The sequence below is a fragment of the Gobio gobio genome (assembly GCF_949357685.1).
Source record: "Gobio gobio genome assembly, chromosome: 17".
Lineage (NCBI taxonomy): Eukaryota > Metazoa > Chordata > Actinopteri > Cypriniformes > Gobionidae > Gobio > Gobio gobio.
In genome coordinates, this window is record NC_137110.1 from 15,691,348 (window position 1) to 15,752,295 (window position 60,948).

The window sequence follows — 60,948 nt, forward strand, 5'->3', positions numbered from 1 at the left end:
ACAGCAGGCCTCAGCTACAACTACAGTGTTTGAGGGCGGGTCAAAGGCTGGTATTATGCAAATTTGTTACAAACCGGTTCATGCAGGTAGTGGGATTACTCTTTTCATGTCGTTTAGAAACAGTTCTTCCTTTTGGGAGACCATAAATAGTTCTGGCAGGTCACGTTCGCATCAGCTGACTCTCAGCTGATTCACTCCTACCTATAGGAATACAACACCTATCACAGCATATCTATATATATAGGGTCCATTTAGTATTATCATCAGCTTCATCGCGTTGCTCAGGAGCTAATTACCCTGCTCCATCCCCAGCTCCTCCTGTCGTCCAATCAGGATTTGGCCTTCTTATATTCCTCTTCAAATCAGACTCATTTCTTGAATTATGTTGTTACATTAAATGATTGTCATTAAGAACATTAATGATATACTTTATATTGGTTCTGTTCTGTTTAAAGGGGGTTATCGCTGCTCTCCCTGCTCTTATCCATGCTAGACTGCATGGATTTTCAGAAAGTTCTTGCCCAGAACAGAATCATACCGCGAATCCAAACTATATGCTATTTTGTCAATCATCCTTGACGATAGTGGTCTTGGAGAACTCAATTTACTGTGTACTTTGATCTTTAAAACTTTGCAGACCTTCTATATTCACAAATAAAGAATTTCTTATTGACATTATGTCCACTCATCGTTTGTTTTGTTATAATGAAAGGATTTGCGAGTGTGTAGAACTCAGTCAGTAAACGTGTGCTAAACCAAACTCGTAAACACTTCTGATTGGTCATTGCTTTCAACAGACATGCCAGTCATGTGTTACAATACTCAATGGACGGCAATACTGCAAAAACACGTTGTGAAAAAAAAAACATTTACACACAGGACCTTTTGAAATCATAGCCTTTCAGCATTGGACTAATAAAAATAAAAAAAAACTCCCATACACAAACCACACAACCTTGGATTCAAAACCCTGAATTTGGTTGAAAGGTGAAGAGTATAGGCCTATATTCCTTTGAGAAAATATTCCTATATTCCTTTGTGTCTTATTCCGTTTCAAAACAAGATTATATAAAGAATTGCTGTTAGTTAATCTGTCTCTGAATTAAAGTTTAGATTGAAATATAATGAAAACTAGCAAGTTTGTGATCAAATTTTGTTTTGTAGCTAATTATTAACATATTTGTAAGGGTAGCAGCACCTTTATTTTACAATCCTGTTCCACATTGTACTACTTATTATAGTAATTACAATAACTATGTAATAATAACTCTGAACCTATTTTACTGAAAGTATACTGTTACTTACACTGTAAAATAAAGTACAACAAACTTTATAAGAATTTACTATAACTGAATACTAATTAAAAAGATAAAATTACATTGTAGTATGATCTAATTGTTACAATCAAGAGGTGTATATCAGCTTTATAGTCATGTTTAAATTAAACATTTTATAAAGAGGGGTAACATGAATTGGCTCCAATAAAAATAAAAAATCTAGATGTAGGATATTGCCTTAAAGGTTTGGAGATTTCTTCCATGTCTTTTTATTATTTTGCAGAGCATCCTGTAGATGGCAGTGATGTTATTTTTGTACATCGGTTTCTTCTTCTGAATGAATCTAATTTTTACATATAAATAATAAATACTTGTAAGATTACACCCAACAAAGTGAGTTTTGAAAGTCCAGACTTGAGAGCAAACTTAAATTATATAATCAAAGGTATAAAATGGTACTTCCCTGCAGAGAACATGAATGTGTTTGGAAGATATTTTTCATCACTAACAATGGATCCAAGGTTGTTGTTTTTTTTTTTCCACAGCTATGGCTAATATCTACTATGTGTAATTATGCAAAATGATAAACAGCTCTAAATTGGAGCAACCTCAATGCTTTGCATCTCTATAGGAAAGAACAGGCGTCATATTATGTGTGAGACATTAAAATGCAGAGACATTGGAAACATTTGGCTGCTGTGTGTGTAGTGTAGCCTTGAAGGCAGAATCCACTGAGAACAAGTGGTGTAGAAAATGAGTGTGTGTGTGTGTGTGTGTGTGTGTGTGTGTGTGTGTGTGTGGTACAACAGGCTGGTGTGTGCAGTTCTGAAGTGGGCAATAGGGTGCAGCGTTCAATGGTTTTGTGTGGCTGCCATGGCAACTTAACAATTGAAAAGGCCAGCTACATTTCTGCATGTTTGTTTGTTTTTTCTTTTTAATACTAACCTATTGAGTAATAAAATAAAAATAAAATTTTCTAATGACATAATGATAGTAATAAAAATTTCCTCATAAATACTTAATTTGAATACGTTAGAAAGAATTATTACCGAACCATTCATGGGGGGTGCAAATCAGGCCCAAAATCTGGCTTACGATGTGTGTAGCCAGCCGAGCATAAAAGAAAATGTTTTTTCTTAGAACGAAAAACATTTTAAAAATCTAAAGGACATTTGGTAACACTTTAGTTTACCAAAAAAAGTGTAACCGGACATGTTCATACTACAAAGAACATTTTGTGCAATGGAAAGATTCCATGGAACCATAGATGCCAATAAAGAACCTTTATGGCAACAGGATTGTAAAGGGATAGTTCACCCAAAAATCATGTCATTAATTACTCACCCTCATGTCATTCCAAACATGTAAGACGTTCGTTCATCCTCGGCACACAAATTAAGATATTTTTGATGAAATTCGAGAGCTCTAAGACCCCTCCATAGACAGCTATTTAATTAAACACTTTCAAGGTCCAGAAAGATATGAAAAACATTGTTAAAATAGTCCATGTGACTCCAGTGGTTCGACCTTACTTTTATGAAGCGATGAGAATACTTTTTGTGGGCAAAAACACAAAAATAATCACTTTATTCAACAATTTCGTTCTGGACTGTGCCAGTCACCTACGCTATTTACTTTGTAGTGCAGCTCTCGCGCATGCGTCGTGGTGCTCACGTGAACAGCATTGGCTGCCGTAGATATTGGAGACTGGCACAGGCTAGAACAAAATAGTTGAATAAAGTCATTCTTTTTCTTTGTTTTTGCACACAGAAACTATTCTCGTCGCTTCATAAAATTAAGGTCTAACCACTGGAGTCACATGGACTATTTTTAATACCGTTCTGGACCTTGAAAGTGTTAATTAAATTGCTGTCTATGGGTCTATGGAGGGGTCAGAGAACTCTCGAATTTCATCGAAATTATTTTAATTTGTGTTCCGAAGACGAATGAAGGTCTTACAGGTTTGGATTGACATGAGGGTGAGTAATTAATGACAGAATTTTCATTTTTGGGTAAACTATCCATTTCAGATCAACAAGCTTGTGGTGAAGATCAAAGATTTGAAGATTTACTCACTTGATATTAAACTGTTAACAACACACTGAACTGTCAGTCAGGAAAAGGCAAATTATTTCTTATAAATAAAGGTTATTATTGTTCAGATTGCTGTAATAATGGAAAGATGTGAATGCCGTGCGGATGTTAAGAGTTCTGACATTGCTCTTGCCGTCTCGGTCCACCACTTCAATTTGAGAGACTGTTCAAAAACCCAATCACTGTAGGAGTAATCAGGACACAAGAAGAAGAGAAAGGCTTGATGCTGATGGCTAGGATTAGGCTTACGCACGCACACACACACACACACACACACACACACACACACCCCACTTCACTGCAATTACTCTCCCCTTGAATTTGAAATGCAGAGTGATTGGCATGATTACATTAATCTCGTCATTGTTTTTACTTATATCATTACAAGAGGGGGTCGGTTGGCCTTAAAAAGAGTCAAAAAACACTTTGCAACATGATTCATACAGACATCTTTATAGGTCATTTTTGACTCCTTTGGCATCTGAAGATACAGTTATTATATTGTGTATACATGAATGTGAATATATACGTAATACAATATTTCAATGCTATATTTATTAGACAAGCACACACAGTATGAGATTTGTTTCTTTTTAGAAGTTACAACCCATTCATGCGAAGGTCTAGCCTGACGTCGTCATACTCAATTCTAGTCAGAATATGAGTCTGAGACCGCTCCGGTTGGGCTGTGATTATGGGGCGTGTTTCAACCGAACCAGGAAAGACCTCAATTGGATAGACCTACAACCAATCAGAGCAACGGAGCGACGCATAACGTTAGTTGTCAAATGTCAACAGAACTCAACTGCACTGTGTTGCCATGTCCGCGGGTTGAAGCGACCCCAATTATGTGATATACAAACCCAGGAATGCGATTTTTAGCTGCCAGCCCTGCCAAAATAACACATATTTTACCCCCCAAATGCCTTTTTTCCCCCCGGAGAAACTCCCATAGAAAGCTATTGGGCTTGTTTTTGGCTAGTTTTGAGGAACGTTAGCAATTGGGCGGGTTTTGTTGTAAAAACTTGGCAACCCTGTCTGCACGCACGCAGTAGCCTAACGTTAGAAGAACAAGATTAGTGTAAACGATCTTTGCCGGTGTTGTAAAAAAATAATTTAAGGATACACAGAGTACTTACCAACACGATCATCATTTCTGAGAGAAATAGTAAAGGTGAATGCATACGAACAAGTTCTCCGTTTAGGATTAGAACAAACTCAACCCAAGCGCCTTTGATGACGTGGATGATTACGTTACTGTTGATCATCTGTCCATCATCGTCTAAAGCCCGCCCTGACAATTTCATTGGTCCGAACAGTTTCTGTTCGGGCATAATTACTTCTCTACCGATCAATTCCAGACCGAACTGCCAGAGTAAAAATGTTGTGGGCGGGGCTAAGTTCGGCTGGCATCCAGGCTAGCGAAGGTCTTCTATAATCTAATTTTAATTGAAATATTGTGTTGTGAAATCCAATATATTTCAAAGCCTTAACTGCAGCCGTCTAATCAGCTCGCTGAAATGAATTCCTGTGATGGGTTCATGTTTGCTACTGTGGGAAGGTTGAGGCAGGTGAGTGTACAAGCATTATGGTTGCCATAGCAACCTCTCATCACCTTAAGAACACTGCTGTCATAATCAGCAGAAGAGGAAAATCTGTCACATGGTGTGAGGTTTACATGGAAACACCGAAACACACAGGTGTTCAATTCAAAGAAAGATTCAGAGTTTTAAGGTTACTGAGATGAATAACCATATATAATTAATTACTAATTAATGGAAACTGTGAGCAACTCCATCATTTCCACCCACAAACATAAGACAAAAAACATGAATTTGCTGAATAACATGTACAGTCATGTGAAAAAGAAAGGACACCCTATTGAATTCCATGCTTTTCCGTATCAGGACTTGGCAGGTCTTACAATTTGGAAAATAAACCTCAGATGACCCACAAGACATGACACATCACACTGTGTCATTATTTATTTAACAACAACAAAACTAGGCCAAAATGGAAACGCCATGGGTGACAAACTAAGGACACCCTTATTGTTAACATAGGAATTAAGAGGGTAAGTAACGGTAAGTCACTGCTAATCATATTCCTTTGATTAATTGATCATCAGCAAGTGTGATCACCTCTATAAAAGCAGACGTTTTTGCAGTTTGCTGGTCTGGAGTCTTCTGTTGTGTGTTAACACAATGTCAAGTAGGAAAGACATCAGCAATGTTCTTAGAGAAGCAATTGTTCCCATCAAACTGGGAAAGGTAATATGGCCATTTCCAAACAATTTGAAGTCCATCATTCTACAGTAAGGAAGATAATTCACAAGTGAAAGACATTCAAAACAGACACCAATCTGTGGACATCCCAGCAAATTCACCCCAAGATCAGATCATGCAATGATCAGAGAAATCCCAAAACACCCAAGAGCTACACCTCACACTCTACAGCCCTCAGTTAACATGTTAAATGTTAAAGTTCATGACCAGACAAGTATGGCATGTTTGTAAGGGTTGCCAGGAGAAAGCTTCTTCTCTCTAAAAAGACCAAAGTCTAGTCTAGAGATGTTTGGCCATAATTCACAGAGCCAAGTTTGGTGAAAACCAAAAGAGCATACATCAGCACAAACACCTCATACCAAAAGTCAAGCATGCTGGCAGAGGGTTGATTATTTTGGGCTTGTTTTGTAGCCATAGGACCTGGGCACCTCACAGTCATTGTGTTGACCATGAACTCCTCTGTAAACCAAAATATAGAGTTAAATATGATGCCATCCATCCGACAGCTAAAGCTTGGCCAAAACTGGGTTATGCAACAGGACAATGATCCCAAGAACACCAGCAAATCTACAACAGAACAGCTGAAAAGAAAAGAATCAAGGTGTTACAATATCCCAGTTGAAGTCCAGACCTCATCCTGACTGAAATGCTGTGGCAAGAGCTGTGCATAAACAAATACCCATAAACCTCAATAAACTGGAGCGACACTGTAAAGAAGAGTGGGTCAAAATTCCTCCAGAACGATGGGAGAGACTAATAAAGTCATACAGAAAATTATTACTTCAGGTTATTGCTGCTAAAAGTGGATCTACAAGCAATTTAATCATAGGGTGTCCTTTGTCTTTTCCATTTTGAATTTATTTTTGCTAAATAAATAATGACATGGTGTGATATGTCATGTGCTGTTGGTTTGTGAGGTTTTATTCCAATATTTAAGACCTGCCAAGTACCTGATGATTTTTTATTATGTCCTAATACAGAAAACCATGGAATTCAAATGGGTCTATACACCCATTCCTAATATTGTGTTGGTCTCACTTTTGCTGCCAAAACAGCCCTGACCCATAGAGGCATGGACTCCACTAGACCCCTGAAGGTGTGCTGTGGTATCTGGCACCAAGATGTTATCAGTAGATCCTTTAAGTCCTGTGAGGCCTTCATGGATTGGACTTGTTTGTTCAGCACATCCCACAGATGCTCGATTGGATTGAGATCTGGGGAATTTGGAGGCCAAGTCAACACCTCAAACTTGTTGTTGTGCTCCTTTTTTGCTTTGTGGCAGGGCGCATTATCCTGCTGAAAGAGGCCACAGCCACCAGGGAATACCGTTTCCATTAAATTGTGTACATGGCCCAGCAGAACATTGCCCAAAGCACCACACTGCCTCCGCCGGCTTGCCTTCTTCCCATAGTGCACCCTGGTGCCATGTGTTCCCCAGGTAAGCGACGCACACGCATGTTGTCCACGTGAAATTTACTCCGTGGTCTGCTGCAATGCAGCCCCATACACAACAAACTGCGATGCACTGGGTATTCTGACACCTTTCTATCAGAACCAGCATTGCCAGTAACTTCTTGAGCAATTTGAGCTACAGTAGTTTGTCTGTTTGATTGGACTACATGGTCCTTCGCTCCCCACGTGCATCAATACGCCTTGGCCCGCCCATGACCCTGTCGCCGGTTCACCACAGTTCCTTCCTTGGACCCTTTTGATACTGACCACTGCAGACCGGGAACACCACATAAGAGCTGCAGTTTTGGAGATGCTCTGACCCAGTCGTCTAGCCATCACAATTTGGCCCTTGTCAAACTCGCTCAAACTTACGCTTGCCCATCTTTCCTGCTTCTAACACCTTTTTTAAGGACAAAATGTTCACTTGCTGCCTAGTATACACTCACTAACAGGTGCCAAAATAATCAGTGTTATTCACTTCACCTGTCACCTGTCAGTAGTCATAATGTTATGCCTGATTGGTGTATATAATATTCTAATCTTTTTGGGAATAAAGGTTTCAGTAGAATATATATGTTAATTGGAAAATGATGTGCATGTCCAAATATAGAGAGCTGTGTTCTTAGCAACTGGAGGATCATTTAACAGGTTGATGATCTGTTTCTGTAGGAGATGTAGAGCAGAACGGGATAACAGCGTTTAATGCTCCAGGTCAAAGCTCCTTTCTTCAAAGGAACAGCAACACTGGTTCATTAACAGAGACAATCAGAGCAGGTTCTCACTTCTGAATGTCATTTGCTCATTGTCATTAGAAACTCAAGCCTAGTATTGCCTCATAGTTGTTTCCCTGAAATATCCCACTGGAAATCATGGGCATTATCACAGTTTCCACAAAAGCATTATCAAACTTTCTACACAGGTTCAGTTCACATGAGGTTTTATATATGTTGATTGCGCCAGGTATGTGGGTGTATTGGAGTCATTTGTAATGATTTTGGTTACTCAACACAGTCTGATTCTGCTTTCTGATGTATTCATGGAGCACCCTGGCAAAAAAGTTACAGTTTAGGGTGAATGCAGTTTTGAAACTGTTATGGAGTGAATGGATGAGCGAGTAAACGAGAGAGAGAGAGAGAGAGAGCGAGAGAGAGAGAGAGAGAGACAAAGATGGAGGGAGCTGTGTTTAGAGATAGTGATTACCTTTACCTTCTGGCTGCTTGAGCTAAGAGGCTTTTAATTGATCTGAATGTTTCTGTACATGATTCCAAACAAACACTTTGAGATTCTGTGGTAGTTTATCATAACTGAATACTCAATTATTACTTTCATTTTCATTCAGTAAGTACACCCTAAAAAATGCTGGGTTAAAAACCACCCAAGTTGGGTTGAAAATGGACAAACCCAGCGATTGGGTTGTTTTTGCCCAGCGGTTGTTTAATGTTAGTTGCAGTTTTATTTAACCCAACTATTGTTTAAAAATTACTATATGGCTGGCTTAAAATGAACCCAAAATAGGTTGTAAATTAAAAAGCAGACACATAATTTCAAGAGGCAATAATAATCATCAATAAGGTGAACATTTATTAATAAGCAATTTAATAAACGTTCATTGCTAATTATTATTCATTAAACTTATTAATAATGTTAATTTATAAGGGCCTCCTGAAGAGAAGTGATGTGTTTTATTAGAACTTAGAACTTAGTGCTTAAAGGGATAGTTCACCCAAAAACTAAATTTGTATCTTTATCTACTTACCTCCATGGCATCCAAGATACACATTAATTAACACAAATGAAGATTTTTAACTCCAACCGTTGCAGTGTGAAAGTCGGATAATGCATGTCAATGGGGATATTTTAGAGTATGAGAGCAATGAGAGTAAAAACACATAGAGATACGAATCCATATTAAACCATGCGGCTCGTGGCGACACATTGATGTCTTAAGAAAGGAAACGATCGGTTTCTGCGAGAAACCGAACAGTATTTATATTATTTTTTTACCTCTTATCAGACAAATGTCATCTAGTATTCCCAGCGCCATAACTTCCGGCGAATAAGGTCAAATTACTAGCGCGATCAAAGATATTTATACGTAGATGCCTCTTTTGATCGATCCGCGCAGGCACTAATGAGGAATCTATGTATATATCTATGATCGTGCCAGTATTTTGCATGTATTTTGACCTTATTCGCCGGAAGTGATGACACAGGGACGGCTGATGCAGAGCCATAGAAAAAAATGAAATACATTTTTAAATATGGATATTTTTCTTACACAAACGCATCGATTCGCTTCAGAAGGCCTTTATTAACACCCCGGAGCCGCGTGGAGCATGTTATTTGACAGACAGATGCATTTTTTTATGGACTTCAAAAACAGAGCAACTATTACTGCTATTATAATGCTTGGATTAGCCAGAACATTTTTAATATAACTCAAGATTTTATTCGTCTGAAAGAAGAATGTCATATACACCTCGGATGACTTGAGGGTGAGTAAATCATGGGCTAATTTTCATTTTTGGGTGAACTATCACTTTTAACAGTAAAATATCTAGCTTCCGCCAGACTGCCTTCCGTATTCAATTTACGAAGAAAGTTTAACGCCTCTTGCAGTTCAAAACACTTATGCTACGTCCGACGTCATACGTCGTGCAAGTTACGCTTTTTTTGTTAATTGAATACGGAAGGCTGTCTATAGTGGAAGCTAGATATTTTACTTTATAAAGTTTTAAATATGGATATTGTTATTACACAAACCCATTGATTCGCTTTAGAAGGCCTTTATTAACCCTCCAGAGCTGTGTGGATTACTTTTATAATGGATGGATACACTTTTTTGGGCTTCAAATTTTGGGCTGCCATTTACTGCCATTATAAAGCTTGGAGGAGCAGTGGTATATATTTTTTTTAGATAACTCAAATTGTGTTCGAATGAAAGAAGAGTGTCATATACACCTAGGGTGGCTTGATGGTGAGTAAATCATGGGGTATTTTTCCTTTTTGGGTGAACTGTACCTTTGATGACCTTAAGTTTCTGTTTATTCAGTCCACAGTATAATCAATCGCCATAAGGTGTATTTTAGATCAGTTACACACTGCTAACTACGGGCATCCAAGTGTTAATCAGTATGTCCCAACACTGGTTATAGGTGCCTTTATCTGAGTGAAAATAGAGGACGCGGTAGCATAACACTTTTGCTTGTCAACAAGTTTGCTTGTCAGATGTGGCTGCATTAAGCATGACCAGAAATGACTCCATTAGGGTCTATTTAGAGACATTATGCAAACCTAGACAATTAGCCAACTAATTATGGAACCTGTGCGAAAAGCAAACCTAGATTAGCCCATACTCTGCAACAACATCATCAGTCCACTATAGTCAATATAGAGAGATTTTAATAATAAAATATTTAATTACGGTGTACTACAACATGGCTTTCCCTATAAAGGCTGCAGCAGTGACACGCTGCCTCTGTCGCTCAGTCATCATGGCATGAAAAGCTTGGCAGCAGCTGAGCTGAAGACACTTGGCTTTCTTTGAAATGAGAGAGGATTATAAGGGCAGCACTGCAGTAAATCAGATTGGTGGAATGAGAGAGAAACAATTGATTTGTTTCTGATCAAAGTCTGTGCATATTATTCATATCTATATGGCTTCCCCTTGACGGAAATGTGAAAAATAAAGTGTAGCACTGTTTACTTCACTGGGAAAATGACTCTGTGGGGTTGTAATTGTAACAAAAATAAATTCTATATTTTCAACAAATCTATGTTTGGTACTTTACTTAATATTTTGAGTAACTTATTTAATATAATGTTGTTGTAAACACGTTTTTTACAATTAAATGGTGCGTGTATTATCTTGAGTAATGTTTACTAGGCTTTTTAGATGTGTGCCTTTTTGAGATACTTTTTAAGTAAAATTTATTTAAAAGTCTAAACAAGTGGATTTGGCTGTTGCAAAAACAAATGTTCATGACAGACGCCATTTTGATGGGTGAAAGGACTGAATTTGCACTGCTGACAACCCAACAACACTAAAAAAGGTAAGAATGACATTAAATATGAACTGTTCAATGGTTTGATTAAATATAGCAAGGATAAAGCTAAATGTTTGTATTGATAAATACTTAAATTTGGCTTGAATTACACGGCTTGGCTAACGCTAACAGGCTAAAGCTAAATTGCGGAATAAAGTCGTTATTTTTGTTTGTTTTTGCGCACAAAAAGTATTCTCGTGGCTTTATAACATTAAGTTTGAAGCACTGGAGTCACATGGACTAATTTAATTATCTTTCCTATACTTTAGGGCCTTGAAAGTGTTCATCACATTGTTGTCTATGGAGGGATCAAAGAGCTCTGGGATTTCATCAAAAATAACTTAATTTGTGTCTGAAGATGAACGAAGGTTTGGAACGAGACGAGGGTGAATAATTAATGACAGAATTTACATTTTGGGGTGAACTAACCCTTTAAATTGGTGTTCACTTTTCTCAGTGATTATTTTTTTATCAGCTGATGTAATAATTATGATGTATTTGAATTTTATGTTTTTAACATTGTTCGAAACATTTTAATTAGATGACTGAATTACTGTTCTCAGTGGGTTAAACAGACCAATGGTCATTGAAAAAACTGTTATACGCTGTACATAACGTTTTTTTACTTGAAGTCAGCTTTATGTAAAGGTGAAAAAATAAGCTACTGTGTTTTGCACTGTTGCATTTTTAAGTGATAAATGTTTTGTATTGAGATGCTGGTTTACTGTTTCATGGTAATTTAAACAAATTTAGAAAATAATTAAATGTATATAAAAAAAAGTAGCTTGGAAAAAAGTAACTTAATGTGTGGCATACAAGGAGACATTTTTAAATATTACTTAAAAGATTATATTGGATATACTTAAAACTATAATTTTCTAAATTGATAAAATTGAGTTGCTATTACTTAAGAGTCCAAGTTAATAAATAAACACAAATAAAATGAGTTTAAAAAACTCAAAAAGCTGATGCAAATAAAACGGGCACAGTATTTTTTACAGTGTTGTTTGAACGTTTCATGGTCCGCATTAAAAATATACATGAATGAATGAATGAATGAATAAATAAATAAATTAATAAATAAAAGGGGAAAATAAGAACACAATCCCTCAGTATTACATTCCACGCCTGTCCAGGACTCCATTTCCCAGATCCTCTCTGCCTCACACCTGAACACTACCTCATCATCTCTCCCGCTCTCCCCGGATTCCCTGCACCTGGTCTTCGTCGTTTGCACTCCCTTCCTATTGGACTCACTTTCCTTCACTCCTTGTCGGTTGTTAATGTTGCCATGTGTAATCCTGCTGTTTGGTTTCTTATGTGTAATAAACCCGTCTTTAATTGAAGTCCGATTCTGCCTTATCCCTGCAGCAACCCACAACTAACACTCAGAGCTCAAAATCAGGAACTAAGATTGATATCCATCACTAGTATTTATGCTGTATAATTCAAGGCTCTATAGTGCTGCTTCTGATATACCAAAATATATGAATTCCTAATAAATCTTTAGTGTCGTTTTTAATCAAGCTTGTACGAATAAGGCAAAGCAAACTTGTAAACATGTGAGGCTCACAATCACATGTATCTTAGCCATCAAGAAACTAATTACAATAGGGTTTTTTTTTTTTGTGTGTAAAAAAAAAAGGTAACCTTTAGCTGGAATTCAGATTGTGTTCCCCTAAGAACAGATCTTATGGCGATCTGTGACAGATGGCATGTTAAAGGGCGGCTTAGTCCTTATTAGGGGAACTTAATAATATTCTATTGGCAGGTGACATGGTATTAAAAGTTATGTCTTTGTAAATGTTTCAATATATTATATATTAAATTCACTCACTCACTCACTCACTCGCTCGCATGTGCTATGAGAGGTCAGCCCAGTTTAACTGATGCACACATAGTATTTCAAGGGCTGAGGCCAAGAGAGAGTATTAGGTGGCTCAGATAGGCGCTCAGGCTTAATCTGGGATTAACAATGCAGCTCCGCAGATTGCCTTGAGGATTTCTCAGGTCTCATTAGCATGGCTGGGATGACCATGTTGATACCAGAGCTGGTGATATCGGTGTGCCACAAATGCCTGCCACTTTTTTCAGTCGATCACTAATCTCTCAAAGTGCTGGTTCATCAGGAGAGAAATACTGCCTGGCAGCATAGAACAGCGGTTCGGACAATGCAATTATACAAACATAAATAAATTAAGATAAAATACATTTTAATATTATTTCCTGGGGGGAAAAAAGGTCAAAGGATACAAATGTGAGAGTAAATGTCAATTAACATGTGCCTAAATCATTAAAAAAGAAGAAGAAGAAAAAAAAAAAGTCAAGCGTATTGCTTTATAAACAATAATCCGTCCTAAAGAGAAAACCGAACAAAACAAAACAGAGGAATTACAAACATTAACGTTACGTTGTTAAAAAAAGGCAGAACCATTAGCCATTCATCATTGCTCATGAATATTAATTAGAAGACGAGCACTAGTCTCCGCCCACGTTCACGTCGAACGTTCGGAGCTGTCAGTCATCCGAGGAGCTGAAGACTCCTGAACGCATCCTTTAGCAGTCTAATACATTCTATTAAAATGTGGATATTTAGGAGACACACATAAGAAAAAGTGGGTTAAAACTGGTGGCCAAAAATGCAAACTCGAATTAGTTCTTTAAAGATGGGATTTTACATAACATTAAGCAGGATCACCAACTGCTTCAACCAAAGAGCAACTTGAACAGGATTTCTGGCTGAATCTGGTGCCATAAATCTGTTGGACTACTAAATATTGTTGCTACACAGGTAAGGTTAATCGATTATATGTTTACTAGATTGCTTGGTGTAAATGTTAAAAATTGGCATTAATAGTGTTATAAATGTCCCATACTAATACTTTGTTCTTCGTTTGTGTTTCCGACAGCATTTGTTGATGAGACGATAAATAACTCGACAAGTAACTAAAATATTGCATAATGCATTAATAAGGGTAGCAACAAATGTAAATGAGTTAACAGGATTCCCTTTCTAGTCGGGGCGTTTTGGCACACGTGTGACAGTGCTCAGCTTTCCAACTAAACCGTTTAGTGACAATAAACCAGTCCAGATTTTCACTTGTCTCTTGGGGAAATAACTTGTCATAGGCATATTTTACATTACAATTTCGCTGTTACCTGTAACAAACAGACACCTTTACCATAAGGTAAAATTATATCTTAAATATATAATTCTACTGTGAAACCGGCTATTAACACGTTTTTGTAGAAGAAAAAGGATAAAATGCATTATTACTTTATGTAAAATACATACAATTTTAACATTATATAGCTCATTTTCTAACATACGTACAAAGTTTGGAACTGTAAATATACAGTCAAATGCCATCGCTAATGCTTATCACTGTAATTTATTATAACTAGCAACATACATTTTTGGTACTATTAATTTAACAAATACATTAATAATAATGTATTTACTCTTTATAATTTACTATATGTAAATTATTTAACATAACCACTCACTGAGTAACACTCACTTAAAACAAAAGGATCAACAGAGCTAGTTTTTCCCTTTTAAATGTATGATTTATGAGACAGTACAAAGAATGGAAAAAAAGACCACCCTGGGCTTGTCCAAGTATTATTGTATTGTTTAGGGTGGGCAATGGGGACTTCAGATGCTCCGATGACAAGAACCCTGGTCGATGGAAATCAGGACTGCTGACAAGAAGTTGCTGCGTGTCCTCAGCATTAGCATCATTCTGGATTTGGAATAGATTACACGAATAGCGTTGGTGGTGTTAGTCTAATTAGACTAATCGCCCCACAACGATACAAAAACTAAACATCATTAGATGGAGAAAGCCCAGCATTGCCCTTTTGGTCAAAGACCCTGAAACCACAAAGCAATATTTTGGTGTACATCCGGTTTAGGAAATTTACTGTCAATTTTTGTTGCATTTGGAAAACATGCCGTTTTTAATAAATGTATCACTCAGTTTAACCAAAAATCCATTTTCAACCAATTTCTGCTATATGCAGTCACACTTTCTAAGACATCTATATACATGGTGGCTTAATATCAAGTGGCTTTAAAGTACATCTGGGTCATGATCTACCAGAGAGATAGGGCGCTGATCTTGTTTAGTGTTTAAGCAGCAAGTATTTTTAGGTGACGTGTTCAGATGGCATTGCTGTCAGTGTAAAAATGGGTTTGCAGAGATCAAGTCAATAACAGGTTCTTGTAATCTCTTCAGATTTTAATTGCACTGAACGTTGGGTTGATCCGAGACAACGTTACTATCTGCACTGATTTTATTAATGACAGCCCATTGAAAGCCTTATTGCATTATGCTTTTGAACATAATTTATTTTCTAAGATCAAAAACATGCTTTAAATGTTTAATAATTCATGCTTTTTTTTTGTTATGGTGTTGTCCTTTGTTTGTCCTTCTTATCAAGCACTGGATGCCTAGAATAGGCAAAGAAAAGAACGAGAATGGCGAAGATTTGTACAGAGCAATCCTACCCATCCCGACACAGGCTCTCGGCCCGAGCCTCTGAAGATGAACTGGATCCGGCTGAAAATGGTGCAAGCAGGTTAGAATAACAAGACATGACCTTCAACGGGTCATATAGTCAATTTCTTACTATGCATCACTTACAATGTTGTTTTTGCGCCAAAAAGAGTTTTAAAAGTGCAGTGTGCGTAGCTTCTCTATGTGCTTTAAAAGGGAGGGGTGAGCGGTTGCAATTCACAACTTCACCACTAGATAAAATTAAAATTGACCGCTAAAATAGACACAGTGCACCTTTAAATGGACAGAGTGAATTTTCCGACTTTAATTTCCAAACCGTCATATTCCTGTAGCAATGACCTCTTCGCATATGAAACGGGAAGCTCTCAAGCACAGGATGCAGGCTTGTCGTCAGGTCAAATATAGTACTTTAAAGGGATAGTTCACCCAAAAATGAAAATTAGCCCATGATTTACTCACCCTCAAGTCATCCTAGGTGTATATGACATTCTTCTTTCAGACGAATATAATCTGAGTTATATTACAAAAGTCCTGGCTAATCCAATCTTTATAATAGCAGTAATAGTTGCTCTGTTTTTGAAGTCCATAAAAAATGCACCTGTCCATCGAATAACGTGCTCCACGCGGCTCCGGGGTGTTAATAAAGGCCTTCTGAAGCGAATCGACGCGTTTGTGTAAGAAAAATATCCATATTTAAAACTTTATCAAGTAAAGTTCCAGCCGATCGCCTTCCGTGGAAAGTTGAAAGTGAAACTCAAGATGCATTCGTGACGTCATGACGAGTGGACCTGGTCGCGTTAGTCTTTCGATCGGCAGAGGCACTTTCAACACTTTTTCCATAAATTGAATACGGAAGGCGGTCGGCCTAAACTTTACTTTATGAAGTTTTAAATATGCTTATTTTTCTTACACAAACGCATCGATTCGTTTCAGAAGGCCTTTATTAACCCCCGGAGCCGCGTGGAGGATGTTATTCGACGGACAGGTGCATTTTTTATGGACTTAAAAAACAGAGCAACAATTACTGCTTTTATAAAGCTTGGATTTGCCTGGACTTTTTTAATATAACTCCGATTTTATTCGTCTGAAAGAAGAATGTCATATACACCTAGGATGACTTGAGGATGAGTAAATCATGGGCTAATTTAAAGGGGCTATATGCAACTTTTTCCCCAAAATAAACGTAACAATAGCCTTTTTATTTTACCATTTATGACTCAAACATCTCCTGATGAGCATACTGACACCTTGTCCGCTCACAGTGGGTGCACCTATAAGCCTGTATCCAATTTTTCCTATTTTCTGGCGGGTAGGTTTTTCCCGCGCTGTCTGCGGATGTGACGTCACCACCGCTGTGAGAGCGAGCAGAAAATAAGAGCAGTTCTATTTTTTGGCCACAGGTGTCAGTCGCGAGTTTAAATTTCAGAAAAACGCATAATAGCCCCTTTAAATTTTTGGGTGAACTAACCCTTTAATAACAGCTTCTTTGTAAATCTGCATTGCATTATGACAAGTTCACAAACCAATATATGCTGAAATATTCTGCTGGAATTAGACTGAAATGATCTGGTATGTTGTTAATAATTAACTCTAAACTCTAAAAAGTCTGAACATTTGGATTCTTTATGAAAATACACTACCATTCAAAAGTTTGGGGTCAGTAAGATTTCATTTTTGAAAGAAATTAATACTTTTATTCAGCAATTTCTATTTCAAATAAATGCTGTTCTTTTGAACTTTCTAGTCATGAAAGAATCTTAAAGGGGTGGTAAAACACGAAGGCTTGATTGTGTTTGTGGGGTGCACTGTAACATGTGTTCATGCTTCGTTTTTAAAAAATTGCATAATTTTTCATATATTTGACCTTTATTCTACACTGCTCTGTCCCTCCTTGTAAAAACGGTCTGATGGTTTCCGGGTTCTATGAAGCCGGTCCCTCAAAAATACGCAATGGGCTAAGATTGGTTAGCTGGCCCAGTGTGTTTTGATTTGCTATCCGTCTAGTGCATGTTTTTCGGACACGTCACGCCCCTTACCTTTACCGGTAGTCTGTGCTTTGGTAGTATTAGAAACAATGGCGTCAATAAAACCATACCAATTTGAGCCCGAATCGGACCCACACAATTTTAGTGAAGATGATCGAGCAGAACCTGTTCAGTCCTCAAGAGTAAAGAATGCGGATCTATAGTGATCGCTACTGAATGGCACTGTTACTTTTGTATTTTTAGAACGATTATAGCCAAATATCTGTCGCAAGAACTAACCCAAAACGAACACTAAACATTGGCTTTACTATAGTAGCCAAATCACACACAGAAGCATGTTTAGCATGCCTGTAGATAAACAAGCATGTAGATAAACAATACATAAAAGCTCTAATCAAAGAATAATTTACACTAATTCCAAGTTCACTGTTGAGATTTTAAAAAAGGTGTTTGAGCGTTAGGTGTTTATCGGATAATGTTAAGTATGAATGAGCATTTAAAAAACTGGTTTGCAGAGCCAAACAGCGTTGTCATCTGTGTACTTCCTTGCTACAATGTACAATTAACAGTACGAACTATTACAGGAAAACACATCGATGAAAAATAAATCATACTTACAAGTTGTGGCCCGTAAACAGCTTCTGTTTTTAAATCCATCTTTCAGGACAAGCCATTAGGGTAATAATTATGAGGGACCGAGTTAAAAATATATTTTAACTTTTGATCCGTCCCTTGGAAGGCTGAACAAAGTGGACCTGCAATCCGGATGAAAATAGCAGCGTTTCGTCTACAACACTCCAGCCTACTAACTATACCACAACAACTCTTCCCCACAGCAATACAAAATGGCCTCGCTCCCCCCTTATTTAATATTCTCGGAGGAGGGGTTTATGTAAATATTGGGGCTGGTGATGTCAGCAACCCTGGAGGAATGTCTGTAGTCCCTACCCGCCGTTTGCTGTAGTCCTTAGAAATTGATTTCTTTAAAAGCAAATATCTCCCTTTGCTTTAAACTTTGAACATTGTAACTTTGCAGATGTTGTTTATGCTCGAATAGCAACATTACACACTAGCTAAAGTTAGAAAAGTGAAATCGTGTTTTACCACCCCTTTAAAAAAACGATAATGTTTCCCCAGAAATACACACATACAAGAATAAAAGAAGTTTCATGAGCAGCAAATCATCATTTCTGAAGGATCATGTGACACTGAAGACTGGAGTAATGATGCTGAAAATTCAGCTTGCCATCACAAGAATAAATTACATTTTAAAATATATTCAAATATCAAACAGTTATTTTAAATTGTAGTAATATTACACAATATAACTGTTTTTGCAGGATTTGTTTTTATTCAAAAAAACTTACAGACCCCAAACTTTGTTATATAGCAGAAAGTTTAGAAAAGTTTCTCACATTTTGTTCTAAATAGTTTCAGTGTTTTGCCATTTTTCCTGCTTAGTTTCAATTCACCTTTTTGGAACATTCTTTGAGTTCTGAAACATCACCCCATCCCCCCCTCCGATCTTTTCTCAGGGCACATTCTCTATGTGAGGACACCTCCTCTGACATGCAGGGGATCATTTCTACTGGAACCAGCCAGTATCAGGAGTCCAGGAGAAGCTCTTTCACAGGTGCTGGGGCTATGGCAAGGTAACATCCAAACTAAAGCTTGACTGTAGTTCATCATGTGAACCCTGATTACCACTAACCCAAGTCAAATGCACACTGTAGCAGTAAAAATCTGATTTTACCATGAAAAGAAGTGAATCACTCATCAACCAAGCCAACTACATTTGAATGCGTTGTGTGCATTTGACAAGGGTTGAACAGAAAGCTACATACTGTATAAAGAATTTGGAAGTGTTTCTGTTTGACATCTTACGGTCTTCCAGGCTCACCCAATTTCTGGTAATGCTGAGGAACTGGGCTTCACACAGGCTTCACAGAGAGGTTGAGCGTCCCGACTCCTTCTTGGAGCGTTTCCGTGGACCTGACCTCAAAGACTTATCTAGCCGAGGAAGTAATGCCCAATCCTCTGTAGGCCTTCCAGACAAGCCTCATAAGAGGAAGTAAGTCAAGATTTTCTGTACAGTTTCATTGTACAGACAAAGATGCCTTTGGTATAACGTGGCGTCCTTGAAAATGAAAGAAGCGTGCAGAGAATCATGCTGGATCTGGGCAGAAATATATCCCTATTGTGTGCAGAAGATTCAAAAAACAGATCACAGAGCTGAGGATTAATTTCTTTACTTGTTGGCCCAGAGGTTATACTATGAAAACAGTATGTAGATTTCCATGTAGAAATGTCCTTTAGGTAAAACAGCATTGCAATAACTTGTAGAATAGAAAAAAATAGAAACAGACGTTGACCATAGATGTAGATACTACATCAGCAGTAGTGATGGTCTATAGTTATTCTAGAATCAGATCCCTCAGACTTTAATCAAAAAATAACACCAAAATGAATGCCTTTTGCTCCTTAAGAAAAGCCAGTCATTGGCCTCTGGCAGTTTACAATATGAACAACTGCAACAACACAGATGAGTAAGTACCCTAGAACAGCAGCTCCACTAGATAAAAACCCCTATTTAGTACGTAAAGTACATCTTTTTAATATTTTATATGATAGATACTAGATTGTAGAATCCTAAATAATTAACAAATGCTAATAGTGATGTATCTCAAATATGCAATTAATAAAAACAGATGATTGTCATGTTTTGTATGAAGTTGCATTGCCTTCAGTGTTCAATGAATATTAGTAGTTAATGGTAATGCTGCCCTCTGCAGGTTAACATGAGAGATTACTAGCAGTAGTTCGCCTTAGTGACCCGTAGATTTCAGACTAGGGGTCCGTTCTTCGTACCTCGCTAACTCAGTTAGCTGGATTTGATTGTTGACGATTTGGCATGATCTTGGATTGTTTGGTTCTTCGACACTCATCCTGGACTTGCTGTCATAGCAACAGGTCCGGAAGATTATGGGATGGCTTGATGCAGCGCAGGAGATGCATATAACTTGATCTTGACCCTTAAGAGACTTTAATTAATGCTGTCACGTAACAAATCTGCTTCAAATTGAATTAAAAATTAATTGAATTGCTAATTACAACATTGAAATAAAAATGTAAAGGGTGTACAAATATAAAATCGTGAATATAAATACTTGGGAATCATGTTGAAAAAAAAACAAAACAATGCACATTTAATTTATTTATCTATTATAACTTTAATGTTGTTTTGGCCGCTTGGCTGTTTCCTTATAAAGGTCCAGAAATTTGTGGGGTTTTTTGCCAGGTGGCTTTTTTAATTATATGATGTCATTACGTTGCAGTAATCTTAAACAACTTAATCCAGATATTTTAATCCAATCGGCAAATTCGTTTGAAGAACCAAATTAGCCAGAGATCAGTTATCACGGTTAAAAGATCTGGGATCTGTCAGATCATCTCCGATGTATTAAGCGAGGTACGAAGAACGAACCCAAGTTGCTAAATCAAATAAAAACAACCCAAAATGTTACCTTCAGCAAAAAGGAGGACAAAAAGGAAGAAATAAAAAAAGATGAGAAAGAAGATGGGGACAAAAAGGAAGAGAAAAAAGATGAGAAGGAAGAGAAAAAAGATGAGAAGGAAGAGAAAAAAGACGAGAAAAAGGATGAGAAAAAAGATGAAAAGAAGGATGATAAGAAAGATGATAAAAAGAAAGATGCTCCTCCTCCGCCGTGAGTATGCCACGACTGACATTTTAGTTTTAGTAGTCTAAACGTAATATGTAAAGATGAATGCTGTGATTTAGTAGGTGTTCCTCTTTGAAAGTGGCCAGGCGATAATCTAATATGTGTTTTAGGAAAGAAGTGTGGATCATGGACCCATCCTCAGACAAGTACTACAGATGGCTTTCAATCATAGCAGCGCCAGTGTTTTACAACCTGATGATGCTGGTGACACGGTCTGTTCATGCAGTAGCTCTCATCACGTCACAAAATTTAGATGTGCGGAGAAATGTAGCACATGCTTCATTTTTCATATTTCTTCAGGGCCTGTTTTAATGAGCTTCAGAACACTTACACAATACTTTGGATCATCTTGGACTATACCGCAGATGTAATCTACTACACAGACACATTTGTCAGATCAAGAACAGGTATGGTGGTTATCCATTGAAAGAATAATATTGATGGAATATCTATTAAATATTACAACACACAACGTTCATTAGTTTGGGGTCAGTACGTTTTTTTCTGAAAGAAAATAATACTGTTATTTATCAAGGCCACGTTAAATTGACTTAAAGTGACAATAAAGGCTTTTACATTTTTACAGAGAAAGCAGATAAATGCTGTTCTTTTGAACTTTCTAATCATCAAATAATCTTGAAAAAAATGTATAATGGTTTCCAGAAAAATATTAAAGGGGTCATGAACTGCATTTTTATTATTATTTGTTTCCTGAGGTACACTTATGTTAGTATGATTTTTTTTACATCCAAAAGGGTTATAATTTAGAAATAAAACGATTTGAACGCTCTGTTGGAAGGTGCGTGTCTGCTGTGAGATTAATGTAAACGCCCACAGCTGTGATTGGCTAACATCTTTGCATATGAATTAAGTATTACATGTGGAACTCTTTTGAAATCTGTTACTATGTTTTTGCCATTACAGCTGTCGAGATGAACTAATCATGAAAAGTGTTGATTATAGAATTATATTTAGATCTATTCCCGTCGCATGAAAGGTTGCAGCGATGAGCATTGTAGCCGATGACAGACATGTCTGTAGAGCGCACGAATGCAGTGATCTCGCCGATTTCTGCACCCTCACTAATGCTTTCGTCATAACTAACAGTGCTAACACAAACTCAGAAGTCCCGAACTCAGTCACTGATAAACGCGCTCTGTGTGATTGACAGCTCCAGCGATTATAAAGGGAGGGTTCGTTGATCACTTTCTATACATAATTTGTTCACAAATTTAGTAATTATTTTCATACTAAGAGAAACAATGTAAAGTTGACCGTTTAGTCACTGGCTTGATTTACTGAAGCATGAACAGCAGTAAAAGGATTTTGAGACAAAGAATGCCTGACTGTACAAGAATCATTACACATCAGAAATCACTGATCACAGATCAGCGATTAGAGTTTAACACAGTTACTATTGTGGCTTTACTGTCAGCTCCAAATCTTACAGTAAAAGTCTGTTTGCAAAGCCTGCATTGAAATTGCAGCTGATTTACCAAAGAATCCACGGTGAAATGTACTGAACAAGTTGAAAATAACCACTTTCCTACACTCTAAAAAAATGGCTCATAAACATAGGGGAACCACTTTTGGTGCTATATAGCACCTCAGTCATTTAAAGAACCAGTGAAGAACTGTTGAAGAACCACTGAAGCACCAAGATTTGGTGCTATACAGCACTTAAAGTGGTTCCCCTATGATTACGAGGCAAGAACCACTATTAGTGCTATATAGCACCATTTTTTTAGAGTGTAACATTAAGATCCTTTGGAAGGTAATGTTATTTTTAGTCCAGTGATTCTGTATCGGCCAAAGATGCAATGATGTAGAAGTTTGATCTGATTTAGTCTTGCACTGCACCATTATGTTAGACTGGGGAAACCCAGCCTGATCTGGCGGCGATTTGATTTCGCCCTGGACTGCTTCTGTGACACTTTTTGCGGGAACCAATCACAGACTGGCTTATCCACCTGGCGCGCTATTGGCGGGTTTAACACGATGGCGGATAGAGAAGCAGTGGGTCGTTGCCCGTTGATCACGCCTCTTGTGGTCTGATTGGTTGAAGGACTATCCAATTGCATACAGAGTCATTTAATGTATGCTCGTTTATCACACCTCTTTTGCAGTATAAAATACATAGACTCCCCAGACCCATGTTCAATCTTAAATTGGTCTGGTAATAGCCAGACAACCATTATGTCATAATGTGATAAAATCCTAAACGAGTCGTTTTTGGAGCTTGGTTTCAATAACCCGTCCTTTGGATGAGACGTTAAACCAAGGTCCTGACTCTCTGTGGTCATTAAAAATCCCAGGATGTCCTTCGGAAAAAGAGTACACTGCAAAAAATGCTTTTCTTATTTAGTATTTTGTCTTGTTTCTTGTCTAAATATCTAAAAAAAATTTAAATCAAGATGCATTTACTAGATAAGTTTATTTTTTATTGTTTTCTGAGAAAAAAAATCCAAATTAAGTGAGTTTTTGCTTGAAACAAGCACAATTATCTGTCCATGGGGTAAGAAAAATAACCTTGTTTCAAGATTATAGAAACAAGATTTCAAACAGAAAAAAGCTTATTTTTCTTACCCCATGGACAGATAATTGTGCTTGTTTCAAGCAAAAACTCACTTCATTTGGATTTTATTTTCCAGAAAACAAGAAAAAATATCTTACGTCATTGCACTTATCTAGTAAAATCATTTTAAGAATTTTTAGATATTTGGACTGGAAACAAGACAAAAATACTAAATAAGATACACATTTTTGCAGTGTAGGGGTGTAAGCCCGGCATCCTGGCCAAATTTGCCCATTGGCCTCTGTCCATCATGGCCTCCTAATAATCCCCATATACCGATTGGCTTCATTACTTGGTCTCCTCTCCACCAATCAGCTAGTGTGTGATGGGCGTTCTGGCGCAATATGGCTGCCGTCGCATCCTCCAGGTGGATGCTGCACATTGGTGGTGGTTGAGGAGATCCCTCCCCCTCACATGTAAAGCACTTTGAGTACCCAGAAAAGCGCTATATAAATGTAACAAATTATTATTAATAAAAGCTGTTTTTGGACTAACAAGGAAGCTTTGCGTTCTGAAACTTGGATGTTTTTATAGTACACTGACCTTGCATGTCAAAAGATCAAGGAAAATTTAATTTCTCAATTCATGACCCCTTTAAGCAGCACTACTGCTATTAACGTTGATAATAATAAGAAATGTTTCTTGAGCAGCAAATCAGCATATTAGAATGATTTCTGAAGGATCATGTGACACTGAAGACTGAAGTAATGATGCTTTGCCATCACAGGAATAAATCATTTTAAATATATTAAAATAGAAAAGAGTTATTTTGAATTGTAATAATGTTACTTATATTATTATACTTGGTTAGCATTAGAGACTTAATTATATTTCATATTTAATATCAACAAGCTATTCAACTAGATAGTACAAGCTACATAAAGCTTGTTACATTTTTATTTTTAACATTTTTATTGTCATTTTCAGGTTTCTTGGAGCAGGGTCTTCTTGTCAAAGACGGTAAGAAGTTGATGGATCATTACAAGACAATCCCACAGTTTAAATACGACATGATCTCAATGATCCCGACAGATTTATTAATGCTGAAAGTGGGATTCAACAATCCAGAACTTCGCTTAAACCGCCTCTTCAAAATGGCTCGTCTCTTCGAGTTCTTTGACCGCACGGAAACACGAACAAACTTTCCAAACATTTTCCGTATCAGCAACCTCGTACTTTACATCCTGATTATCATTCACTGGAACGCTTGCATTTTCTTCGCCATTTCAAAAACGATTGGCTTCGGAACCGACACATGGGTATATCCAAACATCAGTCACCCGGAATACGGCCGCTTGGCCAGGAAATACATCTACTGTCTGTACTGGTCCACTCTCACCCTCACCACCATTGGAGAAACACCACCTCCCGTTAGAGATATTGAATACTTGTTTGTTGTTATGGACTTCCTCATTGGAGTGTTGATTTTCGCCACCATCGTCGGTAACGTCGGCGCCATGATCTCCAACATGAACGCTTCTCGCGCTGAATTTCAGGCCAAGATCGACTCCATCAAGCAGTACATGCAGTTCCGTAAGGTCAGCAAGGACCTGGAGGCCAGGGTCATCAAATGGTTCGACTACCTTTGGACGGAGAAGAAAACGTGTGATGAGAAGGAAGTCTTGAAGAATCTCCCAGACAAGCTCAAAGCTGAGATAGCCATCAATGTCCATTTAGACACGCTGAAGAAGGTGCGAATCTTCCAGGATTGTGAAGCTGGACTTCTTATAGAGTTGGTGTTGAAGCTGCAACCTCAGGTGTTCAGTCCTGGAGATTATATATGTAAGAAAGGTGACATCGGCCGAGAAATGTACATCATCAAAGAAGGAAAGCTCGCCGTAGTGGCCGATGACGGCGTCACGCAGTTTGTGGTGCTCAGCGATGGCGCTTACTTCGGAGAAATCAGTATCCTTGGAATCAAAGGCAGTAAGGCCGGTAACAGAAGAACGGCGAACATTCGTAGCGTCGGCTATTCTGACCTCTTCGCCCTGTCCAAAGATGATCTCGTGGAAGCTCTTACAGAGTACCCAGATGCCAAAAAAGCCCTGGAGGAGAAAGGAAAGGCTATCTTAAGGAAAGACAACCTTCTTGATGAGGCGGTGGCAAGCGCAGGTGCTGATCCCAAAGATCTGGATGAGAAGGTTCAACGCCTAGAGGGCAACCTTGAAATCATGACTGGCAAATTTGCCAAGCTCATGGCAGAGTACACGTCCTACCAGAGCAAGATCAAACAGAGGATAACCAACATGGAGAGCAAAGTGAAAACAATACGAGTCGAAGATTTGTCTGAGGTTGTTGAGGACAAAAAAGAAGAAGAGAAGAAGAAATAGTCAACAACATAGACACTGGGGTTTAAGGGGTTTCCTATCCATGTACATATTCCTTAACATAGTACATTACTTTGAAACGGTTTATACTTATATATTTATACATTTTACATATGACAACATTGTACTAATTGCCACATCTGTGTGTTAAAATCTAACACTTGTTCAATATATGCAGTATGGAACAGCTCAGATGGCTTAAACGCAGGATCTTGTTTGCATGCCCTCAAGAGAGATACACTATCGTTCAAAAGTTAAGGGTTGACAAGTCTCTTATGCTCACCCAGACTGAATACAGTTAAAACAGTAATATTGTTACAATTTAAAACATGCTGATTTTGCTCTCAAGAATCATTTCTTTTTGTGATCAATGTTGAAAAAAATTGTGCGGTTTAATATTTTTCTGGAAACCATGACCTTTTTTTCCAGGATTCTTTGATATATAGAAAGTCAAAAGTATTTTTTTTAAACATTATACATGTGTTTACTGTCAATGTAATGCCTCATTGTTGAATAAAAGTATTAATTTCTTAATTTATAAAAAAAAAAAAAAAAAATTGGACCCCAAACTTTTGAATGGTAATTTTGTGGTGCATATCAAAATTGTTCATTTGGCAGAAGCGCTAAAATGTATTCCTTTGACGATGTTCTGATTCAGTTCATTTAACAATTACATTATTTCAATAACATTGCTTGAAAAGAAAGAATAACTTAAGAGACCATGATATAAACATCCCGGTAACACTTTTCAATAAGGTCTCAATATTAATTAACATGAACTAACCATAAGCAATAACATTTGTTACTGTATTTGTTAATATTTCTTAACATTAGTTCATAAAAAATACAGCTGTTCACTGTTTGTTCATGTTAGTTCACAGTGCATTAACTAATGTTAACAAAAACAACATTAGATTTTAATAATGTTGAAATTAACACTAACGAAGATTAATAAATGCTGTAGAAGTGGTTTATTATTAGTTCATGTTAACTAGAGGAGTTAACCTTTTCCACTCTGCGGGCCCATGGGTTGGCCCAGAACGACATCATAATAATTATAATTTTTGTTTTTGTTAACTAATGAAAACTCATTGTAAAGTGTTACCAACATCCCGAACACAAACCATAACATTTTAGTGTACTAACCAAAATACCCAAACGTGTTCATTAATAAATGTTCTAACAAATGTTTGTTTTGTTAAAAGCGTTTCATTTAAAGTAACTTTATTCAGTTGGACTATGTAAAACAGAAGATGGACTTGCTCAACAGACAAGGTATATACAGTATTGTGTGTGTATAGTACATGAACAGGTCATGTTAGGGATCACAAACTGCACTTGGAGAGATAACCTGGAGTAAAAAAGGTGAAACAGTATGTCTAAATTTACCTTATTACTGCATTTATCGAAATAGAGTCTGACGCCAAACACCAGGTGACTGAATCCTATAACGCCTAAAAACTTAGTTTACTAAAAAAAAAGACAGTATTTTGATATTGTGTTGGATATGTGCAAAAGCAGACATTTAATTTGTGTGTATTTTTCCACAATAAGAGGTTTGGTGTAAAACCAGGAACACGTCAAAAGACCTCATCATCACATTTCCACACTTGGTTTGTTTTTCAGTTTTGAATTTATTTAAGAATAACTTGAAACAATCAAACGTTGTCATTCTCAATATCAAGTTCTGTTTCCCCCTTTTATGTTAGCGCCATCAGCAGTGGAACAAACCACAGTCACATTTAATATGCAAGAGGGAAAATGGAAAAACAAAAAACAAAAATTGTAGAGGGCATTGCTAAAGTGGGATTCCAGCTATGCCTGGACAAACCGGAGCGGCAATTCTCAGCATAAATGTTTGGCACGACAAGATAGTGGTACAATTTGTGCCAATTTCCCCTCATTTTCATCCAACAGTATAGGGCCCGACACTGTGCGGAGCGAGAAAAAAAAAAAGAAGAAGAAGCAACTAAAACTGTTTTTTCCATGGGGCACTGTCAATTAGCATTCACCGACTAAAAGTCTGCCATCTTGAATTAAAACAAGACAGATAACAAAACAAAACACTTGTAGGAGACCTTTGATAGAGTTTTATGGGAAGGCTGTAACACTACGCGTTTTTGTCAGGAGTGCACCGTGAGAGCAGATTAATTTTAGCAAACAGATCAATTCTGTGCTAAAGAGAGAGCCGTCTCTGAAGCGAAATGCAGAACACTGGCCATAAAAGAGCAGCACAGCTCGCCAAGCGGCATTACAAACAATGCAGTTCCTCAATAAATACAGATTCCTGGACATTGAAATTGAGACTAGAGCTGCTCTGTACCTTTGAAAGCATTGCTGCAAATGCGAATGGACTAAGGAAGACCTATGAAACACGAGCCAAAAAAAAGGTCAAAGACAAACAAACAAAAAACATTCTGAATATTAAGTGCACTTTCACAGTTCAACCATAATACATCAATAAAGTTCCACTTCCTCCCTTTGATCTTGTTGTTTTATTAAGTTTAGATGGTGATCAGTCCTGCAGGTGTTGAAAACTTCTAACCGTCCCTCCTTTTTATGACTACGAAAGCAAAAAGTGAGTGGATTTCCTGGCAGACATGACAGAAGAGATTTCATCCCTTAAAATAAATAACGCTATATCTCAGTGCATACAAAAAGGGAACCTTAACACTTACATAAGAGGGAGAGAGAGCCAAGAGTCCAGTGTGGTTTTATCTACTTTTTAGGCACAGGCACACGGCCACCAGAACTTTCCCATTTTAACCCATTTCACGTTGCCTTACATTTAAACTTGATATTTACTTTTAGTTGTCGATGTATCTGAACTCTCCTTCGAAGCACAAATGAAACCTCTGAGGGAGAGCGAGTTCTTTTGTGGATCCTGGAGCCTCAGAGCATGCCGAAGCCTTTGGCGTAAGTGATGGCTTTAAGGAGTCTCTCTCTAAGTTTCTCTATGGTGGAGTATTCAGGGAGGAGCAGCACGTTGAAGCAAGTATGAGAGGTGGGTAACCTGATCATAGGAGGAGGAGAAGAAGAAAAGTGAATTACTTTAAAAGAGACTAAAAAAAGCATGTGTATTGCTGTAGAAAGAAATGTATACAATGTCATGAACGTGATAAAACCTGGGGGTTTAACGATACACTATTCGATCCATTTCATGATACGGAGCTCACGATACAATGCATATGGTAACAAGTTAACAAAAAATGTATAGTGATTAAAATGTTAAATTTGTTGTGACTTGGGGGAGGGACTTGGAAACACTTTGGATCATCATACTACTAAAACTAAAAACGAGACATGGCGAGTTAAATTATGCTTTCACTTCGAGGAATGCCGCTTTAAATTATGCTTGCGCTTTCATTTTGAGGATACCTGCTTCAGATGATCAATCACAGTTTGCAAAGCGTGTCAAAATGGCTATTCCCAAACTTGATTAGTCCAAATATGTATATTTTGTCTCCATTTACTCACTCTCATGTTGTTTTCTCATGTTACATGTGAATTTGGGCGTCCATGTTTACTACAGTATGCAAATTAATGTAAATCTGCTCATCATATTAAGTCATTGTGTCTCTTCAGAAGACTTGGATTAGACCGCTTGTCTGATTATTTCTACGATGCCCGTATGCCCTTTTTTGGATCTTTTAAGTTTTAGGGTAATTGACTTTAAATGGAGGGACAGAAATCTCTCAGGTTTCATAAAAAATATCTTCATTTGTGTTCACTGAGAACCTTTTCAGTGAGCATGGGGAAGTTTTCTTCTTCGTTGGTTCCCCTATTATGTGGTGTGCCTAAAGGGTCCATTTTAGGCCCTCTTCTCTTTTCACTTTAAATGCTACCATTGGGTGGTACACAATACACAGTTTTATCTACCAGCTAAAACTGACAGTTCTTATCCCTTGGACGTGCTTTGCGACTGTTAAGAGTAGATCAAATGTTGGATGGCTAATAATTTTTTGCAATTAAAGGAAAGCAAAATCGAAATTCACATTTTAGGCCCACCCAGGTCTTAATTTCTTTTTAATTTAGGTTCCATTTCCACCAGCGTTCAACCTCATGTAAGAAATCTAGGGGTTACATTTGATTCGTCACTAAATTTTGAGAAACAAATCAGTTCAGTGGTAAAGGGCAGTTTCTTTCATCCGAGATCGATTGCGAAATGAAAACACTTTCTGTCTCCGAAAGATTTAGAGACTGTAATATGCTCTCATAACATTACATCTGGACTAATGTAATTCCCTGTACTGTGGCCTGCCCTCAAACTGCGATCTCTCGCCTGCAAATTGTCCAAATTTTTCGGCACAAAAAAAGAGATGTCACATTTCTCCCATTTTAGCGACCTTACATTGGCTTCCTGTAAAGTTTAGAATCTATTTTAAAATTGCTGTTTTCGTGTACAAGGCTTTATCTGGTGTTGCATCAAAATACATTAGTGATCTTCTAATTCCTTACTCTGCCCAGTAAACACTTAGGTCTCATAATCAGCTTCTCTTAACCGTCCCACGTTTTCGCTGTTAAACCAAGGATGGTTGGGCCTTATCCGCTGAAGCACCTAAACTTTGGAACAGTTTGCCTTTAAATTTGAGGTCTGCTCCTTCATTAGCCAGCTTTAAACCGGCTCTTAAATCTTATTTGTTCTCTCTGGCTTTTGATTAGATCAGATTTTATACCGCGATATCTCTATAACGATGCATCGTTATACCCCTAATTAAACTGTAGAGAATGTAATGCATAATTGGTTTACCATTGCTAGTATAATTCCAGCATTAGTTTCCGATCATGCATAAAATGTAAGCAGGTCTGGAGTGGTAAAGGTATGAGGGAAAAATAGGTTCTTTCTTCTGCAATTCTGAATTGATTAAGCTGCATGGTGGCACTTGTGTGTGCACAAGAGACTGCTTATTCTGCTTAAGATTCAACTGATATAATACATGATCATACAACTATTTGAATAAGGTACCATGTCAAAAACGGAAGTCATTATTGTCCGACAGTGTAGAGGCGGTATTTGAGTTTACCTGTCTGAGTCAGGGCCATTTTTGGCAATAATCATCTTGAGTTTGCCTAAACCTCCAACCGGAGCTCTATCGGTGCCCGTGGTGAACTGAAGAAATAGCCTCTTCTGATCCTGCCCAAATGAGTGCACAGTCTCCCAGAATTCCCTGATGAGTCAAAAATATCATTTTTCATAATTTTTTCCCCACATAGGAAGTCGTTTTTACAATTAGCGGTCCACTGATATCGTTCTTGTAAATGCTGATGCCATTATCTGGAAAGCAGGATGGCTGATAGGCAATTAAAAACCAATGCCCATATTTAATTGACAGCACTAAGATGGAAGTTAAAATTGCTGACATAAAAATGTTATCATTCACATACTTATTTATTAGCGCATTTACAAGTTGGTCATTAGGTTTTGTGACCGGAGAAACTGCTAATAACCTCAAATGACCAAATATCAGCCGATCACTACAAATATATATATATAAAATTATTTTATAACGCATCCACATACTTAATAATGCGAGAGTCTTTGTTGTATCCTCCATCATATTCTGTACTCTCTTCAAGTGCTTGGAAGTCAAGATTCTGCATGAGAATAAAACAAATGGGTTTATATGTATGGATGTGCCACATATGCGAGAACATCCTGGAGGTAGTTAACCATCTGTAGCTAACTCACCCTGCTGCCACATATAAGCAGCTCAATTTCCTCTGGTCGAAACAGATACTTCAGTGGCGACTCATTAGTGACCATGTGGAATCCTCTTCTGAAGGCCTTGAACTGTTTCTCCACACTTTTGTTCAGCATGTACTCTGCATAGAGTGCCACAAAATCCTGCAGAGACCCACTTCATGTTATGTGCATAATTGCAGATATGAACATATCTGTGGTTTAAAAAGTTGAATGAATGAATATAATGCTTGTAAAAGTGAACTAACCTTTCTGTTCTCATTGGTAACTGGGATTTTATCACCGCCTTCCTTTAAATCATACATTAGTGGGTTTCCAAACAGGTCTGTTTGTGAGATCTGGAAGGTAATCATCATGTCTTCTTCCACGTTACCTTCATATTCCTGTAGGTCCTTCAGACTCTGAAAAAGAACCTGAAAAAACAGACACAATTATGACACAATATATATAATGGTTCTCTCTGCACTGATATTACAGGCTTTTTTTTTTTTGCTAATCCAGTCCATCAAATAACTGCCATGTGAAAAAGAGCAAGAATAAACCTGCCCCAATTATGTTGATGAGCAGTCACTGACTCTGCCAGTGAAGTGGTGATGTACCTGCTCACAATCTCTGCTTTAAATCCACCTGTATCTGGTACAAGTGTGGACAAATGCTAGGGTTGGGCGATAAATTATATCATATCGATAACATTGATAAGCTCTGGACATTTTTACTCGCTATGGATCAATTTAACAGCCAATCATACAGCAGATATAAATGCATCAACAGCCAGTCAGTGTATGTCGCTAGTAAGTGATTTCTGTGACTTCACAAACAGTAGATAATAGACAATAAAAGGTCCAACATATGCAACATATACTTTTAGCTGTGTTGGTATGTTTCAATCTGATTTTTGGATTTTTCTTCCAAATTAAGGGGTAATGCGAATTATTCCAGCCCACCCACACTATTGGAGCCCCACATATCATCCACTTTCTGCCTACGCCACTGGTATAGACATTGCACACTGTTGGATTTTGCAAGATTTTAATCTACAATCAAATCTGCCTACATGTGAAAAAAGTCATTTAAAAAAAGTATGCAAGTGTAGTTTAAATCAATTTACATAAATGTAAAATTTAAAAATGCACACTACTGTTCAAAAGTTTGGGATCAGTGACTTTTTATTTTAAGGAAATTAATATTTTTATTCAGCAAAGAAACATGAAATTTATCAAACGTGACGGTAAAGAATTTTACATTCTACAAAACAAATAAAAAATTAATAATATTATAAAAAATTGTATATACATGTATAACGGTTTCCACAAAACAAATATTAAGCAGCACAGCTGTTTTCAACATTAATAATAATAATTGTTTCTTGTGCACCAAATCAGCTTATCATAATGATGTGTCACTGAAGACTGAAGTAATAATGCTGAAAATGCAGCTTTGCCATCACAGGAATAAATTACATTTTAAAACATCTTAAAAAAAGAAAACAGTTATTAAAAATAGTAATAATTTCACAATCTTTTTTTAATTTTTTGTATACTGTATTTTTTATTAAATAAAGTTAGCCTTGGTGAGCATAAGACAATTCCAATAAAAACCCTTACTAACCCCAAACTTTGTTATAATAGTGTTTTCATTTCTAAAATAAATGCTAGACTAGGAATGCTGAATAACAAAGAAATGTAACCAGGCAAGTATTACCGGATGCGAGTCTGCGAGGTCTCGGAACGTTCCTTTCTTTCCCATCAATTTTCTGTAAACCACCATAGGGAAGTGCACATCAAGAATGCAATTATTGTAGATAGCTAGGCCCAGGACGATGCCTATCAAGGTGAACTGGCCTTCATTTTCAAATGATGAAGGGTTGAACCAGAAAAGCTTTGTGCTTTCATCATAGGTAAACATGCCTGTGGATGAAACAGAAAGAGAAAGCGTAAGACAGGGTTAATCAACAGATGGCAATCACCTCAACGAATCAAGATGACAACAAGACAGATCTGAATCGACAGTGTAAAATAAGTTTAAGGCCTGGTTTCTCAAACAGGGTTTAGCATTAAGCCTTAGTTCAATTAGGACATTTAAATAGCTTTTATAAACATGCCTTAGAAAAAACATTACTGGTGTGCATAAGAGACAAAACAATGGCATTGACATTTGAAGATATGTCCCTGCGAGTTGCTTTTAGTTAAAACAGCTCAAACATGTATTGCAGTGTGGGACTAGGCTTAAAGGGTTAGTTCTGAGAGCTTTCTGTCCCTCCATAAACAGCTACGCAACTGACACTTTGATGTAGGGCTGTCACTTTACGTTCCAAAATCGATTGCACAATCGGTTGGGACCAACTAACACAAGTTTCGAAAACGAAAATAGGGAATTGATTTTATGTAACAAATATGTAGACTATTAATTTTAAATGAATTAAACAAATAAAAAAGATAGATGTAACAACTCACAAACAAGCAGAAAAGAAAATAAAGAATTCAGAAATTGCGGTAGGCGTTGTGAAAGCTAAAATACCCCCCCCTTGCGCAGCTGGCAATGAAGTACCCGAGTGTCCATGGGACATCAGTGCGGTCTTCTCAACAGTTGGACATATAGTGAATAAAAAACGCTCTTCTCTGGACCTCGAAAATGTTGATTGACTTGTTTGGACCAATTTCAAAACACTGCATCATGAAGCTTCGAAGCGTTATGAATCAGCGAGTCGAATCATGATTCGGATCGCGTGTCAAACCGCCAAACTGCTGAAATCACGTGACTTTGGCGCTCTGAACCGCTGAATCGACTCACTGATTCATAATGTGTTTTTCAAATCGGTCATCACTATACAAGTCGTTATTTAGGGTTTTTTTTGCGCACAAAAACAATTCTCGTCGCTTCATAAAGTTATTGTAGAACCACTGTAGTGAGATGGACTTTGTAACGACGTCTTTAGTACCTTTTATGGGTCTTGAGAGTATAAAGTACATTGTGCCAATGGAGGCCTTTCTGAGCCATCGGATTTCAACTAAAATAACTTAATTTGTGTTCCGAAGATGAACGGAAGTCTTACGGGTGTCGAACGACATGAGGGTAAGTAATTAATGACATAATTTTCATTTTTGGGTGAACTAACCCTTTAAGTAGGAATAATGAATGATAATTACCTATATCTGGGTTAAAGATCTCCTCTACGACCAGTTGAAAGAACTCTTTGGACACTCCTCCTTCATCCACTCCTTGCTCACCCTCAAACTCCACATACAGCTGTTTTTTCAGGTCTGCTGGGTTTTCCATGGCAATCATCTCCAACTAAAATCAATCACAAAAATATATTTAAAAAAAAATGATAAACTACACACAACAAACCATTCAAATATACAGGATTTCTTTAAAAACAACATTCATCTTGAGCTCATTGGGACCTACCCTGACAAGAGCATCGTCAATGACGTGGTCTCTGCGCACTTTGAGTCGCAGATAGGGGTTCAGCTGTTGTCCCTGCACTAAACTGTAGAGGGCAGTAATCCTGCGCTCGCTGTACATGCGGATCCGGTTGTCGTAGTACAGGCCTAGATTCTTAGTCACAGGGTTAAGAATGAACGGGCAGGTCATAAAGGAGAACTTGCTCTCAGTCTCCACCTTGAAGAAAGTGTAGTCTTTGTCCATTTCCAGCACCTCATTGAGCGGTTCATTGATAAACTCCTCGAAGGGGATGAGGGGTTTTCGACAGTCCGAGGCACGAATGCCCAGCTCTGTCTCCAGCGGATCCACCCGAGGGCCTTTCTTATTGCGTCGTTCCTCGCCCAGCAGCTCCTGCAGAGTCAACTCACTCGACTCCGGGATCGGTTCGTCGTCCTCCTCCTCGTTGTGACCCGTGTCTAGGTCGCCGCCCAACACGTTTGCATAGTAGACGATTTTCAAGCACTTGGTGGCTGCCACCACTCCATCATCCTCGTTGACCAGGTTGTCGCTGCTGAACTCGTTGCTGATGACCGTGTAGGTAATAAGCTGCTGGAAAGTCTCGACCAGACGTCGGATCTGGTCTGTGCCGTACTGCGACCACAACCATGCAAGCTTGGCCAGAGCCGGAAGAGGTAGCTTGCTCATTGCCTTGCAGAATTGCGGCAGTGCGATTTCTAAGTATTCCGGACTGTGGAGGTTACTGTTCTCCATGACGATAATGAAGACGTTCAGGTAATTAGGGTCGGCGGCGTACACGTTGTGATAGGTGAGGTCACACTCTACGTTGGGCGACAGGTAGACTAACGCGTTGAGGAATGCTGCTTCGATCTTCTCGTTAGATAAAAGTCTGTCGTACACTCTTCTAACCGCATCAATGTCTACAGAAACTTCTACAGGATCAAACTTTTGGACGTTGTTCTCCCCGTGAGATGGCCCGTCTTCACTTGACGCGGAGGCTTCGGGTTCCACCTCCATCGCCGTGGACGAACCGGAGGCCGTTTCTTTCTCATCTTCATCTTTGTCCTCATCCTTGGCCTGAAGGGACTTGAGCTCTTCCTTGGTTTGCTGCTTCGCCTTGCGGAAACTTTGGACCAGACTCTCCGCACTTGAGAAAACCCTACCGATGACACGGATTAGAGGCGAATAGTCCTCAGTCTCACTACAGAGGCTCAGGATTTCATACACCTTCTCCTCCGTCAAGAAATTCAGATCTGCCAAAGAACAGAGTGACGCACATTTAAACATTTGCCAAGTCAAAAGCCTAAAAGAATTGCATAAAAGAATTTGTGTGTGTTTCTTCCATTAACAAAACGTCAATACTATTGATATCGACTGAAATTCTGCCATCATGACTACGTTATTCACCTCTAAAGTCCTCCCTTGGGGGTTGTAGGTCCTTATGGTTCATCTTCCCGTTGCTGCATGCAGAGAAGTTGTGAGCTCCTTTGGCACTGTTCTCCGGGAAGGCTGAACTGGCTCCTTTCTTAGAGGGATGAGGATCACACAGTTTGGCATTATTCTTATATAACTCCAGGGCCTTGATGGCCGCTGCATTGTTATCCATGCGCTGGAAACCCGGAGAAGAGCCACAAGCCTCATTCGTGCAGGCCTCATTTCCACAGCCCTCTGTTAACTGGTGGTAGTAGCGCTCAATTAAATGCTTTGCAGCCGCTCGCTTCCTGTATCAGACATTCAAACAGGACAGCAGGGGGGATTAGTATGGTTCAATCCCAAAATAAGTGCACAACAGGGCAATTACTTCCCTACTAATTAAACTCAAAGAAAACCATCCATTTAAATTCTCCAACAGCCATCAAAACACGACTGTTGCGTGTGCACATGACTGGCCTACTCTCAAAATAATGAAAAAAGCGAGCATTATACCTTCAATTCTTTAAGAGAATTATTAATCTGAAATAGAATGATAGGAATACGAGTCAAAATCTGCTACGGTGTAAATAAGCATAAATCGCGTAAAAATGTATCGTCTTTTATTGGAAAAGTTTAATTTAGCAGCAAACTTTTATAATTGCCTTAATCTTTTAAACAACTGAGAAGATAGAAACTACATTTTTATAAAAATCACATGTCAAGATCCCGAATCTTACATCAGCATATGAGTCAAATAGGACGACAACAGGGACTCTTCTCAAGATCACTCATCTAACAGTTCATCTATTGCCAAAATAATTACAAATATTTTTTCACTTTCTCTCTCTTCTAGGAAAGTGATGACATCGTCAAAACATTTGGCAGTGTGGGCTTTCCAGGTGATGTGTGTACTGGACCTCTGTTGTGCACGTTATTTTTTTGACACACATCGATGATGTGATATTCAAATGATGTGCATTTGAAAATAGATGGATTGTAAGGTGATAATTATTTATTTCAGTAGTATTCAGTGAAGTGATTGATGACCATGAGTGTGTCATGTTGATGTTTTAGTTCTAATATCGCAATCAACAGCCTGCCAAGTTTTTGACAGTAAATAATTGTTTCATTTTGGGGTAATTATAACTGTGATGGAGACATTCAAAATGTAATAGTTAATTTTACAGAATCATTTTGTGGCTTAATAAATTGTTTGGCTTGTCAAAATTTTTAAATTTAGCTGTTGGAAATCATTGATTTATGACTTTTTTAACCAAAAAAGAAGTGATCTTGATAAACAAATAATTGTTTTATTATAACAAAATCTCCAAGGAAATGCAGAGCAGATCCTGTTGTAAATAATAGTGGAAAACTATTATTTACAAAAAAAACTAAACAAACATACAATGCTGTCAGTCATGCAAAATGCTTTTTGAGCGGACAAGAAAATGTCATGCATTGATCAGTCACAATGTGCCAAAAAACATTTAAATGGACATTTGTCTTCATATCATCCTTAATTTTGAGGCCATTCTAATATAAAGTTTTGGGTTCAATACTTCAAAAAACATACAATGCGGTCAGTCATGCAAAATGCTTTTTGCATGGACAAATTATTTGGGTTCAACAAGTTGCTCTATTGAAAGCATTTGTGGCAGCATATTGATAAAAAATAATTGACTTGTCCCTCAGTTTACAAAAAAACAAACAGCAACAGTCACATATATAACTTGGAAGTAAATGGAGTCAGATTTCATAAAGCTTGTATTTTTATTACAGCTTTAACATGATTATTATTCAGCAGAAAAAAAGTGTATTATTTGATCTGTTATGCCTACATTTTGCTTTCTAGAATGAGACTTTTCCAAGTGGATAAACTTCTGGTTATGTCATCAAAGTAATAATTGCCAGCAAAATGTTGAGGTCTTGTGACTTATACTCTTAAAACACTGCAATAACGCAATACTGTTTATTGCTTTGCCTTGTGTACTTCCAAGTGTCTTACTGTAAATAGGACTTTTCCTTTTTCTAACTGAGGGACGAGCCACCAGTGTGGTCAATAGTGCTTTTTCAACCAACCCTTAAGGTGCGGACACATTAGTGAAATTTCAGGAAAAAATTGATTTTGAAAATGAGACCCATAGTCAAAGTAGCAATGCACAAAACACTGCTCACACAGAAGTCACTTAGCTTCAAACCAAGCAGCTTTCTGTTGGTCAACATGGCGAATTCACATGAGCAAACCAGTTCCCTAAATCTGCTTAGGGAACTTTTTTTTTGCCTGCACACGAAACACTTAATTGTGCAGATTCCAGTTGAACCACAAAGTTTCAACTGGAATTAAATGGGACCGCACCTTAAGGACAATGAAGAATTAGCTTATTCTTAATGCAAACTGTAAAATGGGGTCAGTCATTTGGAAACTGACTATGTATGTTGATTTAATAAACGGTATAAACAAAGACACTTACATTAGAATTGCTTAAAGTTTCCAATATCACACTCTTCTTCAGCTCTGAACTCAAAGAGACCAAAATGTGGTCAGGTAACAATCCTGCAGATTAACAGAGAGAACAGTCACTCACTCACATCAATAACTTTATTACAGATAACATCCACAGACCATTGGTAATAGTTTACTTGATGACTGTTGAAAGGGATTAAAACTACCCCATGGATGATTGAGAAACATTGCACTGTTGGTAAACACGAACTAACGTGCATCACGGGGCAGAATGTCACCATAGATAGTGTCTTAAAACTACCTACCTAGAAGGTAATTTGGGACTCTAAATGCAGTCCAAAAATGCTGACTAGGTAGTCAGCTCACCAGTATTTGACACACGCACGAACAGCAGCAACATAAACCTAAACAGAGGCAAGAACTAAAAACACGGTGTGCTTTCGCAATAGTAACATCCTGTGAACCGGTTAACAGTCGTTTACACCGAGCAGAAGGAGGAGAGGCCGCAGAGGGGCAGGCAGGGGGTATGACAGTGCACAAACAACTTCAACCTTGCATACACACAGTCAGTCTCCTACAAATCATTTTTAAAACAACCGAACACACACTCAATAGTCACGAATAAAGTGTGCTGATGATTATCGGGGTGCTTAAGGCAGAGTGAGAGCAGCAAATCTTGTAACCTTGCAGAAACTGTCATGGGGAGTAATGGCAGGAAAGAGCTGAGTAACTAACGTTAGTTAGCCTAGCCGTAGCTAACCACAGTCTGACGTTTAGAAGCAACGCACGAGTTTTACTTAACGCGCATTGTTGCATAATCAAAAGCGAGGGAGTATTAAGGATATCGAGACTAAACCGATTTCGCTTATTTATCAGAAACTCCCTCCGTCCCTCCCCGGAGCGGGTTAGCAGCGCAGCTAACTGGCCTAGCAGCGCTTATTACGGCTTCGATCAAGCGCGATCGGGATGGGGAAAGGGGCGAATAATGTTTTGACAGCTTACTTCTGATGATGTTCTGATGCAGACGAAAGAATCTGGTCTTTCAACATCACAATCGCTCCGAGTGCGGCGTGTATTCAACTCCAACCCCTCCACAAAATATTCGCGGCCATCTTGATCAACTGAGGCAAACACGGAGATCGATCCCACAATGCACCGAGGCACGAGGACGACCATCAGTATAAAAACACGGCACAGACCTCTGGCAGTCAGTCAAGATTTGAATGAGATGTGTGGAATACTGTTGAAACGTTTAATACGGTATGCATGTGCTCACCCAAACTAACTTTTAAAACACGCCTCAATAAAGTATGAAATTTGTACTTTAGCCTATATATATATATATATATATATATATATATATATATATATATATATATATATATATATATATATATATATATATATATATATATATATATAAATAGGCCTATATATCAAAATCGAAAACATTGTATTATTAAGATTCATCAGCAGATGGCAGAATCTGAGAGGAAAACGTCAAAGAACTAGATTAGCATTTGCTGAAGGAAAAAAAAATCGAGTATCGAATCGAGACCTACTTGATTTTGATCAATATCTGTGATTTGAATCTTTTGAGTCAGTTTAGCAAAAATATCATTCATTGATGCTGTTCAGTTATATCCGCAGGTTACATTGTTATGCCAGTAGGTGGCGACGGTCACAACGGACGATAACTATAACGATAAATATTTTGTTGTAATAATCGTTCTAATTCTATGAGAATAGGGTCCACACCAAAGCTATAACAACAACGACACAGAGGAAGAATATCATTGGAATCACTTTCGGATAAAAGGACGAATAACAACATTGCGAACCAATCAGAATCAACCTGACTAAAATAATGGAACGATTTTATAGGCGTAACATTTTCAAAGGTGCACTGTGTAAATTTTAGCGGCATCTAGCGATGAAGTTGCAAATTGCAACCGCCCACTGCTCACCCCTCGATCCTTTCGAAGCACATAGAGAAGCTACGGTGGCCGACACAGGACAAAGATGTCGTCTGAGATGTCATAGAGTAGCTAGCGCTCTGTAGAGCAGTTTGTCCGTTTAGGGCTACTGCAGAAACATGGCGGCGCAAAATGGTGACTTCAGTGTAAGGGGGCCCGCAGTGTATGTAGATAGAAATGACTCATTCTAAAGGCCTGTACACACCGGGACGAATATCGCGCGCACTTATCGCCAGCGTTTTTCGTGACGTTTTTCGGTGCGTCTTGAGTGTTCACACCCAAGCGATTTTCACTGGCGATGCACCGAGTGAACGTGCAAATTCAGTAGATAGTGCTCCCGGTACACAAGGTGGTGCTGCGTTACTTTACGCTTCTGACACTCGCTAGTCACACAAAAGAAGAAGAGAGACAGTATTTACGTGCTTGCCAAAACCATAGACATATTATTATGTCTATGGCCAAAACCATTCATACACGTTTTGCTAACTTGCAAGCAGCATTAACTGTTCATCTTCTTCTTAGTCTACTTACTATTTCTTCGTCGTATCAATGCGTGCTTGGCAAGACCGTTTTGTCCTTGAGCGCCACCAAGTCGTGTTTTACTGTCACTTCAGCAGCTCCAGGCACGTGAACAAAAGCGCCGATCTCATTGGTCGGCCAGTTTTTAACGCGCCGCTTCAAAATAAAAAAAATTATGTTTTGTATTACGTTTTTTTTAATGACGCTTTTACGCCTGGCGTTTTGCGCGTCAGTGTGCACACTCACATTGGCGCCCTTTGTTTAGTCACGAAGCATTAAACGTCGGCGATAAACGCGGGCGAAAATCGTCCCGGTGTGAACAGGCCTTAAGGTAATAAAAACATAATGGTTCATACAGTAAGGTCTTTATACACCACTGAAAACAGTTATGTATATTATATTGCATTTCTGTCAATAGATCCTCATAAATACTACACACTGCACCTTTAATATAGCCTAACTTTTTATAGGATCTCGTAATGTTTAGAGAAAATGTTCTTAGAACAGAATTCTCGCTACATTCTTTTGATGTTATTTGTAGTTGATTTTGTTGTTTTTGTTGTTTTTGTTGTTTTTGCAATGATGAGAGAAAATGTTCATAGGAACAACATCGTTCTTATGATGTTATCTTTTAATGACTCATTTAATCATTTACATTATGTGTTATGAGTTTCTGAATCATTTGCTCAACCGATTTGTTAATAAAACACATTCGCAAGAGAAATAAGTATTTGCGTATTTACAAATCTGCTGAGAGGCTTTAGGTTTTCAATAAGGGTCCAATCACAGAAATAGATGATAACTTAGCATCCACACCAACGAAGGATAGAGCTGTTTATTATAATAACGTGCTGTGTGTTGTTTGCTGCTTTAGATTTTTGGGTGGATTGTCAATGTTTTTATTGCGCATCAGCCAGAAAAAAATTTTCTGAAAGTGATTCCAACAATATCGTTCCTTTGTGTCTTTATCATTATAGTTGTTGACTTCCCTATTCTCAAAAAATTAGAATGATTATTAAAACTTTATTACTGTTATAATTATCATCCTTGGTGTGAGGTCAATAGAATATTCTCAGAATGTATTATATAGCCTACACTATATTGCCAAAAGTAGGACACCCCTCCAAATCATTGAATTCAGGTGTTCTAATTACTTCCATGGCCACGTGTATTAAATCAAGCACCTAGACATGCAGACTGCTCCTACAAACATTTGTGAAAGAACGGGTTGCTCTCAGGCAAGTATAGGTCTCTGCAGGATAGTAATAGGAGTTACTAGATAAGTGGGCGAGGCCATAAACAGAGGGGCGTTTTTCACTGCGTTACCTGATTTGCCCATGTCACAGAGTGGGTAGGGTTTAGGGGTGGGGTCGGGTGAAGGGGATCATTTTCATTGCATGATTTATAAACCCATCAGTTTGACAACACCCACAAATTTAAAAACAACCACTTTTGTTCCGTATAGACCCCATACTCCTCTCAGGAGCTCAGTGAATTCAAGCGTGGTACCGTGATAGGTTGCCACCTGTGCAATAAGTGCATTTGTGAAATTTCCTCACTACTAAATATTCTACCGTCAACTGTTAGTGGTATTATAACAAAGTGGAAGCAATTGGGAACAACAGCAACTCAGCCACGAAGTGGTAGGCCATGGAAAATCACAGAGCATGCTGAGGTACACAGTGCACAGAAGTCCCAACTTTCTGCAGTCAATAGCTACAAACCACCAAACTTTGTGTGGCCTTCAGATAAGCTCAAGAACAGTGCGTAGAGAGCTTTATGGAATGGGTTTCCATGGCCGAGCAGCTGCATCCAAGCCTTACATCAACAAGTGCAATACAAAGCGTGGGATGCAGTGGTGTAAAGCACGCCGTCACTGGACACTAGAGCAGTGAAGACGTGTTCTCCGGAGTGAAGAATCACGCTTCTATGTCTGGGTTTGGCGGTTGGCAGGAGAATGGTACTTGCCTGACTTCATTGTGCCAAGTGTAAAGTTTGGTGGAGGGGGGATTATGAGGTGGGATTGTTTTTCAGGGGTTGGTCTTGGCCCCTTAGTTCCAGTGAAAGGAACTCTTAATGCTTCAGCATACCAAGACATTTTGTGCATGTAAAGGCAGGCGTCCCAAAACTTTTGGCAATATAGTGTATGTAGCCGACAGGGTTGGGAAGGTTACTTTTAAAATGTATTTACAGATTACAAAATACATGCTTTAAAAAGTAATTTGAAATGTATTTCGTTAGATTACACAAGTTTTGTAACTTAATCTAAATACTTTAGAATACTTTGGAATACTAATAAGGTAATGTAACACATAGGGACCACCAAACATAGGACCTTGCTTTCCTCTGCACACAACATCCATTGTCCAAGCTATTTATTAAAGCAAAAACTGTAGACAATCTTAGAAAAAAGTAAAAAGTATTGATGCTCAAGAATGCAACACGATGCATTAAGATCTGAGGTGTGTACTTTTTTAATGAGATGAACAGGGTAAATTGTACTTATTTTGTCTTCAGGGAAACATGTTGCTTCTGAAGGGCAGTACTAAATTAAAAAATATGATCTTTAAACAAAATAAGAAACATTTACAAATCATCCTCTTCAAAAGTTTTCACCCCCAGCTCTTGATGCATTATGATTCATGGAAGCTTGTTTCCGCCACTAAATATACAATAAAAAAAGGTAATTGCGACTTTTTATCTCACAATTCTGCCTTTTTTGCATCTTACAATCCCATGTTTTTTTCAGAGATTTAAAGCACTATAGAGTTATAAAGTCAGAATTGCGTAGCCTGACAAGCCAGACCCACATCAAGATGTTGGGTCTGGGAACTCACCACTGGCAGGGCTCAATCTGAGAGGCGGGATAAACGGTTGTCTTTCAAATTCCCTCTGCACGCAATAGGATAGCACTACAACCAACCAGAGCAACGACGAAGGTGAAGTGTAGCTAGTTGATAGATTAAACTTTCGCCGTATCCGGTCGGCAAAACTCAGAACACATCTTCCTTTCTTAAGAATGACTTCAGTGCCGTTCTTTGTTCTTTTCTCAAAGAAAAGCTTAACTCCAAGTCTTCCAGAGTCGCTGTTCGCCAATTTCTTTGTTTACGAGTAGCACGCGGAACCGCTGCAACTCTGCTGTCATTATGTTAAGCCCGCCCACCGACTCTATACACGATGTGATTGGCCTGACCAGAGTTTGGTTTTTCCAGCTCAACGGAGTCAAGTCAGCGGAGAGTTGCTAGACGACCCTGGCTGCAAATTAGATTTGCTGCCGCTAGGGTGTGTCTAGATTTCTATGCTAAGAATTGCGTGTTATAAAGTCAGAATTGTGAGATAAAAAGTCACAATTACCTTTTAATTTTTTAAAGTCGCAATTCTGATAAAAATTATTTCCCCCCCACATAATTGGACATAACTCGCAATTGCAAGTTTATATCTCACAATTCTTAGAAAAGAAATCAGAAGTTAAGATTCAATGGTATGTACATTTTTGTGACAATTTTTATAACTTCAGTCATTTGTAAACATGTAAACATATATTTTGTGAAATAGCTTATTCAGAACAGTACTAAATAAAAGTAACATGCAATTTTTATGATCCTTATTTTGTTAAAAGTATTAAAAATGTGCATATTCTGCAAGGGGTATGAAACTTATGATCAGAAATGTAGCATAGGATATTTGCTTGCCGGTGACAGTTTACATTAATGTTTAAATTAAATAAATGACATTCAAATTCAAAGTAATCACTTTGGTAATCTAAAATACTTAATTTGATTACCACCCATTTAAAAGGGACTCAGATTTTGTATTTTAAATACGAAACTAAGTTACATGTATTTCGTTACTCCTCAACCCCTGGTAGCCTATATTTAATGAAATGGATAAAATTACATAAAGTTTGAAGAGTCTGCATGTTGGTTCAGGCTGAATTTATTGCAGAAGTTACTAATGTTTATTTAGAAGGGGAAAAAAACCTAACCAGAATGTTTAAGGATGAATAAAACATTCCCTTGCAAGCACTGTAATAAAAGCTGTAAATAACCCAGTTTGAATAAAGGAAGCACAAGCTGAATAGCTTCCTATTTACTGCTTTCCATAAGACTGTAGTCTGTTCCTGTATTGACAACCTATCACGTCACCAGACCCTGTTCACATCTCACTATAGCCTTTTACAGCTCCAAGAAGCGGCAGCAGCTGTGAAAGGCTTCATTACCATTTATTGATCTGAACTTTTGTTCTTCATCTACAGTGTAACGCTGATTTATCAATTTGCTCAGACATTTCTTAACAAAAAACCCCAAAGCACATAAGCCATCAGTGAATGCAAGATCCGTGTATCACAATAACATGATGGTACGACTGCAGTACTCCGAATATTTTAGAGTCAGCACAGTGGAGAAATTATTAGATATTTCTAATTATTAGATATTTCTAACTCTTATCCCAAGCTATTCATCACTGTAAAATGCATGAACTTCACCCGTTAGATAACACATCCATCCCACTGTGGGTTTTGCTTATCTCACAGACTTACAAGAAAAGCACTTTTTTTTCCTCCCCTGAAAGAGACAAGAGGCATCCTGTAAATTCAGAGGAAGCTCTTGTATAGGCTTGAATAATGAAAAAGGTTACTGTTTATGATGATGCAGCTGTGGAGAGTGAGGATCTCATGAATATAGACAGCTGTTTAGCCTGGAGTCAACATGGTTTGAGATCCCACCCCACTCATACAAATCTGCCGAAGCATTATGAGATGAAAAGACTGAACTAATCCAAAGAGTGCAGTTGTTGTGCTGCATTTTATGGAAGACAAGAGGAGAAAACAATTTATATTTTTAACACACAGACTCTGCATATGTTCATAAAATGTTTTGGCCTCAATTAAAAAGAAAATTATGATTTATGTTTAGTGTAGTGTAGTCTGCAAAATACTGTAAACCGTAAAATCACAGGAAAACCGTAATATTGTGAGATATTATTCAAATTTGAAAGAACTGTTTGCTATTTTAACATATTTTATAATATAATTTATTCCTGTGATGGCAAAGCTGAATTTTCAGCATCTTAAAGGGATAGTTCACCCAAAAATGAAAATTCTGTCATCATTTACTCACCCTCAAATTGTTCCAAACCTGTATGAGTTTCTTTGTTCTGCTGAACACAAAAGAAGATATTTTGAAGAATGTTTGTAACCAAGCAGATCAAAGCAACCATTGACTACCATAATAGGGAAAAAAATACTATGGTAGTCAATGGTTGCTTGGATCTGCTTGGTTATGAACATTTTTCTAAATATCTTCTTTTGTGTTCAGCAGAACAAAGAAACTCATACAGGTTTGGAACAACTTGAGGGTGAGTAAACGATTACAGAATTTTCATTTTTGGGTGAAAATGTAAATTACCCCATGATTTATTCACCCTCAAGCCATCTTAAAGGAATAGTTCACCATGAAATGAAAATAAAGCCATCTTTTACATACCCTGCTGTTGTTCTAATGCCCTATGTCCTTCTATCTTTTTCTGACCTAAAAAGAAGAAATTTAAAAAATAGTCCTGCACACGCTCCTTTCTATAATTGCAGTGGATAGCGACAAGGCTAAAACATTACAAAATGATACAAAAGTATCACGTAATGATACAGTGAGATACGCGCGATATATGGAAAGTGTTCAGGAGGCAAACTATAAGGTTTTGCGAGAAAGAAACCGTGTTATTCAGCCAAAGCAGGCGCCGGCGCTCATGCTTACTATAACTCGCACTGTTGTCATGGTACCCAGGATTAGCACACACATGCACACACACACCATTTTGAGAAATCAGGCTCAATAGAAACAAACGCGACTCTCGTCTTGTCTATAAGGTATATGAGAAGAAATAATGCAACAATACTAATAATAAAACCTCCTGAAGTGAATATTGTGTACAGTTGTCGTGACAACATTGCGTGAGGGGCTGCTGAGTCAGTGCTGACGGCTCGCACACACTCTCACAGGAGCGCGCTCAGAGTAACGGCCGAGCTCAGTATTTTGACTGAATAATACGGTTTATTTCTCGTAAAACCTTATAGTGTGCCTCCTGAACACTTTCCATATATGGCGTGTGTCTCGCTGTATCATTACGTGATACTTTTGTATATTTTTTGTAATGTTTAAGCCTGGTCGCTATCCACTGCCTTTATAGGAAGGAGCGCGTACAGGACTATTTTTTTAATTTATGCTTTTGAGGTCCGAAAAAGATAGAAGGACACAGGGCATTAGAACAACAGCAGGGTGAGTAAAAGATGGCTTTATATTAATTTCAGGGCGAACCATCTCTTTAAGTGTATATGGCATTCTTATTTCAGACTAATACAATTGGAGTTATATTAAAAAATGTCCTGGCTCTTCCAAGCTTTATGGGAGTGAATGGCAGCACAACATTTGAAGACCAAAAAAGTGCATCCATCCATTATAAAAGGAATCCAATTATAAAATCATCTTCCGCCGGACCACTTCCATATTCAACTTACAAAGAAAGCGTAACACCTCTTGCTTATGTGTGCGACGTCATCGTCTCGCCAGTTACGCTTTTTTTGTATGTTGAATACGGAAGACGGTCCACCGTAAGCCAGACATTTGACTTTATAACGTGTTAAATATGGATATTTTTCATACAAAATTCCATTGATTCGCTTCAGAAGGCCGTTATCCCCCCGGAGCCATGTGGGTTACTTTTATAATGGCTGGATACACTTTTTTGGGCTTCAAATGTTTTGCTGCCATTATAAAGCTTGGAAAAGCCAGGACATTTTTTTTTTTTTTTAACTCTGATATTCGTCTGAAAGAAGAATATCATATACACCTAGAATGGCTTGAGGGTGAGAAAATCATTTAAAGAAAATTACTATCCCTTTAACTCCAGTCTTCAGTGTCACATGATCCTTCAGAAATCATTCTAATATGCTGCTTTGGCGCTCAAGAAACATTAATTCTTATTACCAATGTTGAAATCCATTTTTGTCGCGTACTATTTTTGTAGAAACTGTGTACCGTACCGTTCAAAAATTTGGGATAAGTACAATTTTTCTTTTTAATTTAATATACTTTTTTTCAGCAATTGATCAAATTTGGAAATAAATTGTGCTCTTTTTAGCTTTCTATTCATCAAAGAATCCTTAAAAATGTGTTCAACAAAACAAAGGTGTTTTCAACATAGATATGAATAAGATTTGTCTCTTGAGCAGCAAATCATCATGTTAGAATGATGTCTGAAGGATCATGTGACACTGAAGACTGGAGCAATGATGCTGAAAATTCTGGAATAAATTACATTATACAAAATGTTAAAATAGCAAACGGTTATTTTATAAGTTAGCATAAGAGACTTTTGCCAAAAACATTAAAAAATCTTAAAGTTTCCAAACGTATAAACTATTTCTGAAGTTAGTGACTTCGAGTGGACTTTGCTAGGTGGAACTGAGGAGGCTGTTTTTTCTCCACAAGCCCTCGGCCAGGTTGGCCACGTCAAGCGAAAGCCCATGGGAGAAAGATGAAGCCCAGAACACTCACTTTTTGTGAGATTAAAAAGTGCCAAAGCCTTGGGACACTCACTGCAGAACATAAACAAGCTATACCAGTGAAAGAGATGTCATTATTTGACATACAAATAGTCCATTTCACATGCTGGGTTCATTTCAGCCGAGAGTTCACAGATGTCCACAGGGACTGCTGTGGAATATACACACACACACACGCACACACGCACACACGCACACACGCACACACGCACACACGCACACACGCACACACACACACACACACACACACACACACACACACACACACACACACACACACACACACACACACACACACACACACACACACACACACACACACACACACACACACACACACACACACAGAGCTGAGATGCAGTCAAGGTCTCTGGTGATGTTGTGTTCACTCTTTAGACTGATGGTATAGGATTTAGGGCATGAGGTGATGAAGCACTGTTGAATGCATTGATTTGTGGGGTTGGAAATGCAAGATCACAATAATTTGACAGATTTATTTTAAACCAGATTTATAATGCGTTCACCATACTGTATATTTGAACATGTTATTTAAAACTGATCTCATCAGAATGTTTGTCTTCACACTGAAGAAAATAAATTAATTAATGCACCACTGTCCTTTATCCATTCATTTAACTGTCATTCATGCAGCCTTTTCAAATACCAGAGGTCTAAAAAATGAATGACTCTGCTATGCATTGAAGAATTAGATTTTTAAATGTGAGAATGTAGGGGGACATTCTGTTACTGTGGAGGGAAAAAAAAGGTCATCATACAATGAATGGCTACGTACCTTGAATGATTTCATTTCCAGGAGAAAGAGACATTATATAGCTCCCACAAACCAATAAACAAACAGTAAGTGAATTGTCAATGTCTGAGGGGTCCTTTCCTTTCCCTGTCCATGTGTGCAAACAGCATCAATCTTCCAAGCTGTACCCTTGAGCCACACAAAGACTGAGAACAAACTGGATTTGCAGCAAGTGTGATAACCGAACAAATGGAAGCAAACATTGCGGTCACATTTGAGGTGATTTCTCTATCAATTTGCCAAAAGATAAGATCTCTTCTTTGTGAAATGGAACAGTATAGGCACATTACTATATTTAAGTAATAACCGGTTTGACAGATTTTTATGGAAATATGGATTTTGTTTTCAGATGAAAAAACGCATTCAGGCTATAGAATGTTTGCTATCAAATGAAAGATGAAATTGTCTATAACAAGCTTACGCCAGATGTGCCCTCTTAGGAGGTAAGTTGAATCTTTAGGGAATATGTGAAAATTTAACATTTTAAATAATAATAAACAATTTATTAATGCCCAATCTGATTTTGCATATTATTACCATTTTCATTATTCATTCAGGAAAAAGCTCAATAATCAGAAAATGCAGTAAGTAGTAATTTAGGCCTAATTCCTTTTATCTTTTTCTGTCTTTCTTTTTTATTACAAAATATCTTAATGGAACATGATCATTTTCGATAATCAATCATTTTGACCCATGTATTGTTGGCTGTTGCCACAAATATACCTGTGCGACTTCACGGGTCATATTATATAATTTAATATAATATAATATAATTAATATAATATAATATAATATAATAAATATAATAAATATAATATAATATAATATAATATAATTAATATAATATAATTAATATAATATAATTAATATAATATAATATAATATAATATAATATAATATAATATAATATAATATAATATAATATAATATAATATAATATAATATAATATAATTAATATAATATAATATAATATAATATAATATAATATAATATAATATAATATAATATAATATAATATAATATAATTAATATAATATAATATAATATAATATAATATAATATAATTAATATAATATAAAAGAGAATACAATTAAAGAGAATTTATATGGATATATTAATTATTTTATATGACTATTAATAGCTTTATTAAGATGAATATTAATAATATTTTTGTGTGATATTGTAAAGGAAAAAATATGCATATTTAATTTTATTTTATTTAACCTTTATTTAACCAGAAAAGATTCTCTGAGATTATGAATCTCTTTCACAGGAGTGTCCTGGCCAAAATGGGCAGCAATACATCAGTTTCATCACAAAATATTACAACACAAACAGACTAAAAACACTAAAAACAGTTATATATCGTAGAATCAGTGTCCATTTGTCGAATAACTGATATTATCCAAAGACAGCAAGTTTTGTAATTTCAATTTCGATTGCAGAAGATTCCAGTCAGTAGGAGCTGCATACATAAAAGCCTTTTTGCCTAAAGCAGATCGAACAAAAGGTACAGAGAGAATAAAGCAATTTTGTGAGCGAAGAAAATATTTTTCTCAACAATTTTCTGTTTTATGAGACAGCAAAGATAAGATGGCAACATCCCCAAAATAGACAACACTCTATATCAGTTAAATGGGAATATAAAATCAAACCAATCATACAGGCTATTGGTTTGGCGTCTAATCTGGCCAGATGTGTAGGACAAGCTTGGGTGAGAGGGAGAGAAGACAACGTGTTAGAAAATTCTGACTGAAAAACAGCCCACTCCCACTGACCATTCTAGAAAGTCCCCTCGGGACTCAATCTTCCCCTCCCATGTTTAAAATGCATAAGGAATATGTTTCCGTTGACCTTTGGAAGAGCAAGGAGGTCCAGTTATATTTGTCATATAACTGTCCCCTCATCGCCTCGCTCCCTGTGACCTTTTCAACAGGCCTGTTTAACAGGGTGATAAACTGCAGCTTTAGGAGCAATGTGAAATCATTTCGAAATGATAAAGAGCAGATAGAAAGGGTTCTGGAGGATGTTTCTGTATTTTCTTCACAGTGTGGCAACTGAATTCTGATATATTGCCTCGCTTGTACATAAAAAGATGTCAATGCTAAAAAAGAGAGACAAACCTATAAACTTATTTCTACTCAGCTGTTCTTAATGGCATTGTATAATTTACAGTGCATCTGGAAAGTATTCACAGCGCTTCACTTTTTTGTCCACATTTTGTTGTTACAGCCTTATTCCAAAAGGGATTAAATTAGTTATTTTCCTAAAAATTCTACAAACAATACCCTATAATGACAGCGTGAAAGAATTTAGTTTGAAATCATTGCAAATGTATTAACCTCTAAGCTCTGGGACCATTTTGGGGGATATCCGCCTGGATTTGCCCTACCCAAATTGAAAAGCTTCCCATACCCACATACAGTGGTCTAAATGCACAATGGTGGTGTCATTTTACAGGAAACCCTTTGAAGTTACATAAACCACTGCTAAAAGTGATAAAACATGTAAGTATTTGTTATCTGAGCTGCAAAAAAGGCGCTTTTTGGTTTCTTTGGTTATAAATTCATTTTTGAAAAGTGTATAACTCAGGCCCTGTAGACACCTTTGGCTAGTCTAGCAACTCTCGGTAGACCTGAGAGCTGGAAAAAACAAACTCTGGTCAGGCCAATCACAGCGTGTGTAGAGTCGGTGGGCGGGCTTAACATAATGATGGCACGTCATGGAGTTGTGGAGATTCTGCGTGCTACTCGTAAACATAGAAGCTGAGGAACAGCGGTCTTTTGAATCGGCTTTGGCCACGACTCTGGAAGACTTGAGTTAAGCATTTCTTTGAGAAAAGAACAAAGAACGGCACTGAAGTCATTCTTAAGAAAAGAAGATGTTTGAAGTTTTGCCTACCGGATACGGCGAAAGTTTATCAACTAACGTTAGCTCGGCTTCACCTTCTTCTTTGGTTGGTTGTGGCGCTCATTGCTATCCAGTTGTGTGCAGAGGGAATTTGAAAGACAACCGTTTATCCCGCCCCTCGGATTGAGCCCTGTCAATGGTGAGTTTCCAGACCCAACATCTTGATGTGGGTCTGGCTTGTCAGGCTAACCTTTGGCTGTTTCCAGGGACGTCACTAGGATTGGAAGACAGGGGGGGCTTAGCCCCCAGGGTATTTGTTACTTGCGTTTGCAAAATCTTTGCACTCACATCTAGAGCTACACTTAGGCCTATGAGTTACTAAGCAATTACTTAAATGCTATCTGTCTGCTCTGTATGATAAAGTAATAGCATACTATTCCTCTCTATATAAGATAAGTTGTCCACATAATGCTATTTTATTACACAGAACCGCATGTATTCAACCCATTTTTGAGCTAAAATACAAATATACAGCTAAACCTAAATTGAGCTAAACCTATAGGCTACAAATACCTCAGCTGTACAATTTTCACACCCTATACTAAATTTACCCTATACAATAGCCTAATGACATAACAATATTTAATATTTTAATCACAGCTTCTATAGTGTTTTGACATCGACAACCCAAGTGCATTTTACCTCAAACTTGCGACTAGTTAACTTTCTAAAGTAGCAATCGCTTCTCGGGTCGACATTAACACACTGACACAATTATTTTCTGAATTAAAAATATTTTTATACCACTTTTTAATGTGTGATTGTGTAAAGGTGTTCACGAGATACCAACCTTTCGTGAACTTTCAACGTCGAACACTCGTTTTCATGAAGACGGCGGTGTGTGTGGGTGTGTGCGTGCGCGTGTATGTGTGTGTGTGGCGCGCGTGTATGTGAGAGAGAGAGAGAGCGTGAGGGAACGGAAATGCATCTGAACGTTATTTGCTTTATGAAAGACAGTGATAAAGACGAAAACTAAGTACATTTAATTTATAATTTTATTTTAGTTTTGCCAAACACACATTAGCTACAGATTTAGTTATCGCTTTTTTTTGTAATGCCTCGTTTTTATTTTTATTTCAGTTAAGGACAACCCACCTAGTTTTCGTTCATTTTCGTTAATGGTTATAACCTTGGTAACGACGAGACGAGATGAATCCTCCAGTTACTTGCAGTAGCGCTCCGGTCTGCAACTCTCTGAAGGCTGCCACAGTTCACACCAATGCAACGAGACGCGGTGCATCATCTTGATAGCACGACTCTTTGTTAGGCTACTTCTGTCCAACTTCCGACTTTTCGTATGATATATATCATTTGTTGTGTCTAAATATGAATGAGCTGAGGATACGGTTATTGATAAATCAAATTTTTATTGTTGTTTATTAGCATTTAGGGGGGCTTAGGAGCATTTTGGGGTAGCTTCAGCCCCCCTAAAATAGGCCTAACGACGTCCCTGGCTGTTTCCACTATAGATTCCAGAAAATACTGGAAAAAATAATTTTGTCTGTATCATGTTGAATGCAAAATTTATTCAAAAGGATCTGAATGGAGGAGTATTACCTTTTTTTATGTAATTTCCGTTGATCGGTCGTGATTTGGAAAGGCACACACCTGCCGACAATTAACAGTGCAGGTCAGAGCACAAACCAAGCCATGAAGTCCATGATGAAGTCTGTAGACAGGATTGTATCGATGCACAGAACTGGGGAAGGGCACATAAAAAAAATCTGCAGCATTGAAGGTCCCAATGAGCGCAGTGGCCTCCATCATCCGTAAATGAAAGAAGTTTGGAATCACCAGGACCCAGAGTTGGCCGCCTGGCAACCTGAGCGATCGGGGGAGAAAGGCCTTAGTCAGGGAGGTGACTAAAAACCTGATGGTCATTCTGACAGAGCTCCAGTGTTTCTCTGTGGAAAGAGGAGAACCTTCCAGAAGAACAACCATCTCTGCAGTACTCCACCAATCAGGCCTGTATAGTAGAGTGGCCAGAAGCTACACCTCAGTAAAAGGCACATGACAGCCCACCTGGAGTTTGCCAAAAGGCACCTGAAGGACTCTCAGACCATGAGAGACTAAATTCTCTGGTCTGATGAAACAAAGATTTAACTCTTTGGCCTGAATGGCAAGCAAGATGTCTGGAGGAACCGCTCATCACCTGGACAATACCATCCCTAGTGAAGTATGGTGGAGGCAGCATCATGCTGTGGGGATGTTTTTCAGTGGCAGGAACTGCGAGACTATGCAGGTTTCGAGGGAAAGATGAATGCAGCAATGTACAGAGACATCCTTGATGAAAACCTGCTCCAGAGTGCTCTGGACCTCATACTGGGGTGAAGGTTCATCTTTCAACAGGACAACGACCCTAAGCACACAGCCAAAATAACAAAGGAGTGGTTACGGGACAACTCTGTGAATGTACTTGAGTGGCCCAGATCGAACATCTCTGGAGAGATCTGAAAATGGCAGTGCACTGACGCTCCCCATCCAACCTGATGGAGCTTGAGAGGTCCTACAAAGAAGAATGGGAGAAACTGCCCAAAAATAGGTGTGCCAAGCTTGTAGCATCATAATCAAAAAGACTTGAGGCTGTAATTGGTGCCAGAGGTGCTTCAACAAAGTATTTAGCAAAGGCTGTGAATACTTATATACATGCACTCTAAAAAAAAAAGGTTCAATATGGCACCAAATATGGTTCTTGGCTCGTAATCATAGGGGAACCTTTTTTAGTGCTTTATAGCACCAATTTTGGTGCTTCAGTGGTTCTTCAGTGGTTCTTCAGAGGTTCTTCACCGGTTCTTTGACTAAGGTGCTATATAGCACCTCTGAAGAACCGCTGAAGAACCACTGAAGCACCAAAATTGGTGCTATATAGCACTAAAAAAGGTTCCCCTATGATTACGAGCCAAGAACCATTTTTGGTGCCATATTGAACCTTTTTTTTTTAGAGTGTGTGATGTACATTTTTTCGTTTTTTATTTTTAATAAATAATTGTCGTTGTCATTATAGGAGAATTGTTTGAAGAATTTTGAGGAAAATAATTAATTTAATCAATTTTGGAATAAGGCTGTAACATAACAAAAAGAAAATGTGGAAAAAGTGAAGTGTTGTAAATATTTTCCAGATGCACTGTAGATAATTTACACACTTACAGCTTTGTTCATTCATTTTCACACACAAAAAACAAACAAACAAAAACACAAGCAAAATTAAAATGTCAGAATAAGGCATTTTATGTATTGGCATTCAGCAAGCATGCATCAACAACAAATCCTTCTTGTCTTTTTTTGTGAGAGCAAAGACATTACTTCAGGTTTACTGTGTTAAAGCAGACAGTGCTTTTGCTATAATTTAAATGGATTTTGTCTTCCTGAGAAAATCCATAAATAAGTATTCCTGATTAGGTTGTAATTGCTTCTTCTAAAATGACCAGTAGAAAGCATTCTCTTAAGTGATTGCAGTGAAAAGACATTTTATCCGTCTCAGAAAAGATGTACTTGAAGACATCATCATAATTCATTTGGTGGGATACTAAAAGGTGCTTTATAGTGTTCTCAGCGTGGCTTAATTGACATTTGATGCCTGAACATGACAAATTATGCATGAACACTTCAAGCAACATCTGTCCTCTCTTCCCCTGCTTTAACCTCAAAACAGAAGCACTTCAAGTCGACATGAAACGGAAGCTGCGATTGCCTTTTCTTCTCTATTATGACATACAGGGGTTGGACAATGAAACTGAAACACTGGCCAATGTAGTGTTGGAGGTTTCATGCCTATATATGCGCAGCCTAGTGGCCAGTCTTCACTGACTTTAAATTCCATCAGTAAGAGCAGAGTGTGAAGGTTGAATTAGCAGAGCAATAGCACAGCTGTACATAAAATATTGTATCCACACAACATAATGGGAGACATATCAGAGTTCAAAAGAGGACAACTTGTTGGTGTGCGCCATGCTGGTTTATCTGTGACGAGGACAGCAAGTCTATACAGAGTGTAAGACCCGCCCAATCGTCCCAATGAAGGCTTACGATTAGTTGGTGAAGGTCTCTTGTGTGTTCAGTCTTTTCAGCGGGGCAAAGTAATTTAATTCCAATTTAGTTTTATCTGACTCCATTTTATCATGACCTCGAATTTAGGTTGGAATGCCGATTGGTTATTAGGTCATTTGTATAACAATTCAACTACACATTTGATTATTCTATTTAACTCTTTAGTCTTATTGAAATTATTCATTCGGTTCTCAGAGTCGCACATGGTCCTCGCATCACCCGTTTATTATGCTGTCCCACGGTCACAAACCTGCCAGTCTTGGTCACTAGACAGAGGTAAATGACTATGCTGTATTAGAGTGCCACTCTCAAGCTTGCTTTCTCTAAAAGTATTTTATTTAGTCCCCATAGATCTGTGTACACTTGAATTAAAATAACATTATCTCTAACCAGAGGTCATGACCACTACTAAAGATATAAGTTGACCAACATTACTCTTCTGATAGCTTTGGTTTGGTCATGCCATGGTTTCCCACGCACTTAGAGTAACATTACCTTAAACAGGGAAGGCTCACCCTATTTAGGTAAACGGAAATTCCCTTTTTAGCCTTCACAGTCTAAGTACACTTGAACAAATGCCAAGAGTTAGCTGAGATTTTAGTCCGTTACTAACCTGACACAGATTTGCGGTAACAAAGGATACATCGTAATGCACTAAAATCTATCATTTCAAAGTCTGAATAAATCAATGTAACAATTTATTATTTGTCAAGTAAATGTATCATGCCAATTACATAATCAATTCAAAGATAATCGATACATACATCAAATGTAAAGAGTAAGAAATGTAAACCGGACTTCAAGGAAATAGGATACATAATACATAGCATTACGGGCTAATCTGGTTACAGAATCGCGCCCTGAAGTTTCTGCAACAGCACCTTAAATACCAACCAGACCAAAGATAGAAAACTCTTTCAAATGTAAACATGAGTTGACAATGGGAATCAGCATTAATCAAGTTCTGTAGACCTATATTGACGACAGGAGGTAGAGACCAATTGGTCACACCTTGTTACCTTTTGTTTTACTTCTGTGAGAAGGAGACCTTTGTATCAGTCGCACTGAGACATTTCAAATGATATCAAACATGTATAATACTGTATGGTACTTCTTCACATTAAACCATATAGATTTTGGGTGAATTTCAGGTGGTGACGCAACATGGGAGAGAGTAGAAGTGGGGGGGGGGGGGGGGGGGGTCAATAGATATTAGGATGATACTGAGGTGAGACTTGCGTCTTCGAATGGGGATAATTTCGTGAGAGAAAGTTCAAATGTTGTTTTCTCAGAGAGTCACAATCTCCTAGTTCTTAAAGGGTTAGTTCACCCAAAAATGAAAATTATGTCATTAATTACTTACCCTCATGTCGTTCGACACCTGTAAGACCTCCGTTCATCTTCGGAACACAAATGGAGATATTTCAGTTGAAATCCGATGGCTCAGAAAGGCCTCCATTGGCACAATGCACGTTTCACTCTCAAGACCCATAAAAGGTACTAAAGACGTCATTACAAAGTCTATCTCACTACAGTACAGTGGTTCTACAATAACTTTATGAAGCGACAAGAATAGTTTTTGTACGCAAAAAAAAACCTAAATAACGACTTATATAGTGATGACCGATTTTAAAACAATGCATCATGAAGCTTCGAAGCGTTATGAATCAGCGGTTTGGAATCGCCAAAGTCATGTGATTTCAGCAGTTTGTTACGCGATCCGAATCATGACTCGACTCGCTGATTCATAACGCTTCGAAGCTTCATGATGCAGTGTTTTGAAATCAGTCATCACCATATAAGTCGTTATTTAGCTTTTTTGGCGCACAAAAACTATTCTCGTCGCTTCATAAAGTTATTGTAGAACCACTGTAGTGAGATCTTTAGTACCTTTTATGGGTCTTGAGAGTGAAACGTGCATTGTGCCAATGGAGGCCTTTCTGAGCCATCGGATTTCAACTAAAATATCTTCATTTGTGTTCCAAAGATGAACGGAGGTCTTACGGGTGTCGAACGACATGAGGGTAAGTAATTAATGACAGAATTTTCATTTTTGGGTGAACAAACCCTTTAAGGTTTCTCCAGTCTTACAAGAGCTATGGTATCCACGGCAATGTCAGCATACCATCTCCACACCGTAGGACGAACCTCATCCGGCAGGAGTAACTGTCGACTCAAGAGGAGAGAGAGTTCTCACTGCAGAACACAAGATCCAGGGGGTGAGGTTGGATCCAGATCCAATTCCTCCCACATTACATATAAGAAGAGTGTCGCCTCAGCCTGTGGTGGACGTAAGAAGCCAGGCCAATGCAGCCCTGCAGCCGATTCTTAAGATTTTATTGGACATGTCAATCACAGTACTGATTGCCCAAACACTGATCCCTAAACCTACCCGTCTCCAGCCCCTGGATCTGAATCCAACCTCTCTCCCTGGATCTCGTGTACTGCAGTGAGGAGCTACAAGAGGAAGCTGTCTGAAAGGGACGACCAGGTACTAACCCGGATTGTATCCAAAAAACATAAAACCACAGCTGCCCAATTTAATGTAAACCTGGACTTTCCAGTTTCCCCAAAAATGTTTGTTGGGAGCTCCACAGAGTTAATATTCATGGTTAAGCTGCTATAGCCAAACCTTTGGTTACTCATGCCAATGCCAAATGTCGGTTTCATTGTGGACAATGTGAAACATGTATTGTTCACTAATGAGTCCACCTTCACTGTCTTTCCCACATCCGTGAGAGTTACAGTATGGAGAAGCCCCAAAGAGGCTTAACACCCGGACTGTTGTGTGCCCAGAGGGAAGCACAGGGGTGGATCAGTGATGTTTGGACTGCAATATCATGGCATTCCCTACTGTGCTTGATGGACGTGTCACTTCCAAGGACAACCGAACCAATCAAGACCATGTGCACCTAATGGTTCAAACATTGTACCCTGAAGGGGGTGTCATGTATCAGCATAATAATACACCACACAGCAAGACTTGAGACAGATGGTTTGATAAACACGAACGTGAAGTTGAACAACCTGCACGCTCACCAGACAGACCTAAATATTTTTTAGGCATATTTGGGTATCTTGGAGGAGCAAGTCGCAAAGCGTTTTCCTCCACCAGCATGATATAGTGATCTGGCCACTGTTCTGGAAGAGGAATGGCTCAAAATCCCTCTGGCCACTGTTGAGGACTTGTATCTGTCATTCCCAAGATGGATTGATGCTGTATTGGCTGCAAAAGGAGGCCCTACACCATACTAATACATTATTTAGTTTCAGTTTCTGTATATCCTGTATATCCGAGATAAGCAGCTTAAACAAGTAAAAAAAAAATTGGGTGGGACTTAATTTTGTCCATTGAGAATTGATCAAATGGTTGGATGGTTTGCTGTTGCTGTGATTTCATGTGAGTGACAGGTTGTCCCAACCTCACGTTATAAATAATTTAAAGTAAATACCGCAATATTCCATAAAAAAAACAATTGTTCATTTTGGTTTCATGATGACACTATGAATACACTTCGAAGGTTAAAATGTAACAGATTGAAGAGTTCTAATCATTAGAGTAATAAGTTAATTCATCGCTTTTGTTCAAGCTAAAGCAGCGAGAGCTCTTTAACAGCAGCAGTGCTCAGTGTGCACATGATAGTTCATCGCTCAGTGCTTTCCTTCTCATCAGCTTTAGAATCTGGTTAAATGGCACTGACGAAGAAACGCTCATCAATCAATCAGCCAGCCCCTGAGCCTTTCTGTCTTAATTCATTTTAATCTTGGACGGAAGCCATCAAAGTCACTCTCTCAAAGGCCTAATGGGCAAACAACTTTGCTAAGATCAGCACAAGACC

General features: G+C 38.0%; 2 protein-coding genes across 7 annotated transcripts; one reads left to right on the forward strand and one right to left on the reverse strand.

The window, feature by feature from the left end:
* The first annotated feature begins 13,641 nt into the window (after positions 1 to 13,641).
* On the forward strand, positions 13,642 to 26,843 carry cnga3a (cyclic nucleotide gated channel subunit alpha 3a). Of its 5 annotated transcripts, XM_079840523.1 has the most exons (9): positions 13,674 to 13,945; positions 14,064 to 14,096; positions 15,601 to 15,738; positions 19,198 to 19,314; positions 20,149 to 20,208; positions 21,193 to 21,387; positions 21,513 to 21,614; positions 21,703 to 21,809; positions 24,905 to 26,843. In XM_079840523.1, exons 3-9 carry the CDS (start codon positions 15,638 to 15,640, stop codon positions 26,305 to 26,307), a joined length of 2,085 nt encoding a protein of 694 aa, XP_079696649.1. In that variant the 5' UTR covers positions 13,674 to 13,945; positions 14,064 to 14,096; positions 15,601 to 15,637; the 3' UTR covers positions 26,308 to 26,843. The 5 variants fall into 5 exon arrangements, with proteins under 5 accessions (XP_079696651.1, XP_079696649.1, XP_079696652.1 ...); XM_079840526.1 differs by lacking the exons at positions 20,149 to 20,208; positions 21,193 to 21,387 and adding an exon at positions 19,557 to 19,733; XM_079840522.1 differs by lacking the exon at positions 14,064 to 14,096.
* On the reverse strand, positions 26,315 to 40,464 carry ube3a (ubiquitin protein ligase E3A). Of its 2 annotated transcripts, none has more exons than XM_079840520.1 (11): positions 40,287 to 40,464; positions 39,292 to 39,374; positions 36,815 to 36,932; positions 35,414 to 36,660; positions 35,152 to 35,296; positions 33,707 to 33,912; positions 32,254 to 32,418; positions 31,994 to 32,149; positions 31,826 to 31,899; positions 31,329 to 31,472; positions 26,315 to 29,317 (listed from the first exon to the last, which is right to left on the reverse strand). In XM_079840520.1, exons 3-11 carry the CDS (start codon positions 36,855 to 36,857, stop codon positions 29,197 to 29,199), a joined length of 2,301 nt encoding a protein of 766 aa, XP_079696646.1. In that variant the 5' UTR covers positions 36,858 to 36,932; positions 39,292 to 39,374; positions 40,287 to 40,464; the 3' UTR covers positions 26,315 to 29,196. The 2 variants fall into 2 exon arrangements, with proteins under 2 accessions (XP_079696646.1, XP_079696645.1); XM_079840519.1 differs by having other exon boundaries at positions 36,815 to 37,128; positions 40,287 to 40,441.
* Positions 40,465 to 60,948: the final 20,484 nt, after the last annotated feature.

Excerpts from the sequence above, each read along its gene's own strand:
- cnga3a (XM_079840523.1), top strand. The coding sequence starts at position 15,638 with ATGGCGAAGATTTGTACAGAGCAATCCTACCCATCCCGACACAGGCTC. Across the intron at positions 21,615-21,702 it reads CTGATGATGCTGGTGACACG|GGCCTGTTTTAATGAGCTTC; the intron begins GTCTGTTCATGC and ends ATATTTCTTCAG. Across the intron at positions 21,810-24,904 it reads ATTTGTCAGATCAAGAACAG|GTTTCTTGGAGCAGGGTCTT; the intron begins GTATGGTGGTTA and ends TGTCATTTTCAG.
- ube3a (XM_079840519.1), bottom strand. Across the intron at positions 33,913-35,151 it reads GATCTTTAACCCAGATATAG|GCATGTTTACCTATGATGAA; the intron begins GTAATTATCATT and ends TTTCATCCACAG. Across the intron at positions 31,900-31,993 it reads TGCTTATATGTGGCAGCAGG|AATCTTGACTTCCAAGCACT; the intron begins GTGAGTTAGCTA and ends ATTCTCATGCAG.